This window comes from Phocoena phocoena, chromosome 19 (genome assembly GCF_963924675.1).
Source record: "Phocoena phocoena chromosome 19, mPhoPho1.1, whole genome shotgun sequence".
Classification (NCBI taxonomy): Eukaryota; Metazoa; Chordata; class Mammalia; order Artiodactyla; family Phocoenidae; genus Phocoena; species Phocoena phocoena.
The window spans coordinates 19801113-19854229 of record NC_089237.1 but is presented as its reverse complement, the minus strand read 5'-3'; the positions used below and the strand labels follow the sequence as shown (position 1 = coordinate 19854229).

Below are 53117 nucleotides of genomic sequence, written 5' to 3'. Positions count from 1 at the left end.
CCTCAGGGCACTGGAGCTGCTCCCCTTAGAAGGTGAGCTGCAGGTTATAGATAAACCAGTGGATTTTTTCCTGATACATACAGGAAAGGACACTGAGGTTCAGAGAGATTATGCAAGTTGTCTTGTAATAGGGAAGAACAAACGTGACTCCCTCCATACTGAATCTGTTTCTTTTACTTTAACCTTTCCATTCTACTGCCCTTCTTACAAGTTAAGAATGTTGCTTATAGCCTGCAATTTACAGGATAGCCCATTCTTAAGGCTCTGACCTTTAAAGGTATAACACTTTTCTAACCATATAGAAATAAAAAGTTGCAGAACAGAGAATAACCTTTTTCTTGTTGAAGGTTTATAGGAACATCGAAACCTGATCTACGCAGACAGCTACAAGGGGAGGGTGGGACGAATTGGGAGCTTAGGATTGGCATATATACCCTACCAAGTGTAAAATAGCTAGCTAGTGGGAACATGCTATAAAGAGCAGGAAGCTCAGCTCAGTGCTCTGTGACGACCCAGATGGGTGGGATGGGGGGGTGGAAGGGAGGTCTAAGAGGGAGGGAATATAGGTATACGCATAGCTGGTTCACTTCATTGTACAGCAGAAACTAACACAACATTGTAAAGCAATTATACTCCAATTTAAAAAAATTGTTTTAATTAAAAACAAACAAAAAAAAAGGATTCTGGCACCAAGAAGTTTGCAGCAACCAACCACACCCCCTCCCCTTTTAGTATAAAAGAAGCCTGAACTCCGACTCAGGGAAGACGGTTCTTTGGGACACTAGTCCATCATCTTCTCTGTCTGCTGGCTTTCTGAGTAAAGTCGCTATCCTTTGCCCCAACAACTGGTCTCTTGATTTACTGGCCTGTCCTGCAGTGAGAAGTACGAGCTTGGAGTTGGTTACAGCCTGAGGACACAGAACAGACAAGTAGCAGGACAGCATCTCAAACGGTCCCTTGACTTAAAACCCCAATTTTGTTAGCAGGGCCTCCTGTAGGGACGGAGATGATTCCCCTGGGTTTGGGCTGCAACGCAGGAAGCTCGCAGATCCTCGGGAGCATCTGGGAAGAGAGAAAGGAAAACACCCACGAATAACACTCACACGCACACTGACACTCACATGCCTATAGCCTGCACATACACTCTCACCTGCACGTATTCACACACACACACACACACACACACACACACACACACACACATACGTTGTCCCGCTCATCTCTGAAGCACAACTGAACTCTGGCGGCCCCCCTGACCCTTCTGTCAAAGTGTGGGTTCAGCCTTTGTTTGTTTAAAGAAAGGAATTAGGCATCCAAAAAAATGTTTGTTTTTGTGCGGTACGCGGGCCTCTCCCGTTGCGGAGCACAGGCTCCGGACGCACAGGCTCAGCGGCCATGGCTCAGGGCCCAGCCGCTCCGCGGCACGTGGTATCTTCCCGGACCGGGACACGAACCTGTGTCCCCTGCATCGGCAGGCGGACTCTCAACCACTGCGCCACCAGGGAAGCCCCCAAAAAATGTTTTTTTAAATCCTAGTCTATGTGCTGTGATAGCTGCCCTGTCCACAGCAGCAGTGACTACCCAGCCTCAGTCCTCAAGAGTGTATAACATCCCCTCCTCACCCCAAGAATTGGGATGCACTCCCAGGCACTAGCCCCACCAAGGAAATGACCAACCCCCTTACAAAGGCAGAATCACCCCAAGCCTTCCCCTGGAAACCCAGCCACTCCAGGTGGCCATGCTGCCCAGCAGGAAGAGGGCCACCACCACCCTGACCAGTGTCCTTGTCCAAGCCCAGGCTTGGACAGAAGAGCTAATGCCACCTGCTTTGTCAGAATCTCGTGGGACAGGAGTGGGAAACACTCGGCACAGCATGTAGTGAGTAGTGGGTACTCAACAATTGTTCGTTTCACAAAATGAAAAATGTATTGCCCAAGAGTGAACGCTAACATAAACCATGGCTTTTGGGTGATTGTGATGTGTCACTGTAGGTTCATCAGTTGTAACAAATGCACCACTCTGGTGGGAATGTTGACAGTGGAAGAGGCAGCTATGCCTGGGTGGGGGCAGAAGGTATATGGGAACTCTGTACTTTCCTCTCAATTTTGCTGTAAACCTGAAACTGCTCTAAAGAATAAAGTCTATTTTTTTGTAATTATTTCCTAGAATTCCTCTTAGGAAGAGTCTTATCTAGGGGTAGAGAGGACAGCATCTAAGCTGTTTGGGGCAAAGGACAAGGTCGGTGCCCCAGCCCCTGGGGCATGGTCAGGTGGCCATATGTGGTCACTAGCTGGTAGAGGCGTCAGCTTGGGCTGGGCGAGTGAAACAAAAGGAAAGACCCTCACCTTCTTGGTGGTAGAACTCTCAGCCCTGCCCAGGAAGAGACCCAGTTTGGGTGGGTGAAGATAAGCCACTTGGGAAAGGAAAGATCATGTAACTCTCTTCACATGACCATCCCTGAGCTGTTTTCTCAACTGGGAGCAGGAAGCAATTCGCAAGCTCATCGGAGATGCTTAAGGCTGGAGTAGGAGAGCAGGAAACACGTCTGATGTTGGTGAGGAGGAGGCTGGGGGGACAGCCAAGCGTATGAGTGTGGATTTGCCACGTGCTGTGTCAACGAACCCTCTCTTCAGTCTGGAATCATCTAGAGCAGTGCTTTCCAGTAGAAACATAATGCATGCCACCCATGTAACTTTAAATTTCCTGGTAGACACATTTTTTAAAAAGTAAAAAGAAGCAGGTGAAATTAATTTTAACAATCTATTTTATTTAACCCATATATACAAAATATTATTATTTCAATAAGCAATCATATAAAAGTTATTGAGATATTATTTTTTATTTTTGGCTGCATTGGGTCTCCGTTGCTGCGTGCAGGCTTTCTCTAGTTGTGGCGAGCGGGGGCTACTCTTCATTGCGGTGAGCGGGCTTCTCATTGCCGTGGCTTCTCTTGTTGCAGATCACGGGCTCTAGGCGCACGGGCTTTAGTAGTTGCAGCACGTAGGCTCAGTAGTTGTGGCTCGCGGGCTCTAGAGCGCAGGCTCAGTAGTTGTGGTGCACGGGCTTAGTTGCTCCGCGGCATGTGGGAATCTTCCCGGACCAGGGCTTGAACCCGTGTCCCCTGCATTGGCAGGCGGATTCTTAACCACTGTGCCACCAGGGAAGCCCTACATTAGCTTTTTTAAAAATAAAATAAAAATAAAAATAAACCTGAAGAGGTATGGTCTCTGTCCAAGGAAGACTGCCAAACACACCTGTGAGCTTCTCCCAGAGAGGGACCAGGTGTGAACTGACTTCCCCACAACGACATCTGATGCTCTTTACTCCATCTGGAATGTCTACCCCCACCCCCACCCCACCCCAGGGGACTCCTACTGCCCCGCTCAGAACGCAGCACCCTCTGTGCAGCTGTGCCCGGCACTTCCTCCTTCCGCCTGCGCCCCTGGCTCGTTGGGGGCATCTTCTGAACCCTGCCAAGCTGTGAACTCCCTGAGGGTAGGTGCCAGGTCTGGCCCTTCTAGGCTTCCTCCGCAAGCCCAGGCTACACTTTATCCTCCCCACAACCGAGTCTGCAGTTTGCCCGCTCAGGGGAGGGGAACCAGGGTCTCTGGCCTGTACCTCCCTTCCTAAGCAAACCTGCCTCCCCCTGATCCCATCCACAGAGGGTCCTGCAGGACTCCCAAAAGGAGGAGGAAGCAGAGGGGAAGGAGCAGAAAGCAGGATGAGGAAGGCAGATGCTCCACCGGCAAAGGGGGGGCCGAGCAGGAGTCCCTGGCAAGCGGAGGAAAAGTGAGAACAAGAAGAAAGCCTGGGGCGCAGCGGCAGGGGCGGGGGGATGGCTGGAGGGGAGTAAAGCAGGCTGGGCTTAAGGGTCCAGCTCCGTGAATTTTTACCACCAGGATCAAGATGGAGATCGTTTCCAGCACCCCATAAGGGTCCCTCGCGTCGCTTCCCACTACACACCCTGGGTGTGGGGAGGTTGAAGGGGTGATGTATCATAAGCGGAACCCCGGCTGAGGGCTAAAAAAGCACATCTCACAACAGCCCTGTGCAATCTGGGTCAGTGCTGCAGCAAGCCCAGGTCTGCCTCCTTCTCCAAGTGGTAAGAATAGCAGACTTCATTCCCTGAGGAGCGGTGGGGGGACACGATTCCCATCGTGCACATACATACTGGTAGCTCCCAAATAAGGAATGCAAGAAAGATCGCATTTATTTGACTTTCTTTCAATCAAGTTAAATCCTGTGCCAGTTATCCCACCAGCTGCCCAGAAATCTGACCTTGGATGTGACAGGGCCTCCAGTGATCCCCAGGATTCCCTCTAGGTCACGGGGTTCTCTGTAGCACCAGAGCTACAGGGAGGCTGCTTGGACCGGCTCAGCCATCTGCCTTGGTTACCATGGAGATGCCTATTTCCCCAGAGGATGTGATCTTTTCCTGGTGAGAGATTCTGCTGCTTCCATGCCAGGTTCAGAGCCCTGGGGAATCTTAATCAAGGCTGAAGGTCCTCAGGAGTCCCACACAGCCATGCCCTTGCCATGTCCCAAGCTCACCCTGGAGAGGTGCCCACCTCTGTCCTCCCATTCTCAGGGACTTGCTCCTGTCCCCTGCGGCTCTGAGCTCTCTCTCCTTCCCTTCTCCGCTGAGAATCTGGCATTATCTACTTAGTGATTTAATAACATTACATTTTTATCCTGTCACACTTATTTTTCTCTTTAAATCTCCTCAAAAGCTTAAGAGAGAAAGTATTCGTATCCCTTTGTGCAGATGAAAAATATGGAGGCTGGGAGACTAAGTCACCCAGGCAGGAAGAGGTGGAGGTGATACTCAGATTCAGGTACTCCAGAGCCCGTGCTCTGGGGTCAGTAGAGTGCGGTAACGAACAGGACAGTATTATCAGCAGGCACAGATGTCACTTTCAGACAAATTTGTCCTGACTCCATCATTACTCTACAAGCTCCCCGGGCTGGGACAACCTCTGCACTAGGTGGCGGACTCTTTTTTTTTTTTAAATAAGATTTTTTTTATTTTGACGTGGACCATTTTCAGTCTTTATTGAATTTGTTACAATACTGCTTCTGTTCTATGCTTTGGTTTTTTGGCCCCAAGGCGCGTGGGATCTTAGCTCCCCTACCAGGGATCAAACTCGCTCCCCCTGCGTTGGAAGGCGAAGTCTTAACCACTGGGCCACTAGGGAAGTCCCTGGATAGTGGACTCTTATAGACCCTCCTTGGAAATGTCCCCAACGGGAACACAGAGCTACAGACTTTAGGCCTGGAAAAGGCCTTAGAAATCACTGAGTCCTCCTTCTAGGGGATAAAATGGAAGCCCTGAGAGGCGAACAGGGTCCGCCCAGGAAGCTGGTGGTAACCAAGAACTGGGTGTCCCACTTTCCTAGCCACCTGTCCCCGGCCTGGCCTCTGAACAGCAGACTGGCCAAAGCAAAGCCTGTGTGTTTTTGTGGCAATAACTGTTTACCGTGCACTGAGGTCAGGTCTGGCACCGGACACCAGGTCCCTGTAAGAGGAGCTGGGGAACATGCTTACCTAGGGCCGCCCTCCCTGCCCCACACCAGGAAGCCAGGTCCAGGAGCTCCCTTTAGAGCCCAGAGTCGGACCTCTGCAAAGGACCTTTTCTCAGTGCTTCACCCCAGGGCTCTCAGGCAGAGGTTGCAGCCTGGAGCCAGGGGTTGGCCATTCCTAGTAACTGAGCAGCTATGAGACAAGTTGGGACATGGGACTCTTTGCTGCAGTGCTTGCACCTGAACAAACATCTCCTAGAGCAACAAAATGCAAAGAAAAGCTATGAGGGACTGAAAATAACCGCATGCATGCACAGTTGGGGCAAATTACGGACAACAGGATACAAAAAGACCAAAAACCCAACTGCCGCTTCTGAAGACCCAGGAGCAAAAGCAGGGTACTGCACATGCCCCCTGCACTCAATTCCACCAAAGGGGTGGGCAGACCTCCTGAGCCGCCCCTCTGGCCCGACCCCCGGACACACCCCTACCTCACCCCATATAGGGAACCAGCTCGCCCCTCCTCAGAAGCAATCAAGGGAACCGGTTGCTTGTTTTTGCTCCCCGCTGCTGCAGCAGGGCCCCCAGTGAAGCCTTGCCTCAATTTCTTGTCTGGCCTCTTAGCAATTTCTATCGATGAAGGAAGGCCAAGAACCCTAACCGGTAGCACCTACAATGCCTGTTCATTCGACAAGCGTTGAGCACCCACTGTGTGCAGGCACCTGCGTATACACAGCAGAGGAGAGAGGCACGTACCCTATTCTTTTGAGCTCACAGTCTAACAGGGAGATAAATAAGGGAACTGGCAGAGCCAGACCACAGGCATGCCACCTGTGCCATCACACAGGGCCCCACGCTTAGGAGGGCCCTGTGCTCGGCTTAATGTTCTGCTGTCGCTGTCTTCAAATTCTGAATCGTTTTTGAACAAAGAGCCTCACGCTGTCATCTTGTACCAGGCCCAGCAATTTATGTAGCCGGTTCAAGGAACAGGCAAGCAAAATGCAGTGTGATTAATGCCAGAGAGAGGAAGCGGGGGCACAGAGATGACTCCCAGCTGAGTCCTGGAGGATGAGTGGGAGATATCAAACAGGGAAGAGGAGGGAAGAAAAGGGACAGCACGTACGGACCCAGCAATGAGAGAGATCGGGTGCTTCATAGAACGTTGTAGAACGTGCGGAGCGGTGATACACCATGAGGTGAAGGGGAACTAGGACCAAGAAAAGCCAAGATAATCCTGAACAAAACAGAGGAGCTCACGCTATTGGGCACAGAGACTCTCTATAAAATTCCTATAATTGAGAGATTATGGCTCTGGAATAAATAGAGCAGTGGAACAGAACAGAGCGTCCAAAAACGAACCCACGCATAAATGGAAATACGATTATGATAGAGAAGGCAGGACAAATCAGGTACTAGTCAATAAATGGTGCTGGGACAACTGGCTATCCACATAGGAAAAAGAATTAGACCCCTCTCTCACATCTCACACACACACACACACACACACAATTCCAGGTGGTTTAAAGACCTAAATGTGATTGGGAGATTGGGATTGACATATATACACTAATATGTACAAAATAGATAACTAATGAGAACCTGCTGTATAGCACAGGGAGCTCCACTTCGCTGTACAGGAGAAACTAACACAACATTGTAAAACAGCTATACCCCAATTTTTTAAAAAAGACCTAAATGTGAAAAAGCAAAGCTTTAAAACTTTCGGGAAAAAAACAGGGTATCTTTATAAACTGGAGGCAGAGAAAAGACTTCTTCAATATGACATAGAAAGGATCTTTTCCTAAAAGGAAAAGATAAGCTGGACCACATTGCTATTTTAAATTTTCTTATAACAAAATATGTGTGCACACTGGGGGAGCCAGCTCTGACTCATTCACTCTCTCTCCCCAAACCCCTTTCAAGCACAGCCACATCTGTGAGTGTAGAGGTTTCCAGGTGGAGGAAGGTTGTGTCCTTAGCTTCTTCTGGGATGGGTGTGAGACTGGGACGCCCATGCCTTCTAGCCATGGTTCCCCAATTCCTGATATCAAGGAAGCCAAATGATTATTCAAAAGACTACTTAGTAAATACGGAATCAAAAAACCTATCAAGAAAAATGGTATAGATGATCTTACTTGCAAAACAGAAATAGAGAGACACAGACATAGAGAACAAACATAGGGAAACCAAGAGGAGAAGGGGGGGTGGGGGGATGAACTGGGAGACTGGGATTGACATATATACACTATTGATACTATGTATAAAACTGGTAACTGGGCTTCCCTGGTGGCGCGGTGGTTGAGAGTCCGCCTGCCGATGCAGGGAACACGGGTTCGTGCCCTGGTCCGGGAAGATCCCACATGCCGCGGGATGGCTGGGCCCGTGAGCCATGGCCGCTGAGCCTGCGCGTCCGGAGCCTGTGCTCCGCAACGGGAGAGGCCACAACAGTGAGAGGCCCGCGTACCGCAAAAAAAACACAAAAAAACAAAACTGATAACTAATGGGAACCCACTGTATAGCTCAGGGAACTCTACTCAGTGCTCTGTGGTGACCTAAATGGGAAGGAAATCCAAAAAAGAGGGGATATATGTATACATATAGCTGATTCACTTTGCTGTATAGTAGAAACAAACACAACATTGTAAAGCAACTATACTCCAATAAAACTTAATTTAAAAACTTAACTTAAATTTAAAAATAAATAAAATTTATACTCCAATAAAACTTAATTTAAAAAAAAAGCTATCAAGTACACCCAGTTTTTCCTCCTTTGGGGTTTTCCATGTTACGGGCTCTTTCTCTTTAAGCATCAACTGGGAAGTCACCTCCTCAGAGACCTCCTGAAGCCCTTGTTGTGATGTGCTCCAAGGACAAAGAACAAGATAAACTCAAAGGGCCAACATCACCGGAACAGTTACCAGACCCTTATCACTCTGTCACAATGAGACCATTGCAACATCTCTGAGCTTTCCCAAGCAGCATGCCTTGCTCCTTTCCCATCCCATATAAAGGGAGGTATTCATCCCACTGGAAACATGTGGACCCTACCCAATTGGCAGGTAACTCACAAGTCCCTGGCTATAAAAACGGACAAGCAACCCACGCGCATCGTCGACTCTCCCTGGCTACCAGGAAATCGGCCCACTGTTCTTGCAGCGACCCTTCTCTTTAATCAGCTCTTCCTTACATTCTGCCTTGTGTCTGGAAATTCTTTTCCAACCCGTGCTCAGGCCATGACACTTGTCACTCTCTCGTGTCACCTTATTTACTTCTTTCTTGGCACCTGTCACAATCTGTCATCTTATTGTCTCTCCCTCCCATTAGACTCCACTGGTGCCAGTGACCCTGACCATCAAGATACATAAACCCACAGTCCTTGGGGCCAGCATACATTTTTCTGTTTGCCTTGCACAGTGTTTTTCCAAAATTAAATTTATTGGCAATGATTAGAAATCAAAAGATTTTATAGAAACATCTGAATTTCAGGGTTCTCTTGAAAAAGAAGATCCAGCACAATGGGCTGGAGCCGCTGCAGCCTCTGATTTTCACCCCGGCGCTCACCACACCCCGTTACACCACCCTTGGCTGTCTGCACTCCTTTACCTTACCTCTCTGGTCCCTGGAAGCCTTTGGAGTCTAAAACCACACTAGGTACCTCTGCAACTATGAGCATTTCAATTAATAAATTGAAAGTGCAAGAAAGGTTGACTGTTTTGAAGGAAATAGTTCAAGCTGGGAAGGCTCAACCCCACACAATATGTATGATAAAAGTGCAGGAATTCTTCTTGACCCCCAGAACAAGCGTTACTCTCCCTTGAACTTGTGCTAATGATCTGGGGATTCTTTCCTTAGACGATCTAAACGATACGTTTAAAGTAGATTAATACATTTTCAGATTAGATTCATCTAAATGATAAATTAATCTAAATGATAAAGTTAAGGTTTTGGTTCTACTATTGTACGTTGAAAAAGTGCCGCCCTAAATCTGTTACGGAGCAAATCTGTAAAGTAGGGAGTAAGTGGGTGGTTGGGTGGGTATGAGACAGTGGGAATTTGTCGTGTTTGGGCGGGTCAGCATCTAAATCCTCTCTAAGGAGTGCCAATCTACCCCAGGAAAAAACCCTTCCCTGCAACAGGGTCAAGAAGGCGGAACAAGCCAGAGAACATAGGGTGCAGGCGCAGAAACCTCCGCCAGTTGTCTGCACCGGCCACCTTCCTCCAGCACTGCGCAAGCGCCTAGACGAACCAACCCTTCCCTCCCCCTTCCATCTCTCCCCTAGTCGAGAGGACGCCCTCCCGCAGCACACAGTTCCTGCGCAAGCGCCGTCCCGCGTCCCCGCCTCCGGACCAATTGGAAGCGGCGGCGCCCGAGCGCAGGGGGCACAACGCCGTGGGTGGGGCCTGGACGTGAGGGCAGCGCGCTGGCGTCACAGGGCGGCTACATAAGTGAATACAGGCACCGCCCCTCCGCCCCAGTCACTGAGCCGCCGCCGAGGACTCAGCAGCCTCCCCCTCGAGCCCCCTAGCTTCCCGACGCTCCGTCCCCCCCGCCCGCCTTCTCCAGCCGCCGCCTTCCGCAGGCCGTTTCCACCGAGGAAAAGGAATCGTATCGTATGTCCGCTATCCAGAACCTCCACTCTTTCGGTAAGTCCCGGAAAGGTCCCAAGAGGAGGAAGGCCCGGGCGGGGCGCTCCGGGTCCGCAGCTAGGGCCCGGAAAGCTGCTAAGCGTTCCGTACCTTAGTGAACTTGGGTACAGGAGAGATGTCTGGGCTCGCAGGCAGTGGGGCCGCGGCCTGGGCCCTGGGGTTGGCCCCTGAGCGCGACCGGAAGGAGCGGGCGGGAGGTCAGCCATTGGGCGGGTCCAGCGTCTCGGGTGGCGCATTTACTAATGGCTCCCTGGCCTTTCCGGCCCACACCCGCCCCTCCCGCCATCCTTTCGTCACATCCCGTACGTCACCGCCCTTGTCACAGAGCCGGGAGGGAGAGGCGGTGCCAGCCATAAGTGACAGCTGCGCGCGCCAATGGGGCGGGAAGCGGGGCCCCGCCTCGGATCTTGGGTTCCGGCCGGTTGCATCAGCTGGGTGGGGCGCCGCCGGCCAACCCTGGCTCCCCCGACATGTGATCGGCTTTCGAGGGCGGGCCTGGGGCAGGAAGCCCAGACTTTCTCCCGGACTGGGGAAGCCGGCCGTCCCGGACTGACCTGTTCGAGGAGAGCCAACAAAGAACATATCTGATCTGACCAGGCCCTGACGATTTCAGTATCAGTTTCTGCACACGGAAGAGATCCAGTGGGAGGGTGGCAGTGGGATCTGAGCACAATAGAACTAAACGAGCTTGACCTTTCTTCCCAGACCCCTTTGCTGATGCAAGTAAGGGTGATGATCTGCTTCCTGCTGGCACTGAGGATTATATCCATATAAGAATTCAACAGAGAAACGGCAGGAAGACCCTTACTACTGTCCAAGGGATCGCTGATGATTACGATAAAAAGAAACTAGTGAAGGCGTTTAAGAAGGTAGGTTTTCGATGAGATTGTAGGGAAATCGTATTTACCTTGCGTACATGGGGCTGCTGTCCTGTATTACTTTCTGGAAAGGGTTATTAGTGGCATTCAGGCCGTTCCGCTGCCTAACTTGTTTGCTTGCATTGTCCTTGCAGAAATTTGCCTGCAATGGAACTGTGATTGAGCATCCAGAATATGGAGAAGTAATCCAGCTACAGGGTGACCAGCGCAAGAACATATGCCAGTTCCTCGTAGAGGTGAGTTGTCACTTCCTGTTAGTGCATTTGTGCCTCTGCCCTGGCTAACTAATCTGAGATCTGCCTAGTCTAGTCCGTCTCTGCTGGGGACGTAGTTTGCTTTCTAAGGCTAAGCCAAACAGTTTCAGTTCTTGAAGTTCATAGACAAAATGTATTTCTGAAAGCAAGGGATTTGTCTGCCTTAAGTTTACTGTTTACATGGATCTGCTTTAAGGGTGCAGTTGCATGCAGACAGATACTAAAACAAACAGGATGTCTGGTTGGCTGTTCCTAAGTGCTAAAATCCTATTGCACCATTGGTGGTTAACTGAGTGTACCCTGAGTTGAGAGCATCTGGGCTCTGGGACTTCTCTTGACCAGTGTAGAAGCAGGAAGACAGGATTGTTGTCATCAGAAATGGAGACTTTAACTCTATTTCCTCTCTAAAACTGCCCTTTTTTCCTTTGCAGATTGGACTGGCTAAGGACGACCAGCTGAAGGTTCATGGGTTCTAAGTGCTCCTGGCTCACTGAAGCTTAAGTGAGGATTTCCTTGCAATGAGTAGAATGTTCCTCCTGTCCCTTGTCACAAGTTTAAAAACCTCACAGCTTGTGTAATGTAACCATTTGGGGTCTGCTTTTAACTTGGACTAGTGTAACTCCTTCATGCAATAAACTGAAAAGAGCCATGCTGTCTAGTCTTGAAGTCCCTCATTTAAACAGAGGTCAAGCAGTAGGCACCTGGCACTGTCCGGCCTGAAACAAAGCAATAACGGCGATGTTTCAGCCAAGTCCAGAGCCCCAAGATCACAGGCGGCTATGTCTAGCCAGAAGCTCCTCAGCAATCCCTCTACAGAGTTCCCTGCCCTAAGAGAATGTCGCCACCTGAACAGCCCTCGGTGAAGCTGAGAGTGGAGGATGGGGTGAGGCAGCGACGGCAGCTGTACTGCTAGAGGGAGTCTTTGATCATCAGGGGAAAGATCCTGTGGTATCTCCAACGTGACCAGGTGGGCAGAGCTTAGAGCAGCCACCTTCCTTCTATCGAGGTGACAGGACATCTGGCTTGCCACCAACGTCTTTTTGACCAGACATATCCTAGCTGATCGATGTCCAAACTAGAATGTGAGGCCAACCTTCTATCAGAGTTAAACTTTTGACAAGGGAACAAATTTCAAACCGATGTATCAGTCATGTAGCTGTAGAGCTCGCAACTTACTAGCAACAGCTGCCCAATGCCATGTGAAGTAACAAACTGGTTTTTGGTTTTTGGGGGGTTTTTTCCCCCTTCAGTTTTAATGTTATGTAATGTATTTAAACCCTTATTTAAATAAAACTTGTTTTCAGAAACATCTGACTTGCAGATTTCTGTTTAATATATAGTCACAGTCAATCTTGTATGTGTGGAGGAACCACAGAAATGGCAGTAGAGGTTACATCTGCAGCCGCAGCTCCTCAAATGGGGCCTCAACCTCTTAATGAAAAACTAGTGAGCTTGTCCCTCCAAGTGCCCCCCATGTCAGCTGTCCTGTAAGCATTCAGCCACAGCTGTGCTGTCCCATTGATCTGTCCTGAAAGAAGGTGCTGCTTGGCTGACAGACACCTGGTCAACGGCCTGAGTGGTTTAGTGGTTGTGGAGGGACTTGCCTTGTGAGATGACAGAGCAGGGTTGTTTGGAAATCCTTGACTTCCCTTGTTAACAGGTCTTAAGGACTGTGACAAAATGATAAATACGGTGTGCGGCTTGATGTAATCCACAAACCCTAGAAAAGGCACAACGAAAGTAATTTTTCTAGAGAATAGGTTAGTAGTATTAAAAACGTACTTACTAAAATGTTGGAGAAGCTGATACTTAATGTTGGGAGGCCATCCTTTGACAAAGGGCAATGAGTAGTGAAGTGTATCAAAGTCTGCTCTTAGGGCCATTCTGTTAAACACAAAATCTTCCGTTTGTGGATTATGAACTGGTCAGACTTCAAACTCAGAATGGTGGTTAGGAGTCAACCCTGCCCTTCTTGGTTGCTGGCCCATTTTGTAAATAAAGGTTAGCATCCCACATAGAGGCCAGCCTGGAGCCAGGGAGGTGTTTGTGGAAGAGGAGGACCAATGAGATGCAGGGCTGAGCCAGTGGTAATGGTCCTGAAAACAAAATTCTAACCCCAGAGGCAGAGGCTTGTAACCCAAGATCCTACAAAACTGATTGTGTTTAATAAACAACTTACCACTTGGCTCCAAATGTAGTGGCATTGTTCAAATTATTTGGATGATACTTCTAAAAATCAGAAAGATCTGACTGTTAACCAAAAGGGCTTATAGGGGCTTCTATTATAGAACAACCTAGAGGCCAAACCCACAGAAGACCACAATCAGAATATGGGATGAGGGGCTTCCCTGGTGGCACAGTGGTTACGAATCCACCTGCCAGTGCAGGGGACACAGGTTCGAGCCCTGGTCCGGGAAGATCCCACGTGCCTCGGAGTAAGTAAGCCCGTGTACCACAACTACTGAGCCTGCGTGCCTAGAGCCCATGCTCCTCAACAAGAGAAGCCACTGCAATGAGAAGCCCACGCACCACAATGAAGAGTAGCCCCCGCTCGCTGCAACTAGAAAAGCCCGCATGCAGCAGCAAAGATCCAATGTAGCCAAAAATAAATAAATTTTTTTTTTAATCTGTTTGAAAAAAAAGAAGGTGGGATGAAACAGTAAGAGAATCCTGTGCCGTTGATGTGCTGGTCCTGTGCTAGGTTGTTAACATCTCTTGTGGCTTTTAAAGCCCTCCAGTTCTCCAGAATGGGACTATTCTTTGGAAAACTGGCAACATCAGTATTCAATCAGCTGTCTGGAACCAACCAAAACAAGTATCTGAACATAATGGCAAGAGGTTTGTGAACATTATTTATTTTGGCCTCACCAAATGGCATGAGAGATCTTAGTTCCCCCCCGACCAGGGATCAAACCTGTACCCCCCTAGTGGAAGCTTGGAGTCTTAACCACTGGACCACCAGGGAAGTCCTGGTTTGTGAACATTCTAATCAAATTGATGTGACTTGGGTGTATCTCAGGGAATGAAATAATTAAGAAAGGCTAGGGGGCTTCCCTGGTGGCGCAGTGGTTGAGAGTCCGCTTGCCAATGCAGGGGACGCGGGTTCGTGCCCCGGTCCGAGAAGGTCCCACGTGCCCCGGAGCGGCTGGGCCCGTGAGCCATGGCCGCTGAGCCTGCGCGTCAGGAGCCTGTGCCCCGCAACGGGAGAGGCCACAGCAGTGAGAGGCACGCGTACCGCAAAAAAAAAAAAAAAAAAAAGAAAGGCTAGGGACTTCCCTGGCAGTCCAGTGGTTAAAAATCCATGCTTCCACTGCGGAGGGCACAGGCTCAATTCCTGGTCGGGGAACTAGAATCCCACATGCCACGTGGTGTGGACAAAAAATAAATACACAGGCTTCCCTGGTGGCTCAGTGGTTGAGAGTCCGCCTGCCGATGCAGGGGACAGGGGTTCGTGCCCCAGTCCGGGAAGATCCCAAGTGCCGCGGAGTGGCTGGACCCATGAGCCATGGCCGCTGAGCCTGCGCATCCGGAGCCTGTGCTCTGCAACGGGAGAGGCCACAACAGTGAGAGGCCCACATACCAAATAAATAAACACAAATGGGCGTGCCCCCCCCAAAAAAAGCCTAATTGTCTCCATTTGATAGTTAAAAAATATGAAATGTGGAAATTCCCAAGGCTAATAGGTGGTTGCACATTTTCTAGAACCCAGGACTCTCCACTGCTCTTCCCACCAGATGACCTAAATGCTTTATTTTACAGAGGTTGCATGCTTGGTATATGCAGTGCAGTATGCAAGGAATCGTGGGCCTCAAAAAGGCTAGTCAGATACCCTGTGCTTGGGATGCTGACCCCAGATAGGGGTGTGAGACTGGTACACAGCCGTGACACAAGGCAGAGAGGGGTCAAGGCCACCAGTGGCTTTACCAAAGAGCTGCAGGATCTCTGAGGATTAGGAAATGTTCCCCACTTCCATAGGACCTCCCATAGGACCAGGGAAGGCTTCATAAAGGAGGTGCCATCAGAAGCAGGGCATTCCAGGCAAAGAGAAGGAATCAAGACCCAGGGGTGGAAGCACCTAGTGTGTGTGAGGAAGCCATGGCTGGAACAAAGGCTCTGCATGGAGCAGAAATAATTCAGTACTGCCTCTCACTATATGCCAGGCCAGTGCCAAACGACTCATTTCACAGTACGGACTCAGTCCCATGGTAGACAGATTCAGAGGGAATATAACTTAACCAGCAAGTAGGTGGGGAGGAGGGGGTGGAGGAGAATAAGGGCTGGGGGAAGATTGGTGTGAGGTCAGTGGGCTGAGCCACGAGCTAAGATGTTTTGATGTTAATATGCAAAAGAATCACAGTAGAGGATGTCCCCCAGGGACTTCCCTGGTGGTCCGGTGGTTAAGGGTCCCCGTTCCCACCGCAGGGGGCACAGATTGGCTCCCCGGTTGGGGAACTAAGATCCTGCATGCCATGCAGCTCGGCCAAAAAAGTAAAGACTGATTAGGAAAATGATGAATAAAATTTACGGCCAAAAAAAAGGTCTCCCAGCTCTCTGCTCCTTAGTTCCTTTCTCCCACCCCCAGTTTTTTCTCTCTGCCTCATCCTTCCCCTCTCTTCCTTCAGTCTCCCTGCCCAGCCCAATGCTCACCCTCGGCAACGGGGACAAGCAGGACCAAAGGCAAAATGCAGACGGGTGAGCTAAAACTACTTTAAAACCTATTCAATTTTTAATCTATAAATAGGTCAGAGAAACCCAGTATATTCGTGAACGAGCATTGTACCAGGAGGCTCTAGAATTGACTCCCTTCCTCGTTTACCAGCCTGGGTGGTATGTGGCAGCAGTGTCAAAACACTTCACTATTAATCTGAAAAAGAATGAATATATGTATATGTATAACTGAATCACTATGCTGTACACCTGAAACTTAACAATGTAAATCAACTATACTCCAATAAAGTTTTTTAAAAAAAGAATTAAATTTTAAAATCTATATGGGAAGGACTTCCCTGGTGGTCTGGTGGGTAAGATTCTGCACTCCCAGTGCAGAGGGCCTGGGTTCGATCCCTGGTCAGGGAACTAGAGCCCACATGCATGCCGCAACTAAGAGTTCACCTGCCGCAACTAAGAGCCCACATGCCACAACTAACACCTGGAGCAGCCAAAATAAATAAATAAATATTTTTTTAATAAAAAGTAAAATGTATATGGGAAAAGAATCTAAAAAAGGTTGAATATATGTATATGTATAACTAACTGAATCACTATGCTGTACATCTGAAACTAACACAACATTGTAAATCAACTATACTCCAGTAAAATTTTTTAAAAAGAATTAAGAAAACAAAACAAAACAAAAAACTACTATTCACGGTCACAATTACTTTGAAATTAAGAGCTCCTTGACTAATTTTTAACTTTTAAGGAGATAAGACATTATTTCAAAATTAGCTCCTAATCTGAGGCTTTGGTAATTTCTTCTCTTGCACTCAACTCCAATTAAAATATTCATAAAATGCACTGTTCTTGGGGGAACCTGTTAAAAATTCAGATTCTAGGCCTCCCCCAGGACAGTTTGGCTGTACTGGGTATTAGCTAACCAGTGCCCGGGTCCCAGCTACTTTTCAAGGGCCTGCAAAAATGTCTAAGGACTGAAGGAAAATGCATCATTTCCAAAATCTGACTCAAACACTGCAAAATCAGCATAATTGTTCAACACTACAAAAGCTAACATTGTCCATAGCTGCAATATAATTCTTATATAACTATATGTAAACGTAATAAAGGTTCTGGAGAAAGAATAGTATTATTTTTAACAAAACTCAGATTTGTAAAATTTATCAATATGTTTTCAAAAATGTTACAGAATTGCTTCCTCCCTCCTCAAAAAAAAAAAAAAAGTTACAGAAAATGTATGTCTATATGGCCTGTGAGTACATTTTATTCATTTGGTATGAGGTGTGACGTAGCCTCGGAGGATATTACAGAGGCCTACAAACTCCAGGAAATGGCCCTGCCTTTGGGGCCAGAGATTCTGATCCAGAAGCTCTGAAATGGGACCCAGGAACCTGCCCTTTAACCAGCATCAGCCAGTTCCTATGGGAGGGCCACAAACCCCATGTGGGAAAACACTGCTGTGGCTAATGGGGAGATATTGAAGAAACTTGAGCAGGAGAGAAGCATCAGCAGAGCTAAACTTCAGGGCAGATAATCAAGAGTATTTTATCTAAGGGACTTCCCTGGTGGTCCAGTGGTTAAGACTTCGCCTCCCAAGGCAGGGGGTGCGGGTTCAATCCCTGGTCGGGGACCTAAGGTCCCACATTCCTTGCAGCCAAAAAAACAAAACATAAAACAGAAGCAATATTGTAACTAGTTCAGTAAAGACTTTAAAAATGGTCCACGTCAAAAAAAACTTTAAACAAACAGCATTTTATTTATTTAAGATGGTAGAAAAAGGGGTGACCGAGGGTTACCAGCATCTGAGAAACCAACCCCCGAGACTGTGAGAGTTCATGTATAACCTTCCATAGCTTTAATCAGATTCTTAAAGGAAGCCAGTACCCAAAACAGTTAAGAATCTCTGGCCCATGATTTCCTCCCAAGACTTGCGAAGCCCCGGGGATTATCCAAGGTTTTCCAGGCACATCACTACAAGCAGTAAAAGTGCCTATTTCAGTGTCGATTTTTCAAATTAATAGCTATTTAAAATATTTAAAAAGAACTCTGAAACAGAGTGTGTGTTGAGCAGAAGGCGCACACAGTGGCCAGACTCCAAGGCGCTCAGAAGCCCGCTCACTCGCTGCACGGCCACTATCGCCAACCGTCATCCAGCTGCAGCCATCCAGATCGTTGCGAGGTTCAAATTACCTTTAATCTTAGACCTTTATGGTTAATTTATACCCAGAATGGACAACTCGTTGAAAACAGGAAGCATAGGGAACGCAGAGGTTGGAAAATGTTAATGTGGAAGCATAAACATGACAGTCATTCTGTGCGTGTGTCAGGTCATTGATTCTCACTCCATTTCTGTGAAACAGTAGAAAACAAACACAGGACCAAATCAGGTAGGTGCAGGGAGATTGCGACTTACTTAGGTTCCATTGTCCCATCATGGAAACAGAGCTAAAGACCTGCTGCTCAGCAGCACCTGGGAGCTTGTTAGATGTGCAGAATTTCAAGCCCCACAGTAGACTTGGTAAATCAATCTTTTTTTTTTTTTTTTTTTTTTTTGGCCGCGCTGGGCTTTCATTGCTGCGCGCAGGCTCTCTCTAGTTGCGGCAAGCGGGGGGCTACTCTTTGTTTCGGTGCACGGGCTTCCCAGTGCAGTGGCTTCTCTTGTTGCAGAGCCCCGGCTCTAGGCGTGCAGGCTTCAGTAGTTGCAACGCGTGGGCTCAGTAGTTGTGGCGCACGGGCTTAGTTGTTCCAGGATATGTGGGATCTTGCTGGACCAGGGATCGAACCCGTGTCCCCTAGCATTGGCAGACGGATTCTTAACCACTGCGCCACCAGGGAAGTCCCTCAATCTTCACTTTAACAATCTTCATTAACAAAGTTTAAGAAGCACCAGCTTGGACCATAAAATTAGCAGACCTCATAGAGCGATCTGCAAGCTGGTTAAAGAAAGACAGTAACGTTATGAGTTTAAATTTTTTATAAATGCATTTCCCATTACAGTTTCAGATATGCATTGAAATGCACAAAAACAGACCGTTGAAGAATGGAAAGCAACAGTTATGAGCTAAATATGAACTGATTGGTTAGTACCATGCATCTCCAGATTATTCAAGCAGACAGCACCTGAAAATTATTTTTCTCCTAACATGCTGTTTTCATTTATGACACAGCAGCTCCTTTGTAAGTACCAGGTCACATCCATCCCTTGGTACATATCTCTATTTGCTTTTAGACCATTTATTTTGTTTAAAAATAATAATAATAAAGCTGATTCTATTGAAACGCAAAAAATAAATAAATAAATAACGTGGCAGCGGCTGAGAGGTGCAGAAACCTGGCTGTCACAGCAGTCAGCTGGGGTGCTTTTTACTGGTACCAAGCCTGAGCTCAGCCCTCAGAGCCTCAGACCAGAACCCCTGGAGTGGCCCATGAGTGATCTCTCCATTCACCACTAGCGAACCCTACCAGATCTGCAGGTCCTGTTCATCTGATTAAGGATGTCAAAAACAATGTTGGAGGAGAAAATACAAGGATGGCTACATCAAATGTGGCTTTTCATTTACTGGGACCAAAGACAACGCCCGTCTCTCACGTGCTATCTGTAATGTGCTTGCATAAGTAGCCTGAAACTCTCTTATATCACCCTCCAGGAAAAATAATACAAAGTTTATTAAAAAATATAAGGGGATCCGTATGGACTACAGCTTTAAAAGAAATACATAATGAACTTTAAATCTGCATTTTAACATGTATTTGTTCTCAGAACCAAGCATGATGTAATATCACTTTTTAATTTGTCTAAAATCGTGCTTTTTCTTCTAATTAAATATAAACAAGGTTCTGTCACTGTTTAATGGGAAACTCAAATTTTATCTTCAAATGGTAGGATTATTACAGATATTTTATTTCATTTTTATTTTTTATTGAAGTATAGTTGATTTTCATCGTTGTGTAAATTTCTGCTGTAAGGCAAAGTGATTCAGTTTTACATATATAAATACATTCTTCTTTATATCCTTTTCCATTATGGTTTATCACAGGATATCGAATATAGTTCCCTGGGCTATACAGTAGGACCTTGTTGTTTATCTATTCTATATGTAATACTTTGCAACTGATAACCCCCAACTCCCACTCCATCCCTCCCCCATCCCCCATCCCCCTTGGCAACCACAATCAGTTTTCTACGTCTGTGAGTTACGGATTATATTTTAAGTTAAGCTTTAAAGAAGAACCTGTCATTACCAACCTCAAATAAATTATCTTTTACTTAAAATGCCTGGCGTATACCTGTCATATGATGAAAATGATCTAAAATTCCCAAGCTGGTGCTCTAGGTTCTTGTGGTGGCTTGTGGTGGCTTATGGAATCTTAGTTCCCCACACACTCAGCAGTGGAAGTGGGGAGTCCTAACCACTGGACCGCCAGGGAATTCCTCTCTAGATTCTTTTTTTTTTTTAATTTATTTTTATTTATTTATTTTATTTATTTTTGGCTGCATTGGGTCTTAGTCGAGGCATGTGAGATCTTTTATTGTGGCGCGAGGGCTTCTCTCTAGTTGTGGCCTGCGGGTTTTCTCTCTCTAGTTGAGGCATGGGAGCTCAGTAGTTGTGGCACGTGGGCTTAGTTGCCCCGCAGCATGCGGGATCTTAGTTCCCTGACCAGGGATCAAACGCACATCCCTTGCATTGTAAGGCAAATTCTTTACCACTGGACCACCAGGAAAGTCCCTCTAGATTTTTCGTATGAGAGTAAAAAGGATCATTGATACAAAAAATTGAGACTCACAGAGAGAGATCTCAGATGCTTTGCTGCTGGAGGCGGGACAGAAGACACGGTGTGGGTGACTCTGAAAAGCTTTCCTGGGTTTATGACAGTGCCCAGTGGGCTCATGTAACCCAGGGTTTCTCAGCCTCAGCACTATTGATATTTGGGGCCAGGTAGTTATTGAGGGGAGGGAGAGGAGGTGGTCTGTCCCGTGTATCATAGAACGTTTAGCAGTATCTCTGACCTCTACGAATTAGATGCCAATAGCACTCCTTCCCCTACCCCACCTCCCCAGACAACCAGAACTGTCTCTAGACATTGCCAAATGCCCCTGGAGGCAAAATCATACCTCCCTTTTGAGACCCACTGATTTCTCCCATCCTTTCCCTCCTGCTCTACCAGATACGCTAACCCTGCTCACTCCAGTGGGGGAAGATGGACAAAACCAAACAAATGAATTAGATCCTTGTCCAGAAGGTGATAAGTGCTATGGAGAAAAAGAGAGCAGGAAAAGAGTGCCTCTCCCTGTCACACACTGAATGTGACCCCTTGCCTAAACCCAGTGGGCAAATTTAGCTATTTGTACAGTGGTTGGCTTAGCATCTGACTCCCCAACTAGAATAGAAACTCCATGAGAAAAAGGTGTGGTTTGACTTGTTCGTTGCTGAATCCCCGCATGGTACAGCACCTGCACCAAGTAAGTACTCCGTAAATGTGAATGAATGAGCGAATGAATGAATGAACACAGCCAAGAGTTGGCAATGGGGTCTGGACATGAAGAGAAGGTGTGTGTGGAAACAGCTTTAAGATCATGAGCCCTGAAGTCACGACAGGGTGAGACCATCAAGGGAGAGAGAGGAAGGGTCCATACGATCCCCTGTGGAACTCCTATATTTGGAAGGAATGGAAGGTTCAGGCAGGTAGAGAGGTTGAGTGGTGCCTAGCAGGAGACCTTAAAGAAGCCCAGAGGGCTGGACTACAATGCCAAACGCTGCAGGAAACAATTGTAGGCAACTAGGAGACACCCAAGGCCAATGAGTTGGTGACCTTGAGAAGGGTCAGAAGCCCCTTTTCAAGGAGCAGTGTAGGGGGTTGGTGAAGAGGTGAGTGCATTGGATATACACTACTCCTCCTTAAAAATATATATTTTATTTGACTGTGAAAACGATATGCACTCACTGAAAAATTGGAAAACAGCAAAAAGTAGGAAAAAGAAAACAGAAATCTATGTAATCCACTATGTGAAAATTTCCCTGTGTCCTTAACTGTTTTTCAGAAACACCATTATTGGGCTTCCCTTGTGGTGCAGTGGTTGAGAGTCCGCCTGCTGATGCAGGGGACGCGGGTTCGTGCCCCGGTCTGGGAAGATCCCACATGCTGCGGAGCGGCTGGGCCCGTGAGCCATGGCCACTGAGCCTGCGCGTCAGGAGCCTGTGCTCCGCAACGGGAGAGGCCACAGCAGTGAGAGGCCCGCGTACCACAAAAACAAAAACAAAAACCCAGTGAGATGACACTCTACTCAGTAGGATGGCTATAGTCAAAAAGACAAAAAATAACCATTTTTGGTGGAGGATGTGGAGAAATGGGAACCCTCATCCATTGTTGGTGGGAATGTAAAATGGTACAGCCTCTGAAGAAAACGGTCTGTCAGTTCCTCAAAAAGTTGAACATAGACTTACTCTGTGATCCAGCCCTTCCACTCCTAGGTTTATACCCAAGAGAGCTGAAGACATATGTTCACATAATACCTTGTACATAAATGTTCCTAGCAATCATTGTTCATAATAGCCAAAAAGTGGAAACAACCCAAATGTCCATCTGATCACGTTAATTGATGAATGATTAAATAAAATGTAGTATATCCATGCAATGCGATATAATTGGGCAAAAAAAGGAACGAGTACTGGTACATGCTGTAACATGAGTAAATCTTGAAAACAATGCTAAGTGAAAGAAGCCAGACACAGAAGGCCACGGTTTGTATGATTCCATTTATGTGAAATGTCCAGACATATCCAGAGACAGAAAGTTGATGAGTGGTTGCCAGGGGAAAGGAGGAATGAGGAGGGACAGCAAAGGGGAACAGGGTTTCCTCTTGGGGTGATGAAAATGGTATTAAATAATGGTAATATTTGGGTAACTTTGTGAACATCCTGAAAGCCCCTGGATTGTATACTTTAAAAGAGTGAATGGTGTGATATGTGAAATATATCTCAAGAAATAGGTTATATGTATTTTTTTAATTGCATCCTTTCAAAGCTGGCTCAAATTATGAGCAGGGAGTTTTGCTCTTGCCACATGGCATCACTTTGGCTGGTGAACACAAATGTCCTCTACCCTCTGCCAGGGATAGTGTAGAATGAGATGGGTTTATAAATGCAGGAGAACTTCAGTAAAGCCTGGAGAAATACACTGCCCCCTCTCCCTTCCCTGAAATAGCTTTTCACAATAGCCAAGTGAGGTCGCAGGTACAACCAGCCATCAAAACCTCCTCCCATTTCTCCTGAGCCCCACTGTCCCTCCAACCAACCTCACTCAAAGACTGCCATACAGGGAGCAGGAAAGCAGCAAGGAAAGACTTTTATTTAATGCTTGTGAAATCAAACTGCCTAAGTTCAGATCTCAGTGGATGAGTCCTGTGTCCTGGGCAAATCACTGTGTTGACTCTGGGATTGATTTGATTGATTTGATTTTATCCTAGTTAGGAGCTGATAAGTTATTCTTTGATCGATGCCAGCAGAAGACAAAAGACTCCTGGGTCAGAGACAAATAACCTGATTACTTACAACCCAGCTAACAGCATGATTTGCATCGATTCCCCTCGCCCCTCAAACTCCACAGTTGGTGACACAATATGGACCCAGATGGATGCTTTGTGGGCAGTAGTTGCAGCTGAGGAACGCTGAGCTTGGGGAATCTCCCTACTCCCATCGGGAGATCAAGAACCTCATCCTTCAAGGTTACTCACTCCAAAGACATCTCTGAGACGTGGCCCAGGTGAAGAGTGGTCATAACCTTGCATTCTTGGCCTCCTCAGCAAGAACATTCAGGGATGCTCAAGGTCCATAGTGGACCTTCATTGCTTCATTGCTTCTCCCAACAATCACCAGCTCTTTCTGTGCGTTCGTTTCTTCAGCTATAAACTAGGGAGAAGAGTGTTACCCTCCTTGTGGGGTTGTGGTAGGGATTAGAAGACATAATGCATGTAAAGTGCTTACCGTGGAGGTCTGGTCATAGAAATGCTCCCTAAATTTTAATCACCATCATTCTGGGAAGAGGGAGGGGAAACGTGTTATAGATGTCAGGAGGCTTTCATGGAGGAGAGCTTCAAGGTCCAGGGAAATAGACAAGGTTCCCCAGCTTACATCGCCCCCAACCACCTGTGGTACCTTCAGCTCGCATCATACTGTCTCTCCTTCAAGAGAAAAGGCATGAAGGCCATCTTGATCAACACTGTGTCCCCAGGGTCAGCACAGTGCCTGGCACCAAGTGAGAACTTAGAGAATTTTTGTTGAAGAAACAGATGAATGCATGAATGAATGAGTGAATGAATGAAAAAGTGAAGGTACAAGGTCTCTAAGCAGGCAGGAGGGTCTGGGATGAAGGACCCTGGGAGGGGGGTTGATCTTGAACGGGGCTATGTCCCCTCTAGTAACGGCAGAAAGGAGAAAAGGATGGAAGGCAGGGATTTCCCTGGTGGTCCAGTGGTTAAGACTCCACACTTCCACTTTAGGGGCACAAGTTCGATCCCTGGTTGGGGAACTAAGATACCAAGGGGCCTAAAAAAAATAAAAAATAAAGGATGGAAGGCAGACTTGGACAACCTTGGTCATGGTGGAGAGATGGGGGCTGATGTCAGATGACTTTGAGAGTGAAGGGAGAGATGATTCACAAGGTTGCCAGGCAACAGCCCAGCTGCGGACTATTAATCTGTAATGGAATCAACTGGGCACTTTCAGGAACTTTCCTGTTTGCAGGGAGAGGAAGACAGAAACTAAGGGGTAGTGGCATCCTCTGCCAGGAACTGGGGACCCGCCCGGCAGGTTCTGAAACAGGACAAGGGCAGTAATCCAGATGCACCACACACGACTGAAATGACAAACCCTGTGACCCAGGCTGGGGAGGAAAGTGAAACCGGGAAGGGTAGGTGGGTTGTGAGGACCCAGACGGGGTTGGGGAACTGGAGGTCCCAGCAAAGGTAGATTCAGCAGGCGCTGGGCTTCAGAAGAAAGGGTAGAACAGGAGGCTGTGGGCGAGGAGAGGCTGCAGTAGCCGGAGACCAAGAAGACGGACCAGGTTCACAGCTCAGCCGCCTCGCCTCCTCCCCGTGGGGTCTGGGGTAAGCAACTCAACCTGGCCGACCACCCCTAAAATGTACCTGAGGAAAGAGTCCTCTCACATTAGTACTTTTAGAATTATTTTCCCATTTAAAAACACTATCGGTGGGACTTCCCTGGTGGTCCAGTGGTTAAGACTCCACACTCCTGATGCAGGGGGCCCGGGTTCGATCCCTGGTCGGGGAACAGATCCCGTGGGCCGCAACTGAGACCTGGCGCAGCCAAATAAATAGTTTTAAAATAAAAACACTGTCGAAGAAGTGGGGGGGGAAACTTCCCTGGCAGTCCAGTGTTTAAGACTCCACGCTTCCACTGCAGGGGGCGCGGGTTCGGTCCCTGGTTGGGGAACTAAGATCCCGTAAGCCACGCAGCACAGCCAAAAAAAAAAAAAAAAGAGAGAGAAAGAAGGTGAGAGGCAGGGCCAGGGAGAGAAGGCTGGGATGGGAGCACCTCTGCTCTCTCTCCTCTCTGCCGGGCCTGTCACCTGCCCTCTCCAGTTCAGCCTGAGGGCATCATACGGGCTGTCCTCTTGGTTCTGCTACCTTATGACCTTCGGACAGCAGGTGAGGCTAGAAGTCATGAACCCACCTCCCTCTCCCCAGCCCCAGCCCCAGCCCTGGGAGGAACCGTGGATGCCCATGTGGATATGAACGGCACCCAGGTGTCACTGTTTGTCCCAGCACCTTCACATCCTCCAAGGCCCCGTTGCCTGGGGCGGGGTGACTGAGTCACCGTCAACCTCTCCCTTTTTCCGTATCAATAACTGATTAGGGAGCCAAGGCACTGCCTTCCTGACAGCAGCTCATCAGAGGTTTCCCAAGGCCAGTCCTGACAGCAGGGAGCATAGCTGGGGCGAGGGGCGGGGGACGTGGTGGCAGCGGAGTCCAGAGAAGCTTTTCCCCTTGACAGGGAACCATCGCTTTTGTCTATTTTATGTGTCCCCCCTCCTCAAGAATCTAAACTCCACCAAAGCAATGAGAGGGCCGGTCACAGTCACCTCTTATCCCCAGGGCCTCATCCAGACTGTGGTTTACAGCACATGCTCGATAACTGGAACAAAAATGGACTAGATGGACAGTCAGATGTCCTGACAAACATCTCCCTTAATTGCACTGGAAAAATCACCCGCGAACTCACTCAGGGTCCGTTCTCACTGACAGAAGCCTTCAAAAGGCTGGAACTCCTTGGATTCATTTTCTAGTGTTGCCATAATAAATTACCACAAACTTAGAAGCTTAAAACGACGCAAATTCATTCCCTCACAGTTCTGTAGGTCAGGAGTCCAGGTATAGCATGGCCCACTGGGCTGACATCAAGGTGCTGCCAGGGCTGCAATCCTTTCTGGAGGTGCCAGGGACAAATCCAAGTTCAAATTCATCCAGGTTGTTGGCCGAATTCAGTTCTTTGCGGTCATGGGGTTGAAATCCCTGTTCCTTGCTGGTGGTCAGGGGGAACCACTTCACTCCTTAAGGTCACCTGCATCCCTCATCTCGCTGCCCCCCACCCGCCTTCAGACCAGCAAGGGCTGGTCCTTCTCATTCTTCAAATCTCTGTTTCATCCTTCAGCCACATCACTTCTGCCTCTGGCCGTGGAGCGCTGTTTTTAAGAACTCATCTGATTAAATTGGGCTCACTCAGACCATCCAGGGTAAACTTCCTATTTTAAAGTTTGTAACCTTAATCGCATGTGCAACATCTCTTTTGCCATGCACTGTCACATCTTCACAGGTCCCAGAGTTTCCGGCCCAGCTCTCCTTGGTCAGTCATGTAAACTCAGGACCGTGTATGCAAAACCTGTGCATAGATCTTGTCACATTCCCCCTTCACCACAGCCCTGTGAGGTAGGAATGAGTGATTCCCATTTCACAGATGAGGCTAACTGAGACCCAGAGAGGCTAAGGGGAGAAGATGCAAACAAATTAGATGCCCACGATATTCTGGGCAGCTTGCTTTATGTACATCATCTTCAAGACTCCTCTCCAAGTTACTTCCTTTGTTTCCTGGGGGGATAAAACAGCCATCTGCCCCAAACTGGAAAAGGACAAAGCCAGGAAACCCTTCCCTTTGCCATCGGACTAGCTCCCCTTGTGAGGAGAACATGCAGTTTCTGTGACTGTGAGCGCCCCCACCCCCACCCCCCGCAGGCCCGCCAACGCCCACCAGCAGCAGCCGTCTTCCAGTGGCCACCCCTCCAGCAGCCAGCCTGCAGAAGAACAGCCAAAGGAGCATGACCCCCTCCTCAGCAGAAATCAAGTCTTGGGCCCTATACAACCAGGGCTCTGCTGTAAGCTTATCATTTCCTGTTACCACAGCAACGCAAACGCCTCTATTCCCCTAGCACGTGAGCAGAGCTGCTCCCCACCCCACCTTTCCTCCCAAGCCCCCTCAAAGTCCCTTCCAACTCTGAGATTCTGTGATTCGATTAATTATCAACAATGCCTGCCCCGTTTTTGTCATTTTCAGTTATTTCATCTGCTGAGTCCCTGAGTCCTGCTCCGGATGTGAGCGGTTATTTATCAGAACGTTTGGCCACTGGTTGCCATGGACACTTCACAGCCTGCTTCTTTCATCGCCTGCTCATTTTCAGCAAGTCTGGCTGTGAGCGTGGGTACCACGGCCCCTTATGATACCCAGGGGCATCAAAACTCCCCCAGACAAGGAGGGGCCCTGACGACACATGAACAAGAGCTAAATCTCTAGCCCCAACCGTGGAAAAATCAAACACAGCCTAGAGCTAGTCATATCCACCCAAACCAGGTCGATGCAGCAGTTTATCAAATAAGTTGACCAAACGCACCCTTTGGTTTTCTGGTACATTCGGGCAAACGCTTTAGTCTCTTTGCTAACCATTTAAAGATGTATTTCGATATTGAAAAGTGCAGATTACTGTCTTGCTTTGCAAACAAAATGAGGGAGCCTGGAAGTGCAGGAACCTCAAGGAGCTGGCTTTGATGGGGGATGCAAGGGGTGGGGGAGGAGGGACAGACCCGAGAGATGATGGGGAACCCCAAGCTAAACCCAGCCCAGCGCAGAGGGCGTCAAAGGCATCAGAAGGGGGACGCTCAGGGTTTTCCAGGTAAGGGAGGTGAAGGGGCTTCAGAGGCAACCAGGACGCAGCCACTAGGCAGAGAGAGCGGGGCCATCAGCCCACGGCCCATTGCTCCTGATAACTATGACACGTCCTGTTTGCAGAGCCCAACAGAGGGGACAGCGGATCAATACATCACTCCACATTCACACACTCCCTGCTCTTCAAACATGAACATGTCGGGAAATATGCTTCCTCTGAATCTGAGGTCACTCGGTCCATCCAACTGGGATGTGGTCCAAGGAATGATCACCAGGCTGCTGACCCCAAGGACATGGCAGGGGGCTCTGTCCTGAGCCCAGGGAGCCTGTCTCCCGCCTGATATGCCCAGCTGAAGAATTGCCCCCACTCTGCTCCCGCCCCTCTCTGTGAAGTTCAACTCGCCTTCCCTTCCCCCACATCTGGACAGCTGACTAAATGACAGGGCGGGGCGGGGCTGAGGTACCTGTGCCCATCCTTATTCCTCTGCAGTGGGGAGCCCGGCCTCCTGGGGGAGGAGGGCTTGGGAGGGCCCTTGAGGGTTTATAAGTCAGGCTGGAGCGCCCAGCAGAGCAGAGAACTGAGGCGCCAGGCCAACAGCAGCGACACGCATCTCCCAACTCTGCAGGTGAGAGCACCCAGGAAGGGAGGGGAGAAGCTGGGAGGAGGGTTAATGGGACCCCTGCCCTCATCCAGTTAGCAGTCTCACACTTCAGTGTCTCCAGGGCTGGGAGCCTTCCCTTAGCCCTTAGCTGGGTTAGGTCTCAGCTCCAGGACCCACCCTGGCATCCCAGCCCTTGCCTTCGAGCTGCCCTGCTGCCTCAACCAGGGCCCTTCCCTGACCCCCTGACTCCATGCTCACCCCAGCCCTGCGGGGTGAGGATGAAGACTATTCTCCCATCTCTCAGGGGAGAAAACTGAGGCCCAGAGAGAGATGTGACTTGCCCAAAGTCACACAAATTGGGCAGGGTTGGAACTGGAACCTACAGCTCCTAGACCCATCTCAAGCTCTTTCCTAGACCAGCACTGTCTCATGGAACTTTCCATGTTGGTGGTAACATTCCACAGCCTCACTGTCCAATACGGTATCCGCCAGCCACATGTACACTAAAAATGTGGCCTGTGCAAGAGAGGAATTTGTGTGTGTGTGTGTGTGTGTGTGTGTGTGTGCGGCCACCCAGCATGTGGGATCTTTGCTCCCCGACCAGGGATTGAACCCATGCCCCCTGCAGAGGAAGCACGGAGGCTTAACCACTGGACTGCCAGGGAAGTCCCAGGAATTTTTAACTTTTATTAATTTAAATGTGAAGAGCCGCATGTGGCTGGTGGCTACCATATTAGACAGCATCACTCTAGATCACTGGTTTTTCAGGTTTGTTTCTTTAGCAGCAGAACCCTTTCTCTTCCAAAAGAAATCTAACAGAGAAAACAGATGAAACCAGTAATTTATTAATACAAATGTGTTCTTCAAAGGCAACATGTTTATTATTTACTTCTGATAAATTTTAGATTTGTTTGAGGGTCCGGTTTATTTCTGTATTCTGGTTTCCCCAAACTTGGTTCACCTTGACACACAGCTGCAAATGGTGACAGTTTCAGTTTGTTTGTTTGTTTGTTAACTGCTAGATTATAATCAGAGGATAGTCCTCAGGTAAGTGAAAAGGGCAGGAGCACCTTTCCTCCGAAGGCTGCACAAAAACAGGGTGACCCCACTACACAGTGAATGTGCTGGTTGGCTGCATAGAGAGGCGTGAGCAGCTGAGTGTGTGTATCCCATTCCTATTACTATTTAAAAGTTCACTTTCAGGGCTTCCCTGGTGGCGCAGTGGTTGAGAGTCCCCCTGCCGATGCAGGGGACACGGGTTCGTGCCCCGGTCCGGGAGGATCCCACATGCCGCGGAGCGGCTGGGCCCGTGGGCCATGGCCGCTGGGCCTGCGTGTCCGGAGCCTGTGCTCCACAACGGGAGAGGCCACAACAGTGAGAGGCCCGCGTACCGCAAAAAAAAAAAAAAAAAAAAGTTCACTTTCAGTTGCAAGACTTAAGCATTACAGAACCACTCACGTGGCCTCAAATTCTTCAGAACAGTTTAGAAACCATTGTTCTGGGTTTTAAATTCCTCCGAGAGAAACAGTCACCGTAACTAGGGTAGGTAAGGAGCAAAGGGGCAAGGCTTGAGGTTGGGAGTTAGGGGAGGATCTGGCAGGACCTGGAGGAACAGACCACAACCCCACGCAGAGCTGCAGATCCATCGGCAGGGAGGGTCCTGGCCCTGCCTCTGGGTGCCTGGACAGCCCCACCTTTAAGCTCAACTCCTCTCTCCTTTGCAGACAAGATGCAGCGACTGTGTGCGTATGTGCTGATCTTGGTGCTGGCTCTGGCCACCTTCTCTGAAGCTACCTGGAAGCCCCGCTCCCACCTGCAAGATGCACCCTTGGGTCCAGGGGCCAATAGGGACCAGGAGCCACGTGGGCTGGACCGGCTGGGCCCAGCCTCTCACCACCGAAGGCAGCTGGGGCTCCAGGATCCCTCACACTTGGTAGCAGGTAGGAGCTGCTGATAACACTCCCCACTTGCCTCGCCCAGCCTGGTTTAGCCAAGGTCCCCCCAGGCTGGCCCTGGCTTCAGTTTCCAGAGGCTAGGCATCCTTCCCCCATCCTCACCTCCTCTCCCACCTCTGACCCTCAGACCTGTCCAAGAAGCAGGGACCATGGGTGGAAGAAGAAGAAGAAGCATATGGCTGGATGGACTTCGGCCGCCGCAGTGCCGAGGAAGGGGACCTAGGTCCCTAGAGCCAAGCTTGAGAGCCCAGCCACCTCCCAGCCCAGCCTAGCCCAGCCCCATGAAACATAAATCGAAATAAACTAGCTTCCAATGGATCACATTGTGTCAAGTGTCACGGGGCAGGGAATGGGGGTGGCTGCGGCAGAGTTGAAACAGGGAGGAGGGTTGAGCACGCCCCTAGGGGCAGGGATACTAGCTAAGTCTCCTGGGTGTCCCCAGAGCTTAACGTTGAACAAGACTCTATAGTGTGGATGGGAGAATAGATGGTGTTATCGCAACCAGAGTGAGCCCTCTAAAAGAGAAAGCAATCATGCCACTCCAGAGTCAACCCCCCAGTGCTTTCCATTGCACTTAGAATAAAACCTAAGCTCCTGGGGACTCCATTGGCGGTCCAGTGGTTAAGACTCCACGCTTCCACTACAGGGAGCACGGGTTGGATCACTGATTGGGGAACTAAGATCCCCGCATGCCGCATGGCCCAGCCAGAAAAACAAAACAAAAACAAACAAAAAAACCAACGTGGGCTCCTTGCCATAGCCCTAAGACCTAGCCCTGCTGTCCTCTTCCACCTCATGGGTGCCAAATTCCTTCCTCCTTCCTCTTCCTTCCTGCTACTCAAGCGCACCATGCTCTTTCCTGCCTGAACCTTTGTCCTCGCTGTTCCCTGTGCATGGAATGCATTTCCTGGGCACAAACGTGGCCAGCTCCTCTTTTTCTCTTGGGTCTTGGTTGAAAGGCCTCTTCCTGAGAGACCTGCCCTTTCTGCTCCTCGCACGCAGCCCCCAATAGTTTTTCATCACAGCATAGCACCGTCTGCAGAGCGCATTTCACAATCTGTAGTTGTTTTGTTTGCCAGTTTATTGTCTGCCTGCCCAGGTAGAAGGGAAACTCTGTATGGGTGGGGACTACGTGTCCTTCTTCCCTGCTGTATCCCTAGTGCCAACAACAGGAGATACCCCATAAATATTTATCAAATAGGGGACTTCCCTGGTGGTCCAGTGGTAAAGAATCTGCCTTATAATGCAGGGGATGCAGGTTTGATCCCCGGTCAGGAAACTAGGATCCCACATGCCGCGGGGCAACTAAGCCCGCATGCCTCAACTATTGAGCTCGTGTCTCTCAACGAGAGAGCCCGCGTGTCACAAACTACAGAGCCCATGCGCTCTGGAACCCACGCCACAACTAGAGAAGAGAAAAATCCACGCACCACAACCAGAGAAGAGAAAATCCACACGCCACAACTAGAGAGAGGCCCGAGCGCCACAACGAGGGGTCCCGTGTGCTGCAACTAAGACCCAACGCAACCAAAAATGAATTAAATAAATAAATAATTTTAAAAATCTTTATCAAACGGGTAGGCGCGTGGCCAGCACACACACTTGGCGTTTTGCTCGTATTCCTTTACTGTTCCTGTGCCTGTCACAGCATCCTACCCCAGGCACCTGCTACTCGCCACCTGAGGGCTTTCAGAACGCAAGGCAGGCTGGAATTTCTGGGGAGCTCGTACCTCCAGAAGCATCTGTCAGTCAATGACAGATTAGAGTTGGAGAATAACTACCCCAGCTCCCTCACCTGGGGCGGGGTAACACTGAGGTATATGCTACTCTGTCTCCCAGAGGTCCCCAGTAGCACTGAGCCCTAGTTACCCACAACGGTAACCTGCTCAACGATCTCCGTTATTGGCTCCCTTCCCTTCCCTGTCTCACATCCTTAGGCTGCTACAGGTATTTCTTGTGATCACCGCCCAGATAAACTACTTGCATTCAAATCCCTATCTCCAAGTCTGCACCTGGGGGAACGCATCCTAAGACAGAGGGTACTAGAAGCAGTTATAGGAAGTAAGACCCCCATGATGGGATTCTGAGATTTGGTCCTGCACCGGCCAGACCCCACTGCTGTGCTGAGAGGGGTGCTGATAACACCTGAAGCATCACAGTCACCTGTGGATTCTCTCATCTTACATCACAGTTCCATTCTAGCAATGGAATGGGTCTTCATTGCTGCCTCTCTGAGCCTGTTGTCTCCTTCCTCAAGACTCTGATGAGGCAATTCGGACATCTTCGATTCAATTGCTGTATGCTGTTGTTCTGTCTGTCAAGGAGTCATTGCCAGCGAGTCATTTGGCTTCAGGTGTCTTTGCCAGGAAGTTAAATCCTGAGTCATAGGAGGGTAGGCATCCTTGTCTCCCATATCAATAAACTCCTCTACCCTGGGAATTCCCTGGCCGTCCAGCGGTTAGGACTCCACATTTTCACTGCCGAGAGCCTGGGTTCAATCCCTGGTCGGGGAGCTAAGATCCCGCAAGCCGGGCGGTGTGGCCAAAATAAAATAAAATAAAATAAACTCTCCCCTAGCCAGTCATTCTCCAGCTCACCCTCCTGGGTCTACCAACCTCAAAAATCCACTCCTATATTTGTTGTCCTGGTCCCTGCTGGTACCAGGTCATTCAGCCCCTGCAGCGTTTGGCAGAGAATAATCCCTCTCTTCTCTTATCTGGAACAGTACTTCTCCACATGCTAAGACCTGGACGTTAGCTTGTGGTTTAGAAACGCCTAAGGGTGGCAGGGGCAAATCTTGAGAAGCATCATTTCAGGAGGCATCTGCCTCAAGGAGGTCTTTGCAGCCTCCAGGTAAAGGGAAGCTGCTCCCCTCTGGCAAAGTAGAGGCCCTTCTTCCAGCCCAGAGGATTCCCGGAAACCGGGAGTTCAAGATTCTTTTACTTTTTTTTTTTTAATTGAAGTATAGTTGATTGACAACGTTGTGTTAGCTTCTGGTGTACAGCAAAATGATATAGTTATACATATGTATACATATTCTTTTCCATTATGGTTTATTACAGGATATTGAATATAGTTCCCTGTGCTTTACAGTAGGCCCTTGTTGTTTATCTATTTTATATGTAATAGCGTGTACCTGCTAATCCCAAACTCCTAATTTATCCCACCCCCTTTCCCCTTTGATAACCATAAGTTTTTTTTTTTTGTTTCTTTTGTTTTTTGCGGTACACGGGCCTCTCACGTGGGATCTTCCCGGATCAGGACATGAACCCGTGTCCCCTGTCTCGGCAGGTGGACTCTCAACCACTGCGCCACCAGGGAAGCCCTTCTTTTCTTTTTTTAATGGGGATGGGGATTTATTTGTTTGTTTGTTTGTTTGTTTTGGCCTTGGGACGCAAGGCTTGCAGGATCCTAATTCCCCAGCCAGAGATCAAACCCGGGTCACGGCAGTGAAAGTGCCGAGTTTTAACCACTGGGAATTCCCCATAAATTTGTTTTCTATGTCTGTGAGTCTGTTTCTGTTTTGTAGACAGGTTGGTGTCATTTTTTTCTTAATTAATTAATTTATTTTTGGCTGAGTTGGGTCTTCATTGCTGCGTGCGGGCTTTCTCTAGTTGCAGTGAGCGGGGGCTACTCTTCGTTGCAGTGGGTAGGCTTCTCATTGCGGTGGCTTCTCTTGTTGCGGAGCACGGGCTCTAGGCGCACAGGCTTCAGTAGTTGTGGCTTGCAGGCTCTAGAGTGCAGGCTCAGTAGTTGTGGCTCACAGGCTTAGTTGCTCCGTGGCATGTGGGATCTTCCTGGACCAGGGCTCGAACCCATGTCCCCTACATTGGCAGGCAGATTCTTAACCACTGCGCCACCAGGGACGTCCCTGTGTCATATTTTAGATTCCACATGTAAGTGATATCTTTTGGTACTTGTCTTTCTCTGACGTCCTTCACTTAGTATGATAATCTCTAGGTCCATCCATGTTGCTACAAATGGCACTATTTCATTCTTTCTATGGCTGGGTAGTATTCCATTTTATATATGTACCACATCTTCTTTATCCATTCATCTGTCGATGGACATTTAGGTTGCTTCCATGTCTTGACTATTGTAAATAGTTCTGGTATGAACATAGGGGTGCATGTATCTTTTCAAATTAGAGTTTTGCCCACATATATGCCCAGGAGTGGGATTGCTGGGTCATACGGCAACTCTATTTTTAGCTTTTTAAGGAACCTCCACACTGCTTTCCATAGTGGCTGTACCAATTTACATTCCCACCAACAGTGTAGGAGGGTTGGGAGTTCAAGATTCTTAAGGGCAGGGCTTCCCTGGTGGCGCAGTGGTTGAGAGTCCGCCTGCTGATGCAGGGGTCATGGGTTCGTGCCCTGGTCCGGGAAGATCCCACATGCCGCGGAGCAGCTGGGCCCGTGAGCCATGGCCGCTGAGCCTGCGCGTCCGGAGCCTGTGCTCCACAACGGCGTACCGCAAAAAAAAAAAGATTTTTAAGGGCATCTCCTCAAATGTTCCACCCATGGGTGTCATTCTAGGACATCCTTTCATTCTAGGACTTCAGCAGAGGAGACTTTTGGGGTGCTGCTTTCAGCCTCCTTTGTTACTCTGCAGTCTTACCATCAGGTCTTGGTCCTGATTTCCAATGCAATCTTCCCTTTGTTGCAATGGAGGCCATTTGACTTTCATACCATATCCTGAGTGAATGGTTGGCTGACCTGAGCCTAACATTTTCCTCCTTTAGAGATTCTCTGATGATTAACAATAGCCAAGCCACTCCACAGTCATAATAATCATTGCTCTTATCTCTCAAGTGAAGCAATTGATAAGCCAATGGACCCTCATCCACCGGGATCCCATCCTAATTCACTACAGATAAGAATCTCAGTAATTGTGAAGGACCTACTGTATAGCACAAGGAACTCTGCTCAATTCTCTGCAATAAACGGGAAAAGAATTTGAAAAAGAATAGATACACGTACATGTATAACTGAATCACTTCGCTGTACACCTGAAACTAACACAACATTGCTAATCAAATATACTCCAATATAAAATAAAAAATTTTTTAAAGGAATCTCAGTAATTGTGATGCTACAGGTCCCACAGTGCTAGAAATATCTGTGTTGGACAAGAATTTCATGTGAAGTCTCCGGGAAGTCCCAATAAGAGAGGTGAAGTGCAGACCCCTAGGGCTGGCAAACTTTTTTTAAAGGGCCAGATGGAAAATATTTTAGGCTTTGCAGGCCAAGAGGCAAAATCAAGGACATTGCATAGGCACTCAAATAACCATTTAAGGTGTACCCATTTAAACTATAAAAAACGTTCTTAGCTTGCAGGCCAAACAAAAACAGGTGACGGGCCAGATTTGGCCCATGGGTCATAGTTTGCTGACCCCTGTTCTAGAGTCAAGGGCATGCTATCTACAGAAGAGAATTATTTACTGTTAAAAAAGCCACTCCCAGCATGCTACCGGGCCCTAGTAGGGAGTGAGCACTTGACCACTGGACATTAAGTTACTATGCAATCAGAGTTGCCCACCATGAGCTGGGTGTTTTCAGACTCACCACGTCATAAGGTTGGATGGGGCCAAGCAGTGATTCCGTTTAGGATGAAATGGTACACTTGAGACTGGGCCTGAGGAAGGCCAGAGGGCACAAACAAGTCAGTCACCCACACCCCCAGGCCACCTATGTCTACTGCACCAGTGCCTCTTCCTCGGCTTACCCCTATAGCCTCACTGGAGTTTCCCTATGGCCAGCTCATACAGGAGGAAAAATTCAGGCCTGGTTCACGAGGGGGTAGACTTGATAAGCTGGTAAAAACTGAAAACGAACTGCTGCTGAGCCACGGCTCACTCTGGGTGGCCCTGGAAGACGGTGGTGAAGGGCAGCCTTTCAGGTGGGTAGAGCTTCACGTTCTGGACCTGGGCATCCACTTGGCGTGGAGGAAGAAGCGGTTTGGGGGAAGAACACACACAGACCTCCGGGCAGCAGCAGATCGGTCAGGGGACATGCAAGAGAAAGACTAGAAATTCCGAGACGAAGACATCTGGGAAAGAGGCAAGTAGATAGATCCATGGAGGGTGGCACAGGGCCTGTGGACTTTCGTGTCTCACACCAGTGCCCGCCCGAGAGCATCCACTGAAACGACCAGGTGGTCAGGATGTCTCACCCAATGGAGGTCAGCTAGGTGCAGTCTTTGGCCACTCCCTACTTGCACTATGGGCCCATGAATAAAGTGACCATGGTGCCAGAGACAGAGGTCAGGCATGGAACCGATAGTCAATCCAGCTACTACCTCTGCCGCACTTCTGACTTGTGAGCAGCAGACGCCATTTCTGAGTCCTGGCTATGGGACCACACCCTTAGGGGACCAGCAAGCCCCTTGGTAAATTGATTCCATCAGACACCTTCCACCCTAGAAGGGGCATTGAACCATCCTGGTGGGGGGTGGTTCACGTTCTGAACGTAGGCTTTCCCTTCTGCCTGCAGTGCCTCCCCCAGCACTACAGGACGACAGAGCATCTAAGGACGTACAGTGTGTGACATGTCAGCACAGGATCCCATAAAACATGACCTCATATCACCTCACACGGGTCAGAATGGCCGTCATCCAAAACTCTACAAACAAGAAATGCTGGAGAGGGTGTGGAGAAGAGGGAACCCTCTTGCACTGTTGGTGGGAATGTGAATTGGTACAGCCACTATGGAGAACAGTATGGAGGTTCCTTAAAAAACTAAAAATAGAACTACCATACGACCCAGCAATCCCACTACTGGGCATATACCCTAAAACAACCATAATTCAAAAAAAGTCATGTACCACAATGTTCATTGCAGCTCTATTTACAATAGCCAGGACATGGAAGCAACCTAAGTGTCCATCGACAGATGAATGGATAAAGAAGATGTGGCACATATATACACTGGAATATTACTCAGCCATAAAAAGAAATGAAACTGAGTTATTTGTAGTGAGGTGGATGGACATAGAGTCTGTCATACAGAGCAAAGAAAGTCAGAAAGACAAAAACAAATACCGTATGCTAACACGTATATATGGAATCTAAAAAAAAAAAAGGTTCTACTGAACCTAGGGGCAGGACAGGAATAAAGACGCAGATGTAGAGAATGGACTTGAGGACACGGGGAGGGGGAAGGGTAAGCTGGGATGAAGTGAGAGAGTGGCATTGACATATATACAATAGCAAATGTAAAATAGCTAGTGGGAAGCAGCTACATAGCACAGGGAGATCAGCTCGGTGCTTTGTGTCCACCCAGAGGGGTGGGATAGGGAGGGAGGGAGGGAGACGCAAGATGGAAGGGATATGGGGATATATGCATATATATAGCTGATTCACTGTTATGCAGCAGAAACTAACACAACATTATAAAGCAATTATACTCCAATAAAGATCTTAAGTAAAAAAAAATTAAAAAATAAAAAAACAGGACCTCAGACAAGGGACCTGCTTTATAGTGAAGGAGGTGCAGCAATGAACATATGACCATGGGATCCACTTGTCCTACCAGACACCGCGTGACCCAGAGACCACAGGCCTAAAAGAATGTCGGAATTAAAGGCGGAGCTAAGGCATTAACTTGGGGGGTGCACCCTGGAGGGTGGGGTGAAGGATATACTTTGAGCCAGAGGTTCTCAAACAATGCTTTGTCCCTGACAGCCAGAACACGTGGGTCCGGGAACCTAGGGGGAGAGTGGAAGTGGTCCCTATGACCAACATTGCCAGTGGCCCACCTCAGAAATTTGTACTTCCCATCCCCACAACTCTAGACACTCCTGGACTAGAAATCCTGGTTCCCGGGGAAAGATGCTTCCACCAGGCAGAACAGTAAAAGTTCTCCTAAATCTAAAGTTATAGGGGCTTGCGAATTCCCTCGTGGTCCGGTGGTTAGCACCCTGTGCTCCCACTACAGGGGGCCCAGTTTCGATCCCTAGTCAGGGAACTAAGATCTTACAAGCTACACAGTGCGGCCAAAAACAAAAAAAGCAAAAAAAACAAAAAAAGAAAGAAAAAGAAAAAAATAAAGTTATAGAGGCTGCCTGGCCATTTTTGGTTCATGTCATTAGACCATCAGGCAAAGAAAGGCCAATTATTAGCAGGGGTTACTGATTCTGATTAACATGAGGGGTTAGGACCACTGCCTCATAGTGGGGACAGGAAGGAGTATTCAGGGTCTGGAACTCAGGGGGATTCACTGAGGAGTGTCTTGGGACTTCCTGCCTGGCAATAACCATAAACAGGCAGTTGCAGTAACAGTAGCCTGACCAGGGCCGATGACCAAGTGTTCAGACCTCTCAGGAATGATGATCTAGGTTACTTCACCAGTAACCAGAAAGCAACCTGGACCAGCTGAAGTGCTGACCAAGGAAGAGGGGAATATAGGATGGGTGGTAGAGGAAGGAGATAAGTATCATCTAGGGATTCAGGAGCAATTGCAGCTGAGGACCACAGCTTATACCATTCATCCTCCAGGTGTAATTCTTCTTCCTAAGACACTGTGACCAGCCGCCATCTTAAAGAAGCAATGCCAGGCCAGAGTGAACTCCACATGGGGCTTGAGTGCATCTGAGTGGCACAAAGGGTGGACTGTAGCAGACTGTCAGTGACCTGCCCGTCTCCTCGGCACTCACCATTCTAGCACACACTGACCATGGTCCATGACAAGCACAGTTAGTCTCTGCCAGGGGGCTTTTCCCCAGCGTATGTGTGGAGAGGCCAGAGCACCAGTGAGTTCATAACCCCAGGAGCAGACCTCAGCCAATGACAAACGAAACTTGGAGGATGCCTGCCCCAGGTTCCTCGCCCCTTGGATGGGGTAACTGAAATGGGTTCTAGATTGGTGCATCTCCGACTTCAATATGCATTGAAGGTCAAGGTCCTGGGGACCTTGTCAACATGCAGATTCCGAGAATATAGGTGTTGGGTGAGACCTGAGATTCTGCATTTCTGATAAACTCCCAAGAGATGTTAATGATGCTGGTCCACAGACCACACTTTGAGTTGCAACGGGCTACACTCCCTCCCAGGGTTCCCCGGTAGGACTGAGCCTCTGTTGCCTAAAACTCCCTTTCGTTAGCTTCCTTCTGTTCTCAATTCCCCACTCCCCCACCAAGAGTGCTTCCTGGGATCATCTTCTAAATAAACTACTTGGGTTTTTTCTTTTTTTCATGATTGAAATCTTTATTATCAATGCTCTGGAAACACCAAGAATTAGAAGGTGACTAAACCGCTCTGAGAATCGAGCTCTTATTTTCCAAAATGATAAACTCTAAACTGGAAATTGAACATATCAAGCCAGACTCATAACAAAAGTTCTGGGACCCTCTGATCTCATACTGTTTTCTGTCCCTCTCTGCCTGCGTGTTTGAGAATCCTGCCTTGGCAAGAGTCAGTCCAACAGCCTCATTTAACGGAATAAACGACTTGTTTTCACATGTTCTTCTGGGGGACCTCTGCCTAAGACAGTGGTGACTTCATTCCTGCTTTACCCTTTGCAGCTAGGCACTGAGTCAGGATCCCAGGAACAGAAAGGATCGGGGAAGGGGGCCTGCCCAAGCATGGGCTCTGGAGGCCTGAGGGCTTGGGTTCAAATCCCAGCTCCACAACCAGCTGTTCCACTCTTGGGAGGGTCACTTCACCTGCCTAGGTGTCAGTTTCATCACCTGACGACCATTTGTCAGATCACCCCCCCCTCAGGGGTTGCTGAAATGATTATGTGTTTAATCAAAGCCCCTAGCACATAATTCACGACTGGAGCCCATCCTCTCTCCACAGCTTTGCCCCACCAAAGTGCACACACACACACACACACACACACACACACACACACGTGCACTCCCTGAGAAAGACAGCAGAGGCTGGGCCAGGTAGCGCACAGGTCCTTTATTTCCTTCACCGGCACGTACACGGGCTGCCAAGCAACAGCAGCGTGAGAAGCACTGTGGGGAGGTGGGCAGATACCGACGGGGGCCTAAGCCCCCGACTCCAGGTGTTTATGGGTAAAGGGTGGGAAAGGGCGAAACACCTAGAACAAGGAAACAAGGGGCACTGAGGAGAGGACGTGGTGGGGAGTGACAGGGCCTTGGGAGGGAGCCTGGACACTCACAGGCCACAGGTGGGGAGATGGGGAGGGCAGGGGAGGGGAGGGAGCCCTGCACCCCCATCCCGGGCAGAGGGAGTCCTCGCCCACACAGACAGATGCTTCTGGTTACACACAGCAATTAGGGACTGAGAAGAAAGAGCTAAGAACCGGAAAAGACCACCAGGTCCCTAAAAGTCACCAAGGACTGGGAAGCCACCTTTGATTTAGGGGTCAAGGGGTGAGGGGCATGTAGTGAGCAAGGTGCTCAAAACAACTTCCTACACCCCGGGCCTGAGCCCCGCCCCAGCTCAGAGCCGAGTCTGGTAGCTGGTGGGCCTCCCCCTGGGCTTCTTACGCCCCTGGGGCCACCAAGTGATCCAGGCCCAGCAGCCACAGCTTTTGCACCAGCTGCAGAACGAGGGCCGGGATTCCTTCAGCCTGTCCCACAAGAGGGTCAAGGCTTGGGCCCTCAAGTTCCGGCCCAGGTTCATCAGGACAGCGGGTGGGCTGGTGACAGATCGGGGGTCCGGTTTCTGAGCAAGGGAAGGGAGGTCTGGGGAGGGTGGGGCTTGGCCAGGCAGCGGAAGGAGGGGCCTCAGGCTGTCTATGGGGCCTCTGCAGGCTGCTGGGAAACAGCAAAGCCTGGAAAAGAAGTGGGTGGACGTGAACTGGGGGCCTGAGGACCACAGGTCTGGCCTGGGCAGCAGGCAGGGGCTATGCCTGGTCAGCTATATCAGAAAGAGACAGCCACCGTTGAGAGTTATGCAGGTTGTCCAGCCATAGAGGTCACCATTCAGTTTACAACCTGCACAACCTTACATGGCGACCCCGATGAGGCCACCCAGCAGTGACCAAACGGCCATCAGAGTCAGGGCAGATCAGATATAATGGTGAGGCTGCCAACAGGTTAAAAACATCACAGCTCACCCAGAAGGCCAAGAAGGCACCAGGACAGGGTTAGAGGGGAGGGATGGGTCAGGGAAGTCGTTATGGCATAGCAGTGACGAAAACGGGTTCAGTGGCCTTGAACAAATTATTTTGCTCTCTGAACCTCCGTTTCCTCTCCAAATGGGGATAATACGTACCTACAGGGGTGTGAGGATTAGAGAAGATAATTCGCATCACTAAATCATCTTTGATATCTCCACGAACTCCTCGAGGCAGGGCTCTCACGGCCTAGCACAAGGCCTGTACTCAGCAGGTGTTACTCCCCAACCTTTGGGGCTTCCAGCTGGGGAGAGGAGATCTTAACCGCCCCCCATCACCCTGTAGGAGCCCCTAGCCCACCTTCAGACTCACCCAGGGGACTGGTCCGACTGTGGCCCTTGCTGGCAGAGGCTTTCGTCCCAATGGCCTGGGTGGCCCCAGGAGGCCCCTCTTCCTCCCAGGCCCTGGGAGGGTGATTGGCCCTTTCCTCCTCCAGCCTCCGAAAGTCCTGGGTTGGCTCCCCCAGCTGCTGCTCCTCGACCCCGCCCCCCCACGTTTGTTTTGGCTGCTGCCCCTGCTGCAGGGTTGGGGAGCCTTGGGGATGGGGGAGGTGGGGGTGGGGGACACGGGAAGGGGGCGGGCCGAGACAGGAAGCTGAGACGCAGTGAGGGGCTACAGTCCGCGCCCTGACCCCCAGCCCAGCCCCAGGAGCAAAAAGGGTGAAGATCTGGAATCCTATGCAAACTCCACGTAAATAAGCATTGGGGCCACAGTTCCCACTGAGGGGGACCTGAGGTGCCTATGTAAATGATATGCAAAATGCATGCAAATCAGCACGCTGGGTGGGGCCGGGCTGGGGTAAGTGAGCGTTTGGGGGGCTCACCTACCCTCACCTTGCATCGGCTTGACGATCTGCAGCTTGTCCGGCTGGCCGGAGGGAGGCCCCCACGGGAGCACTCACCTTTCTGGAGCGTCTTCTGCCTCAGCTCTGCCTGTAATGGGCGTCCTGCCAGTTGGCCAGTTGCTGGAGGACATACTTCATGTCCAGGTGCGAGGGGCCCAAGCCGCTGGCATCCAGGGCTGACGTGACCACATTCATCCGCGTTGCCTCATCCAGCTTGGGCTCCACCTCTTCCCAGGCCTCAGCCTCCTCAGACGCCAGCTCTGCCTCTTCCATCACCCCCTCGTCAGCTGGCAGGGCCTCTTCTGTGGCCCCCAGCTCCTCCTCAGGCACCAACTCCTCCGCAGGCATGAAATCCTCAGCCGACATCAGCCCCTCCTCTGCCTCGAGCCCCCGCTCCCGCTCTCCATCTTCACTGTAGTGCAGCTCATAGCTGGGCAGGGAGACAGGGAAGCCCTTCCCTAACCCCCCAAAGCCAGAGCCACCCCTCTTCACTCCCCCAGGGCATCTCCAGCCACTGGGGCTCCTGCTCTCTGCCCCGGTCTGCACACAGACCCTGATGGTTACTCCCCAGTTCTGTCCCAGCCAGGGGTGAGGGCAGCTGGGTACCAGCCTCAAGGCTTCAAACACCCAGCCCATGACCCTGGTAGAAAGAATGGTCACCAACACTGCCTAGGCCCCGCCTTCCCCCAGTAACCCCACCCTGCTGCACGGAACAGACCAGCAGGAACAACATCCCCTCTGCCCCCCTCCTTCATTATTTAACATTCACAACCCATCCCACATCTAGTTGCCATAGGAACAAATCCATTTTAGTAAGGCCCAGACAGGTCAAGTGACTTGCCCAAGGACACACAGCCAGTAAAGGGATCAAGCTGGGACTCAGTCCCAGTTGTTTCCAGCTCCTAGGCCAGTGCCCATTCGCCTCTCAGCCCCTGGTCAGGTGAAGGGAAGGCTTCAGCCCCTACTTGGAGAAGCCTCAAATCAGATGGCCACCCATGGGGCAAAATTTGAAGGCAAAGGGGGCAGCTCCTTCCCAGAACAACTCTTAGCCCAGCCGGCCCGAGAGCAGGGGCTTCTCCAGGGCTGTAGGGCCACGGAACCAGCTGCAGGGGGTTGTCTGGCTGCTGAAAGGTGAGGGCAGGTGGGGACTTCCCTGGTGGCGTGGTGGTTAAGAATCTGCTTGCCAATGCACGGGACACGGGTTCAAGCCCTGGTTGGGGAACTAAGATCCCACATGCCGCAGAGCAACTAAGCCCATGTGCCACAACTACTGAGCCTGCGCTCTAGAGCCCGCGAGCCACAACTATTGAGCCCGTGCACCACAACTACTGAAGCCCGCGCACCTAGAGCCCGTGCTCCTCAACAAGAGAAGCCACCGCAATGAGAAGCCCACACACCGCAACGAAGAGTAGCCCCCACTCCTCGCAAGGAGAGAAAGCCTGTGCAGCAACAAAGACCCAACGCAGCCAAAAAAATAATAATATTTTTTTAAAAAGGTGAAGGGGGAGCCCCTGGTCGGCGTACCCCAGATCTGAGGTCTCCTCTGGAGTCACTTCATAATTCCTTCAACATAGAAAAGGGCCTTCACTGTCCTGAGGCTGAAAGTGCAAAATCCCTGGGACCCCGTCATGCAGAAAAATCCCAGGGAGAAATGATACACCCAGAACGTGTGCACAGAGGAAAGGTGTTGAGTGGAAGGGGCCAAGGACCAATGAGGCAGGAGGAGGGGCACCCCGGGGGGGAGGGGCGGGGGAGGGAGGTCAGAGCGGGGTGTGGGGTGAACCCCCTCCCACTACCAGAAAGGCCGCTGCCTACCAGGTAGGCAAGAGTGAGTGCAGGGCAGGCAAAGGTCTGGGGCCCAGAGTGCACCTTTCCATAAAAAACACAGGGTCTGAGATAATCCTCCTTATAGACGTTCTGAGCTCCTCAGCCAGGGTCTCCTGGAAATCAGGAAGTGCCTCCTACGATGCAGAGGGGGGACATCACCAGAAGATCCCCAAAGAACCCCCCACCCGTACCCCCAGGCACAGGAAAGGACTGCGGATAGACACAGATCGCACAGAGGTAAAAAGGCAGGCAGCCAGGGGGCCTCACCAGAGGTACAGTGTACGTGTAGTGGGTGACAGAGCCCGTGGACGCCGGGGCTTGCTGGCGGAGGGTCTTCACCTCCTCCTGGGCCTCAATCAGCATGCTCCCACACTCAGAGTACTTCTCCCGTAGGTCCTGCAGCTGGGAACCAGCCCACAGGCTCTGCTGGGACGCAGGCACACCCAGCCCAGACGCCTTGCCCACTCTCTCCCCAAGGGGCGGGGAAGCCTGGGCAAAGAGGCAGGAGGCCCAGACTCTAGACCCCCATAATGATATGCAGGGTGATCCCCGGACTCCACTCCACTCAGACCCCAAATGAACTGCCACCTGCCAGGCCCTGTTCCAGAGGCTGAGGGTATGGAAAGGACAGACCCAGTCCCTGCTGCAAGGAGCTTGTCCAGCTGCCCAAGGGTCCCAGGTCCCCCAGGAGCCCAGGGTAGCCTCACCTCATCCTGGAGCTGCATCTGGATTTCTTTCTCCGAAGCCAGCTGCTGATGCAACTTCTCAGCCTCAGCCCCATACTGGAAGGACCCAAGACCAGTGAACTTCACCCCAGACCTCCCCGCTCCCGTGCACACCCTGCTTCTGGCAAGATCTTCCCAAGCTCATCAATGAGTCTCTGGCAGCTCTTCAAAAAAGAAGCCACATGGAATAAGGCCAAAGAACGTGGGGAGTCACGTGGCCTGTTTCCTGGAACACCCTGTGTCTCTCTTTGGGCTCGGCCCCCAACTTGGGACGAGGGGACAGGATGAGGCGCTCTCTGATGTCTCCTCCAACACTGACTCTGACACAGAGAGGGGCCTTGGGCCTCTGAGCTCCATGGGGTGGGGGCAGGAAGAAGGAGGTGTGGGTCCCATGGGGCCATGACAGGAGCAAGGAGCCCCGCGCATACACCCTGACGCACCGCCTGGCAGCACTGCTGCAGCTTCATGACCTGGGCCCGCAGCTGGGCAGCCTCCCTCTGCTGCTGTTCATAGTTCTGCATCCTGAGTGCCAGCACCTCCGACAGCTCGGCCATCTGCTGGCTGGCCTCCGCTGGGGAGGAGTGAGGAGAGGTCAGCCCTGGTTCCCTGGGTCCTCAGTCTCCCAGATGCCTCCGTCCACCTGCACCCCTCAGCTCGCGCCAAGTACCCGAGGTTCCACAGGGCTTAGCATCCCTCACTCGGGCCTTCTTTTCAATAAACATTTACTGACTGACACAGAGCAGGGTGTTGGACAAGCAGTCAGCAAGACCTGGCCCCAGCCCACACTGAGCTCAAGACTAGTGTGGAGACTGAGGGAAAAAGAAATCACAATAGTGCGTATTATGGACTGGGATGCGGCAAGCGTAAAGGGTGCGTCAGGGGTCACAGCTGCCGCACCCAGGCCAGCCTGGCAAGGTCTGAGATGCTAGGACCTCCCCAGGGAAATGGGGCTCGCCCAGCAGAAGGGAAGACAGGGCCCAGGCAGGGTGTGGAGAGGCCCAAAGGACACCAGGAGGGAGTGGCTGGGGCGGTGGGCAGGGCCCAGATCACTAGGGCTGAGGTAGGGAGGGTGGGGTTTATCCTTTGGCCAATGGGGAGTTATTTGGGTGTTTTAGGCAGGGGAGTGACATAGATTTGGTTTTAGAAAACTCCTTTACGCTGTGTGCAGAAGGGCCTGGAAGGGTAGGAGTGGAGGCAGAGAGACCAGTTAAGAGTTGGCCTGGGCTAGAGGCAGCTGGGGTGGGAAAAGGAAAGAAACGTGAGCCTTTCCTAGCCTTTCCTGTTGTAGAAGCAACAGAATGTGGGGACTGGCTCCTACTCCGGGGGTCTGGGACCAGGGGGAGCCATTCAGGGAACCCAGGGGGAAGGAAGGCCAGATTTGGGGTGAGCGGAACAGCACGAGTTCATCTGTTGCCACCTTGAGTATGCATCTCCCCAGCTAGGCCTGAGCTCCTCAGGGACAAACGCTGTGCCTCACTCATCTTCAGGACCACACAGTGCCAGGCACAGCCTCTGCCTAATAATGCAGTGCCTGAGGAGGGAGGGGGGGCCTGGTCTCTGGCAGTTCAGGGCTCCCTCCATTCCTCGCTCCCAGCCCCCTCCCTCCCCCTTCTCAGATAACAAAAGGAGACAAGCTTAGAGGAGCCCCATAGCATCCGTACAGCTCTTTACAGTTTGCACAAAGCACTTCCTCAGCTGTAACCCCTGGAGAGGCCAGCAGGGCCAAGATTATGAACCCCCATTCTAAAGATGAAGTTTCAGAGAGGTTAAGGAACTTGTCCAAGGTAACACAGCTAGGAGGTGTCAGAGCTGCGACATGAACTCAAGTCTCCAGACTCCAAATCCCAGGTTCTTGTCTCTGCTCCTCTGGACAGCACCCCCTAACCCCAGTTACAAGTTCATGTACAAAACTGCTCCACACAATCCAGGATGAACCTCTGTCCCTCCTCCTCAAGGTCATCGAGTTGAGAGACCTGGAGAGCGGGAGAGAGGAAGGGGCAGGGGCGTCAGCACCCCCTGCCCATGGGCACGCCCTCCTCCCCCATCCTCACCTGCTCTCGCAGCTGCTCGTTCCCCTCCTCCAGCAGCCGCAGCCGCTCCTGCAGGGCCTCCAGCTGCGGGCAGTGGTGTGACGCTGACTCTGTCAGCGGAGTCCTAGGGGAGGGAGTGATGGGAGTCAGGGTGCAGGGGCTCGGGGGACCCAGTTCCCAGCCCACCCAGGGCTCCCCCACCCCAGGCTGGCTGCGGCGGTCTCAGCTCCAGCAACCCCAGTGGCAGGTACATGGTGTCCCTGTTTGCGAACAAGGAAACTGAGGCTCGGAGAAGGGGCCGCCCAGGTGCAAAGGCAGGACACTTGCGGGGAGTTCCCTGGCGGTCCAGTGGTTAGGATTGGCACTTTCACTGCCGTGGCCCCGGTTCAATCCCTGGTTGGAGAACTGAGATCTCGCAAGCCGCGTGGCGCAGCGAAAAATTTAAAAAAAAAAAAAAAAAAAGGCAGGACACTGACGGATCTGAGGCTTCGTAGGGATGACCATGCCCCCGCTCTTCTTCTTCATCCTCCTCGTCCTCCTCCTCTTCATCATCAGAGTCTGAGTAAAGCTGAAGGAGTTCATCCCGCAGGCTCACCTGGTGTCTGAGACGTAAAATCTGGCAGGAGGAAGAGAAGCCCTGGGGCGGGGTATGGGCAGGGGCAGGCACACGTCCCAGCACAGTGGGATGGAGGCCGGTGCCTCCTGCTGCCCTCCCCACCCAGGCACCTCCTCCCTGGCCGAGCCCAGCATGGCTTCCAGCTTGCTGTTCTCCGTCAGAACACTGTTCTGTTCCACCAGGGACTGGCCAATGTGAGCTGCCGTGTTCAGGTCCCACTCTCTCTGCAGAGGGACCCCCATCCATGGGGAATATGTTCCTGGTTTCTGGGATCTCCCAGACAGACGGGAGGAGCTAGAGTCCAGAGGAAAACTAGGCCACTACTGGAGACCCTCTCCATCCCCTAGTTCTCCAAGGTACTAGACAAGAGCCTGCCATGAACCCACTGTGGGACCTGACTCGGTTTCCCCCTATGGAAAAAGAGATCAGACCGGATGGTGCTAAGAGCTCTTGCAGCCTGGACATCCCACATCCACCTGTCTTCCATAAGAGGGACCTCCAGCTTGGCCCCCAGAGAGGTAGCCAGGCAGGAGGAACACTCCTACCCCTACAGACATAATTAAAACGGGAGCCTGGCTAAAGCTGGGGCTGTCCCGGGTGGGGAAGGCAGCACACACCTCCTCTAGCAAACTTAACATCACTTTGACATCTTCTTGGGTGATTTTCTTGACTGATGGGTGTAGGTCAGGACACAGCGCTGCAAGAGAAAGCGGGAAGCCGCATCAGGAAAAAGGGGGCACATGTTACCTGCCACCCTACTGTTTCCTGCCCTCAACAGCAAGGGTCAGCAACAAGGGAGAAGACTGAGTTCCCTTTCTGCCCCCAATATCCTCTCCATACCCCCAGTAATCAGCACTCCCTTCCCTGCTCCCAGGGCCAGCTGGACTCGTTTGTTTGTTTGATTGATTGTTTTTTCTGGAGGGGCCTGGGAGGGGTAAGGAGATCCCAGTCCTACAGCTCGGAGGGAAGAGGAGAGGCAGCTTCTGTCTGAGGCTCCGCCCACCCCCAAGATTGTTTGGGGGTAGTGGGGGAAGCCCGATCTTGACCCCAGCAGCCAGGAGGTTGGCAAAACCTCCCCTCTGCCCACCCACCTCCCCGTCGCTGGCGCGGCGGGCCAGCGCAGGCTCAGAGCGCACCGGGCAGCGCCCTCCCGCAGCCCCCCGCCCCTCTCCTGGCACTGCGGTAGCCTCGGGAGGGGGGCACTGAGAGTGCGCAGATCTGCTGCAGCAACAGGCGTGAAGAGGAGGGCAGGGGAGCGCGAGCCCCGGGGATCTTACCCACCGACGGAAATAGGGAACGAGAGAAGGGGAGAAGGAGGTGGGGAAAAGGGGACCGGAGAGGCGCCGCAGACCATGACTTCGCAAGGGTGGGCGGAGGGGTGGGACTGAGTGCCAGAGGGGACCGGGCGCCCGGACCCGACGGGGTCCCCTCCTCCCTGCTGCTGCCCTAGTCCCACCTGCTCCGGGGGTCCGGAGACCCAGTTTACCTTCCTCCAGCTCCCGAATAAAGGAGGCGCGCTCGGGGCCCGACACCCCAGGCCGCCGGCCGATGTAGGCAGCCGGCGTCTTCCAGATACCCGCTGCCTTTCCAGTCCCCAAGCCAGCGGCCCGGGGGCCAAATGGACCTTGGAATATGAAGCGAGTCCACGGCGCGTCCGAGTTGTCGGGCACGGACTGAGCATTCCCCTGGACTGCCGAGAATACGGACGCGCGCTGGACTCCTGCCTCCGATCCAGCCTTGGAGGCCGGGCGAGCTCCCGCTGAGGGTCCCGAGACGGTTGCGGATCCGGTTCCTGCTGCCTGTCCTGCCGCCGGTACCTGCACAGGGGCGGATTCAGGCTCGGCGAAGAGCTCTGGAGCAGGATTGGCTGCGGGCGGAGGAGCTGGGGTGACTGCTGCCGGATCGCCGGGTCCCGGCCAGTCGCCGGCTGAACCCTGCCCCAACTCTTTCGGGCGCATCTTGAGTCCGCAGTCGGCTGCCGCAGCAGGGCCTTTATAACCTGTGCCTGGATGCGCGCCCGCCGGGCCGTACCACGCGCGGGAGGGGGCGGCCGAGGAGCAACTGGTGCTGCCCGGCACTGGCGGGCGCTCAGGAGGCGAGCTAATGAGGCGAAACAGAGCGCAAAGTAAGAGAAGAGCGAGAAGAAGAGGCGAGTGGAGTTCCAGCTGGTTCAGCGGACTTGGGCTCCGAGTGCTGGCCTTCTCTCCCCTCTCCACCTCCGGAGAATGGTTTTGCCCAAAGCCGCCGCTTCCCGGGATTTCGGTTACAGGGACTTGGAAGTCCCGAACTGGGGGCACCCCCTCGCTCCACTCCAGCCAGAGGCTTTTAGGCTGCCTTCCCTGGATCTGACCTGTAAGTTGGGGCCGTATTGTGTCTCTCCCGCGTGGGCTGGGAGATAAATCCAAACTCCAGTACGGCCTCCACGCGCTGCCCAGTCTGGGACATCATGATCCCGGCGCTCACACCCACGGTGTTCCAGCCGCTTGGCAGACCTCTTTCTTATTTCTTAAGTCGTTTTATTGCCTTTCCTAGTGCTTTACCTCCGCCCTTATTCACTTTGCCCACCTCATACCACGGTAGCAAACACCTGTTCTTCCGGGAGACCCCACTTAGGTGTCTCCGCGTAAAGACTCATCCGACCCCGTCCTTCTCGGCCCCAGAGCATCCTTTATGCGAGGGCCGCAGTGGTCACACTGTGTCTGTCTCCGAGACCAGACGTGCGCCCCTTCAACACAGGGAGCGTGTTCCTCAGAGCGCAGCACGTGACGGGATACCTGTGAGGGTCGCCGTAAGTCCTGAATGAACTGTGGAGCGACAGAGGAGTCCAGTGGCCATTTCTGTGCCTTTGGACCAGAGGAACCTACAGGCCAAAAAGAAATGGCTGCGGCACTGATTCTTTTAAAGCCTTGGGATTATTCCTGGTGCCCCAATTTCCTTCTCTTCAATACCGTCAATCACCAAATCCTGCTTAATTTACCTCCTAAATAGTTCTCAAATGTGCCACCTCCTTTTCAGCCCTTCTGCTCTTGAGGCCTCATTCTCTCTTCTAGATTGTTGTGAGTCTATCCTCCCACCCACCCGACCCCCATCCGCATGACTCCATCTCTAACCCATCTCTCTCACTCATACCCCTATCCTAGCTAAGGAATTCCAGGAGCCCTTTTCCTACCGCCACCACTCAAAACCTGAGCCCAGGACAGAGGCTGTGCCCAAGGTATGCCCCTGGGACAGAGGCTCTTCGTGCTGATAGCGTGCTTTGGGGGCCAGGTGTCCATGACACAGCCTGGAACAAGAGGCACAACCCAGGAAGGAGGATCAGAGTGCCCCATCCCCATCCATCCAGTGGAGAAGCAGTGTGGTTAGAGTATTTCCTTCTGTCTGGGTTCATTCATTCCTTTGACAAATATTTCTTGAGCACCTACTATATATACTAGGCACTGTGCTAGACTCTCAGACTAGATCAGGGAACAAGGGAAACTAGATCCCTGCTCTCCTGGAGTTTAGAGTCTAGAAGCGGAGGCAGATAAACAAGAGAACAAGTAAGGTAGTTACAGAGTGTGGGGAGTTCTCTGAAAGAAACAAACAGGGAGCTATGACTGAGAAAAATGGAAAGTGCTACTGACAGGGTGGTCCGGGCCGTGGGAGAGGAGAAATCATTAACTGCGTGTGTAGTATTTTGCATCTCAACCCACACCTCCAGCTTCACAGCCCATTCATACCCACCCCCCTCCAGTGGCAGCCTCTCTCCCCAGGAGCCTGTGTTTCTTATTCCTGATTGGTGAGTGAACCCTGGAGCCAATTCACCTCCCCTTCCCCAAATCCCGCATACCCCCATGGGGATTCATCTGCCAGTTTATCAAAGGAGCAGTCTGCACTAGTTACGTTGTTTCTGAAACAGTGGCTCAAATGCAGCCCCCTCATTGGCTGGGAAGTAAGAAGTGGTTCCCCTGTGGAACCAGACCCCTCCCAACCCTTGCCCACCTGGCCCCTGCCCCCTCTTCCACTCCTCTCCTCCCATCCAGACTCCAGGGCACTTCTGCCAAGTTGTTAAAGCTGGCTCAGGCCAGAGGCTTTGGATAAAAAGATGGGGCATCTAAGATCCACGGCCATTTTTTATGGTCATAATCTTTAACAACCATAATATTTGTTGGCTTCATTTCTTCTTTCATCTCAGCTCTTCTCGTCCCCCGAACTTACCTTCTACTCCTTATTCATTCAACAAATATTTATTTATTTATTTATTATTGAAGTATAGTTTGACAATGTTGTGTTAATTTCTTCTGTACAGCAAAGTAACTCAGTTATACACATATATACATTCTTTTTTACATTCTTTTCCATTATGATTTATCCCAAGATATTGGATGTAGTTCCCTGTGCTATACAGTGGGACCTTGCTGTTTATCCATTCTATATGAAATAGTTTGCATCTACTAACCCCAAACTCCCACTCCATCCCTCCCCCATTCCCCCTCCCCCTTGGCAACCACAAGTCTGTTCTCTGTGAGTCTGTTTCTGTTTTGTGGATAGATTAATTTGTGCCATATTTTAGATTCCACATATAAGTGATATCATATGGTATTTGTCTTTCTCTTTCTGACTTCACTTAGTATGATAATCTCTAGTTGCATCCATGTTGCTGCAAATGGCATTATTTCATTCTTTTTTATGGCTGAGTAGTATTCCATTGTATATATGGACCACATCTTCTTTATCCATTCATCTGTTGATGGACATTTAGGTTGTTTCCATGTCTTGGCTATTGTGAACAGTGCTGCTATGAACATAGGTGTGAATTCAACAAACATTTATCAAGCACCTGGTGCCAGGCATTGTGACAGGTGTTGGGGACACATCAGTGAAACAAAACAAAGATCTTTGCCCTCATAGGGCCCACATGCAATGCAGAGCTACAAATAATAAATGAAGAAGTAGAGCACATAGCATAAATGATGTGAAAAGTGCTGGGAGAAGAAAAGAAAGCAGGAGGAGGACCTGGGAGGGAGGGGTGGGTGGGCTGTGGGTTGCAAGTTGAAATATTTGGGTGTTCAGGGAAGCTCTCACTGAAGAGTCACTTAAGTCCAGAGCTGAAGGAGGGAGGGAGCTGGGGAGAATATTCGCCAACAGAGGGTGAGAAGCAGCAACAGCAAATGCAAAGCCTCAAGGCCAGAGAATGAGGCCACAGTTGCTAAAATGACATGAACAAAGGGGACTATAGATGAGGGAGGTGGAGAGGTAACAGCAGGGCCCGATGGGCTAGACCTAGGTTGAGTTAGTGGAGGA

At 50.7% G+C, this 53117-nt stretch overlaps 3 protein-coding genes across 3 annotated transcripts; 2 read left to right on the top strand and 1 right to left on the bottom strand.

The window, feature by feature from the left end:
• Positions 1-9988: 9988 nt before the first annotated feature.
• Positions 9989-12605, top strand: EIF1 (eukaryotic translation initiation factor 1). Its single transcript, XM_065896886.1, has 4 exons — positions 9989-10163; positions 10872-11035; positions 11179-11280; positions 11730-12605. Exons 1-4 carry the CDS (start codon positions 10133-10135, stop codon positions 11772-11774), a joined length of 342 nt encoding a protein of 113 aa, XP_065752958.1. The 5' UTR covers positions 9989-10132; the 3' UTR covers positions 11775-12605.
• Positions 12606-30473: 17868 nt separating this feature from the next.
• GAST (gastrin) lies at positions 30474-31016 on the top strand. The gene is made up of 2 exons (XM_065897763.1): positions 30474-30684; positions 30827-31016. Exons 1-2 carry the CDS (start codon positions 30474-30476, stop codon positions 30928-30930), a joined length of 315 nt encoding a protein of 104 aa, XP_065753835.1. The 3' UTR covers positions 30931-31016.
• Positions 31017-41156: 10140 nt separating this feature from the next.
• Positions 41157-49792, bottom strand: HAP1 (huntingtin associated protein 1). The gene is given in 15 exon segments (XM_065897975.1): positions 41157-41338; positions 42105-42309; positions 42626-42723; positions 42726-43066; positions 44161-44199; positions 44506-44597; positions 45171-45245; positions 45629-45759; positions 47095-47161; positions 47240-47342; positions 47695-47834; positions 47945-48106; positions 48108-48128; positions 48452-48531; positions 49321-49792. Coding segments are annotated over 15 exon segments (2208 nt in total).
• Positions 49793-53117: the final 3325 nt, after the last annotated feature.

Excerpts from the sequence above, each read along its gene's own strand:
- EIF1 (XM_065896886.1), top strand. The coding sequence starts at position 10,133 with ATGTCCGCTATCCAGAACCTCCACTCTTTCG. Across the intron at positions 11,036-11,178 it reads TAGTGAAGGCGTTTAAGAAG|AAATTTGCCTGCAATGGAAC; the intron begins GTAGGTTTTCGA and ends TTGTCCTTGCAG. Across the intron at positions 11,281-11,729 it reads TATGCCAGTTCCTCGTAGAG|ATTGGACTGGCTAAGGACGA; the intron begins GTGAGTTGTCAC and ends TTTCCTTTGCAG.
- GAST (XM_065897763.1), top strand. The coding sequence starts at position 30,474 with ATGCAGCGACTGTGTGCGTATGTGCTGATCTTGGTGCTGGCTCTGGCC. Across the intron at positions 30,685-30,826 it reads TCCCTCACACTTGGTAGCAG|ACCTGTCCAAGAAGCAGGGA; the intron begins GTAGGAGCTGCT and ends TCTGACCCTCAG.